The sequence below is a fragment of the Tachypleus tridentatus genome, chromosome 7 (genome assembly GCF_004210375.1).
Source record: "Tachypleus tridentatus isolate NWPU-2018 chromosome 7, ASM421037v1, whole genome shotgun sequence".
Taxonomy (NCBI): domain Eukaryota; kingdom Metazoa; phylum Arthropoda; class Merostomata; order Xiphosura; family Limulidae; genus Tachypleus; species Tachypleus tridentatus.
In genome coordinates, this window is record NC_134831.1 from 56,526,496 (window position 1) to 56,581,255 (window position 54,760).

Below are 54,760 nucleotides of genomic sequence, written 5' to 3' on the forward strand. Positions count from 1 at the left end.
AAAAGAACTATTTGTTTCTGTTTCTTTATTTCAAAACAACATCAACATAAGATGTCTCACTGAGATAAATAATTATAATTTATACCAACTTCTGTTGTTTTTAGTGAAAGAAATGATTATTATTTACATCAACTTTTGTTCTTTTACTAAGAGAAATTATTATTATTTACATCAACTCCTGTTGTTTCACTGAGAGAAATAATTGTTATTTATATTAACTTGTATATGAAATCAAAGGTAAATTTATATACTGGATTAGTCTGTCGATGTATAACATGTTCACATATACTCTGTTTTTGCTATGGAGAAAATATTCCCTTATTTGATTTCAAATGCATTTAATAAAATCAAGGAAAACAGAAAATATGAATAAAAGTTTGGGTGTCAGAACTCACGACTTCCGGATACGAGGATTGTAGTTAACCGTGAGCCATAATAATATAATTAAAATATTATTTGTAAAGTCAAAGTAGAAACAGTTTTTAACTACAATAACTAAAAAACGCCCTTCGTTTCTACATTACTAAAATATCCAATCTTCACCTACATGTATGTTATTATTATTAAATGAAAAGGAGTATACCACGTTACAGACTAAACGGTTTAGTAATAATTAAGCACCCATCATCCACTCTTGTCAGAATCAGTCAAGCATAGCACAAATGAATTCAGTTGCTTGAAATTAATCTATCTACGTTCGATGTATTGAATGTATGACAAACTACATGGCAAAAATTAGTGATATTTCAAACTGGTTTTTATAATTTCAAGTGATCTCAAAGAGAGCATATTCAAGATTATTGTAACTGCATTTTTTTATTAAATATTTAATATTTCACAAAGGCCAGGTGGGTTGAGACGTTCAACTCGTAATCCGAGGGTCGCGGGTTCGAATCTCCGTCATACCAAACATGTTCGCCCAGTCTTACGTGGGAGCGTTATAATGTGTCGACCAATCCCACTATTCGTCAGTAAAAGAGTAGCCCAAAGGTTGGCGGTGGGTGGTGATGACTAGTTGCCTTTCCTCTAGTCTTACACTGCTAAATTAGGGACGGCTAGCGCAGATAGCCCTCATGTGATTTTGCACGAAATTTTAAAACAAACAGTGGAACATACAGGCTTATGAACTATCCATTGTTAGCTGTTTGAAACAAATGCTTTCGTTCAAATAAAGATCTAAAGTAATTGTGATTACAAACAAATTAAAATCACACTTATATAGTTATCAGACGTCATGTAGTCAATTGGTTTAAGCTTTGTAATTGTTTATTGTATGCTATGCTTATTAATAGAGATTATTTATTTAGATACGTTTTAGTCCTCTTAATGTACCCAAAATATACTCTTTAAAATTATTTCGTGATTTTCTTCAGAATAACAAATGTCATTTTGGTTGCAAATGTGTGTGTGTTTTCTTATAGCAAAGCCACATCGAGCTATCTGCTGAGCCAGCCCAGCAAGGGGAATCGAACCCCTGAATTTAGCGTTGTAAGTCCGTAGACATACTGCTTTACTAGCGGGGGCCTTGGTTGCAAATAGTAGAATATTTCGTACTACAACAGGTGCCCCTGGTGGTTTATCGATGTTTCCGGGCCTACAGCTCCAAAATACAGGGTTCGATTCTTTACGTTCGTGGAGAGTCCACTGTGTAGCTTTGCACTAAATGAACGGTAGTAACCTTCTTTGTATGTAAACTGAAGTTAAACTTATTATGATTGTTTATATCTTATAGTTTTGTAACCATAATGCTACTTGTTGATTCAGATGCTATAAATAGAAATGAGGCACTGATGTTTATTTACTATAAGAATTAATATTTACTTTTTTGAACTACGCATACAAAGAACTTCATACTGCTCGCTTATACATCAAGCATGTGGATCTAATTCAGTAGCAGTCCCAGACTGTTATGTGATTCACATGTGTGCAAGTGACGAAACTGAGAAGGAACTGATGCATTGTCCTCTAACACAACATCCTTATTTCCCAAACGTAGATTTTTTTTTTTTCAGGAAGCTTCGAGAAGTTCAACCAGTACTAAGTTATTATTTTCAGGATTCTTGCTTTGTTCTTGAAAACAAAATTGCGATATAGACTTGAGCGTTAGATTGTTGATAGAAGCATTAAATAATTCGTCTAATTCATCTATGCCTGAAGATTTCTAATACTATCTTTCTAGAGATTCATTAGTTTTTTAAGCACGTTATTATAACTTTTTATATGCCTAATTACTTGTGACTTTGTTGTTTACGTAATCCCTAACAACATGAGTTACACAAGAAAAGGAAATATAAATGAACAAAAATGCCTCAAAATCGTATTTAATCTCTACAATTAACCACAATTCAGTTATTTAATATAGTTCACGTTGCAACAGATGTTATTCGTTAAACTGACAACACAAATAACACTTTGACCACTACTATGTCTATCCTATCCTAGCTGACATGATGAGCCCTGAAATTAGACGAAAAACTTTATTGGCACTAAATGTGATAGAGGTAGTGTTGTTGATATATTAAAATTTATAAATTGTCTCTTTACCAGATGTGTTACCATTTAATAAGTGAATATATATGCTGTTCGTAGGACAAATAAAGATATATTAATAAGACAGAAATGTTTAGTCTGCACCAGAAATTTACGTAAATAACTCGATAGTCCCAGTATTTTCTTTATCTTTATTCGTTTATTTTCACATATATTATTTGTTGTATTACCACTGATTCCATTTTCATTCTAATTTCTTTATCGACTACGAAACCAAGCGGCCCAGCATGGCCAAGCATGTTAAGGCGTGCGACTCATAATCTGAGGGTCGCGGGTTCGCATCCCTGTCGCGCCAAACATGCTCGCCCTTTCAGCCGTGGGGGCTTTATAATGTGACGGTCAATCCCACTATTCGTTGGTAAAAGAGTAGCTCAAGAGTTGGCGGTGGGTGGTGATGACTAGCTGCCTTCCCTCTAGTCTTGCACTGCTAAATTAGGGACGGCTAGCAGAGATGGGCCTCGAGAAGCTTTGTGCGAACATCCAAAAACAAACAAACCAAACCAACGCCCTTAAAACAATAGAAACAAATTCTTATTGCATACCTACGTGTTTTAGAAGTCATTGACAAATTAAATAGCTGGAAAGTTGGCAAAAAGTGATGAAAATATATGTGATTAATCTGTACGGTAGCTATAGAATAAGACAAGTTATAATATGCTGATTTTACTCCCCAAAATGTTAAGGATGTATGTTCAAGACATTATTAATTAAACAACATATAACTTCGAAACAACACTGGCCCGCCATGGCCATGTGGTTATGGCTCTCGACTTCTAATGTGAGGGTCGCGAGTTCGAATCTCCGTCACACGAAACATGCTCTCCATTTAAGCTGCAGGTGCATTATAATGTAACATTTATTCCCAGTATTCGTGGGTTAAAAATAACCATTCCCTCTTGTCCGACATTTCTAAATTAGGGATAGCAATCGCAAAGAGCTATCGTGTGGCTTTCTTTACGTAAAATTAAAAACAAACAAACGAAACAATTCTGACTCTATAAATTTTACCTTCTATATAGCCTTGTCCCTCTTTCTTTTGATATATTCTAGGTGGATAATTTAAAATATTTCCTTAGTGAGTTACTAACTGCTATAGCGTGACTCTAAAGATGTCTCAAATTAAAAAAAAAGATATGATATAGAATATATTATGCATATTCAACTATTATTATGATTATTTTCATTCCTAACAAGAGTATCAAATCTTCCAATTACTTTAATAACATAAATACCTCTGAGAACTGAAAAAAAAATGCTTAGAACCCTAAGTGCTGCATTCCGTTAAGTTGGATTAGCGTTAATGGCTGACCTATTTTTTCTTTCATTTCCTTTATGGGGGGACTTAAAGTGTTTTGAGATTATCTAATTAGATCTTCAGCCGCTTCAGCTTTCGCTCTCTAATGACAGGCCCGGCATGGCCGAGCGCGTTAAGGCGTGCGCTTCGTAATCTGAGGGTCGCGGGTTCGCATCCCTGTCGCGCCAAACATGCTCGCCCTCCCAGCCGTGGGTGCGTTATAATGTGACGGTCAATCCCACTATTCGTTGGTAAAAGAGTAGCCCAAGAGTTGGCGGTGGGTGGTGATGACTAGCTGCCTTCCTTCTAGTCTTACACTGCTAAATTAGGGACGGCTAGCACAGATAGCCCTCGAGTAGCTTTGTGCGAAATTCCAAAACAAAACTCTAATGACAACAAGTTTATGTTATAGGCTTAGAAATTCGCGTGCCTCTAATTGAATAGTCTTCCTTTACACTTTTTTGTTGTTGTTGTTTTTGTTAGATTATAGATCCGATCATTTAACCAAACCACGTATAATCTTTTCTACTATTTACATTTAAACAGTAAATGTTTAGTATTCAAACTATATGAAGACGTTTTACAAATTTGTATAGTAAGTGTAAGAAGCCATATTATTTACGCGCAAGTTAATTGCAGTTAATTTAGATATCATTATATGTTTAAAAAGGGCTGGTATGAGTAGAGAAAGCACTAATAGAGGAGCGAATAACGTTTCGACGTTCTTCGGTCATTGTCAGGTTCACAAAGGAAGAAAGGGTTACTCACCGGTAGCTGACCACATGTTTGAAGGAGGTTGTGTAATTGAGTGTAGGAATGTAGAGGGCGTGCTTAGATGATATATTTATTAATAAAGGTATAAAGGTACTCCTTTGTATTGGTTTATTTTGGACTTGAGTTGCTGTATAAGTAAGGCTTCTTTAATTTTGCATTTGTTTATGTTTGTTTCTTTATTTAGTATTTAGGTGTTTTTTATGGTTACGTTATGTTCATTTGATTTGCAGTGTTCGAAAACGTGTAAAGGTGACTTTTTTATGTTATTTAAATCTGGTTTCCATTTTTCTACTTGTTTCTCCAATACAGAAGTCGTGGCAGTTATCACATTGTATTTTATAAGTCATGTTGATGTTGTGTTTGTAAGTGTATTTTTACGAAGTATAAATCTTGGTTTTGTGCCTGGTTTTTGAATAAATTTGGTATTAACTGGAATGTCATATTTTGTTGCTAGTTTTTGCCAAATATTGGTTATTTTTTTGCTGATATCGGGAATATATGGTATGCAGCAGTATATGGTTTCGTGATTTTTTAATTCGTAGGGTATATTTACTTTTGTTAGTTGATTTTGCTTTTTGTCTAGGTGTGTGCACATGTTTTCTACGGTTTGTGGAGAAAATTTGTTGATGTTGATGAAGTATTGTTTTATTTTGTCTAATTTGTCGTTAATTTTATCTGGTGAGCATAGTTTTATGGCTATGTTTATTTGGTTTCTTAGTATGTTGAGTTTTTCTTTTGTTTCATGTGCTGAGTCCCGAGAAATGTATAGTCCAGTATGGGTGATTTTTTGGTGGATTTCTGTTTTAAATTGTGTATCGGTTCTTGTAATTTTGAGGTTAAGAAATGATATTTGATTGCTTTCTTTCTGTTCACATGTGAAGTTAATGTTGGGATGTATAGAGTTAATGTGCTTGAAAAAAAATTAAGTGTGTGTTCTGTAGATGTGAATCCCGCAATTGTGTCATCTACATATCTGTACCAGTATAGTGGTGGATATAATGCTGTATTAATTGCTTGTGTTTCAATAATGTGTCATAAAAATATTGGCTAGAACTGGTGATACTGGATTGCCCATGCTTAGGCCATTTGTTTGTATATAGTTGTGATTGTTGAGCATGAAGTTTGTCTTCATCCTGGTGAATTCTATGAGGGTTGCTAATTGGTTGCTGGGAATGTCTATTGATGGGTTAGGGTCTCGAATATAGAGTTCTAAGGCTATATTGTAGGCTTCAGTGATTGGGACTTCTGTGAAGAGGTATGTGAAATCGAAATTGGCCATTAAGGTTTTATGATTAAGTTGATTGACATTAGATTTGAAATCAAAAGAGTCTTTGATGAATGAGTTGGTTGATGTTACATATTTGGAGAATGCCCATGCTATGTATTTACCAAGATTGTAATTGAACGATTCATATGTAGACATTATTGGTCGTAGTGGACAACGTTATAACTGCCACGACTTTGGAGAAACAAGTAGGAAAACGGAAACCAGATTTAAAGAACATAAAAAGTCACCTTCACACGTTTTCGAACACTGCAAATCAAATAAACATAACGTAATCATAGAAACACCCAAATACTAAATAAAGAAACAAACATAAACAAACGCAAAATTAAAGAAGCCTTACTTATACAACAACTCAAGCCCAAAATAAACCAATACAAAGGAGTACCTTTAATATATTATTTAATATATTAATAAATATATCCAACATCTAAGCACGCCCTCTATATTCCTACACTTAATTATGCAACCGCCTTCAAACATGTGGTCAACTACCGGTCAGTAACCCTTTCTTTCTTTGTGAACCTGACGATGACCGAAGAAGGTCGAAACGTTGTTCACTCCTCTATTAGTGCTTTCTCTATTCATACCAGCCGCTTTTAAATATATAATTTTCTCTCATGTGGGTTTTCTCGTCATCACGTATAATTTAGATATAAGTCATGTGTTATTTCTTATTCTAATATGCATATATTTCACTGACTATTTAATGAAGGAATAATGACAAAACAAAATTGTTTATATGCTATTCATTCGATTTTGAAACGTTTCATCATGTGGTAATCAGAAAAACATAAAACGTGGCACAAACTAAAATGTACACTACAATATTACATCCATGAGGTAGCAGTACTGCTATGCTTATTGAAAATAGGACAAATGTACAGGAGATAAATGAAATGTACGTTTGACGCTGACGCCTTATGCTATATAGGTTCTATCCATAAGTTAGCACCAGAACGCTTATTTGGTACTATCGTTACAGTATACCACGTGAACAGTTTTAACATCATGTGGAAGTCTGTTGACATTACGCATTTCCACAAGACAGCAACAACGATACTAACTACGAAAGTTGAGTCATCTCCTGTTTTCTTTTTTATCGAAATGGAGAAATACAAAGTTGTGAGAAAATGAAAGGACATTAAAGCTACAATGATGCATGAAATTCAATAAGTTTGATTACACGAAATGACAGCATTAATATCCCAACATATATGTATAGTAGGAACGATAAATTTCCTCAGAAGGAAATTCGACATCGAAACAAAACACTGTGATAGATTCTGATTTTGATTCTTTTAACTAAAGTAATAGACCAGTAAAAGTAAGTGGTATATGATTATTCTCGTAACTTGTGAACTGATTGTGAGAAAAGGCTTAGGTTAATTCAAGTCAATACTGAACAGAAATAGATGACTAGAATAGTAAGAGTGAGCAAATGAAAATATTCACACGGTGAAGTTTATTCAACTGCATATAAAAATCATTCATTTTAATATTTTTAGACATTCTAGGGGCATTATCTTGACAGCTTTTGAACCGATTAAGCATATTAACACACTACGACATGCTACGGCGTGTAATAGAAGGCCGTTGGCAACATTTGCACGTGGAGATGTTACAGAAATTTAAAAAAATATATATATATTTTTAAATAACTGAAGTACCTCTCGATAAAATACTGTACGTCTTGTGCGATATTTTTTTTAACTGTGAATGTACAAACAAATCCGTTTTATCTAAAGGGCATTGGCCTAACTTCCTTATTACAGGGCCGCGAGATATCCTCCAGTTTAATGATGTGTGAAGTAGTAGTGACATGGAAACTGTCATTCAGAAAGAACTATAAATAACAAGTAAAAATATGCTTTTGTCACTTCTCAGAGGAATTAAAGTAATTGCTGTTGAATCAGTGAAATAACGTTTAAGCGTTTAAAACCGTGCAAGATAATGATGAAGAAAGAACGATGGAATAGTTTTAAATATAACTTTAAAAAGTTACAAAATGAGAATTAATTGCTAGAGTTCGCGCCCACGTCGCGCTAAACATGCTCGCCCTCCCAGCCGTGGGGGTGTATAATGTGACGGTCAATCCCACTATTCGTTGGTAAAAGAGTAGCCCAAGAGTTGGCGGTGGGTGGTGATGACTAGCTGTCTTCCCTCTGGTCTTACACTGCTAAATTAGGGACGGCTAGCGACCCTCAGATTACGAGTCGCACGCCTTAACACGCTTGGCCATGCCGGGCCAAAACACTATGAAAACCCTTAGTAACAGCTTAATTAACACACTTTTAAGAGGTACATCCGTGAATTTTATTTAGTTAACATGCTGTCACAAACAAGTTAACACCGTTTTGTTTTTCAAACGCAAAGTTGTTTATTATGGATACATTTTTAACATAGGACAGTAGTATTTGCCATATAAGAAACGCCTTTTCCCAAACCAAATATTTTTAATCTTCCTTTAGTAAGTTTATCAAGACTGAAACTTCAGTATATAATCCGAATTCTCTATCATCAAAAGAAGTGTTTTTTTTTTCTCATACTAAGTTTCTTTGACGAGGGATTTAAGCCACAATTTTGCTGTCGGTAGACTGCGATCTGCGTGATCATTACGAAAAGAGTTTCAGTAGATTAGACATAATTTTACAAATAATAGGTTGTGATCAGGTTTTCACTGATGAAAATATTTTATAAAAAACAATTTAATCATTTTGTTACTAAACTAATCAAAATTCATCATGAAAGCAAAACCTCATTACGTGATGGATATTGAGTTTGTTTTTGAATTTCATGCAAAGCTACACGAGGGTTATCTGGGCTAGCCATCCCTAATTTAGCAGTGTAAGACGAGAGGGAAGGCAGCTAGTCATCACCACCCATTGCCAACTCTTGGGCTACCCTTTTACCAACGAATAGTGGAATTGACTGTAACATTATAACGCTCCCACGGCTGAAAGGGCGAGCATGTTTGGTGCGATGGAGATTCGAATCCGCGACCATCAGATAAAGAGTTGAAGTACAAAACATCAATTTCCTGATGGAACAGCGATAAGTCCTCGGATTTTTAACTTTTAACGTAGGTCAACCTTTACAAACCTATTGACAGTGAAGTGAAATTACTCCTAGAGAGGACGTTTTATTTGTATGTATTACACAATACATGTATAATTTCTGTGTTTAATTTATTTCGTACACAAAGACTCACTTTGAGCCTTTTGTTTATGGTACAGCAACAAATTTTGGAATTTGATTTCAGATGCTTTCAAAATTTTATGACAGAAACCAGTTCATTAAAAATTGAAGTGCTCTATCAAAAACACAATAATTATTGCATTTTAGCCTCTTTTTTGGAGATTGATCATATCTATAACAATAAAAAAATTAGTTATTCTCACTTTTTCTTGCAGTTGCCATATCCCACATCTTTTGAAAATTTCTTCAATATGTATATATATCTATCTATATTCCACGTTTTGCTCCATGAAGCCCTCGTGCATACAACAGTGTCTAACAAGACCGACCAGTTGTTCAGTAACTGTAGTGTAATGTTCTTCTTGGAATTGTTGTAAGCGTTACGAGCTTTAAAAATGAGTATTTCTGACAAATGCCGTCACTCAAACATCCAGGATTCAAGTAACCGGTTTTCTATTATAACCGCACCCATACCTCGTGAAAGAGAACGGTCCATTGTAAACACAGTGAAGATTAACTTCTCTTATTAAACAGAGTGAAGTTAAAGGACAAAGAGTCATGAACCACATAACAGGTGTAATGTCATCTTTTAGGACGTGTATAAAATAAAATTGAGACTAAAGACCTTCTGGAAGATTTAACTTCACACACTTTTCTGTTGTTTCTTTCCCGTCTTATGTTGATTTTTAGATCTTTTTCAAATGTCTAATTCTCTATAGTAAAATTATAGTGTTCTAAGTAAATTTTATGAATGATTTAAGTTAAAATAGGAGACTAAACTGAACTATTTCCTTTAGCATGATATTATGAGTATATATATAGTGAAATACATTAGTATATCAGTGCGTTAATTGATGTTAGAGAATCGAATATAGACCCGGCAGGGCCAGGTGGGTTAACGCATGCGACTCGTAATCTGAGGAACGCGGGTTCGCATCCCCGTCGCACCAAACATGCTCGCCTATTCAGCCGTAGGGGCGTTATAATGTTAAAGTCAATCCCACTATTCGTTAGTAAAAGAGTAGCCCAAAAGTTGGCGGTGGGTGGTGATGACTATCTGCCTTCCCTCTAGTCTTACACTGCTAAATTAGGGATGGCTAGCGCAGATAGCCCTCGAGTAGCTATGCGCGAAATTAAAAAACAAACAAACAGACTCGAATATAACATAAACGCGTTTTAATCATACAGCACTCTGTGAAGTGAACGGTCGTCTTGTTTTAATCAAATTTTGTATGTGTGTGTGTGTTTAAAATCAAAGTTTTAACTTACAAGTTGACTTATTGAAGAAGGAAATTTTTAGATTAAAATATATTCAAATTAACCAAATTATGCACTTGCCTTACTTTAGTAACAGTGGGGAATCACAATGTAATACTAGCAGTTTACTACGTGAAAATCTGTTGATTATTTAATATTAAAATCGTAAGATCAGCAAAGCAGGCTAATATAATTTCAATGGAAACTTATTTATGTTAATTTATGTTATTTCAACAGGTAATATAACCAAATACATAATTTAGTCTCCAGACTAAAAAAAAAAAAGAACAGAATGTTTACAAAAATAACAAGAAATAAAAGTTAAACCTTATTGGTAACTGATTCGCATTTGTTACCGAAGGCCTTTACACACACAAAAAAAGGTTTAACAGTATCTTCGTGAGTTTGCGCCCTGTTCGTCTGCCATCCCGCGCAAACTGCTTCTGCAGAAGAAAGATTTATGGTATCGGAGTTGCATGCTAGTGCGACCAGTTTGTTTCACCAACCTAGTGCGGCGACAACGTGATTGACTTGCTTCGTTTGACTGTGATTTTTACTGAACTAATTAAGTGCACGTTCTGCAAGAAAAAGTCCAAGAATCGTCACTTTTAAAAACGAAAACGTCTTTCACAACCGTAAGTGTTTGTCTTCTTTTTTTTTTGTTTGTTGAATAAGTAATTACTTCTATAGCTAACACTGTCGTCTGAATTTCTAAAATCATTGCACATCTTAGAGATAACAAAGAAGTATTTTACAAAAACAGAGACAGGGTGAATTCCAAAATTAATATTTTCAGTCCTTATGAAAATCTTTATGTAGAGTTGAACGATTCTCACAAGTATACCAAATTAAAATACTATAATATACGAGTAGCACAAAATTCTGTTTTATCTTGACAAAGATGGGAATGATATTTCAGATACAAACTGTTAAAATATTTTGGATACCAGCAAAATATTTATATATCAGGGGCATAGTTAGTACTACAGGAAAGGGGTAGGTGTTTTTTGCAAGAAAATGTCGACATTTTGTTCTACACAAAAAATTTAATTGATTTACTTTAGCCTAAATTAACCTTGTAAAACGACTGAGGATATAAGCTTATTACACAGTTGAGTTGCGAACGTCCTGGCTAAATATTCAGGGTGTTCGGAAAGTCACTGTGCAGTTTTGTAATCATATACATATATAAATAAGTGCACAGTGACTTTCCGAACACCCTGTACCTTTCAGACGTTTTAGAATATTGGGCTGGTGACTTAACATTCGCCCTTATCTCCCAGCTACGTCCCTGTACAAAAATAAAGGGAAGGTAAGAGGCAATTGAGATAAAAAAAAGAGGCAAATGTTATTAAAAATGTCAACCTCTGAAAATGGCTTGCTCTTTTGGGGCAAGTTGTCACTCTCGAATGTTTTTGTCTTACGTTGTGTTCGTTTGGTCTATTATCACGTGTGGTGTTAGCGGTAACTTGAAGGTAGAATGAAGATTTCTTTTTGCCAGCTCGCAGTCGGTGTTATATATAAAATACTAGACTTTATCTGGAATAAGGTAGCTAATCAGAATAGTGTTCACACAAAGAAAGCAAACAAAATCCAAACAGCTAGTAGCAGCAAAGAAACCACTGCAGAAAAATTATTCATCATTTTGTTTTTCAAATTAATATATGTGCGGGAAAGTAAATATCAGAAATAAAATATATAAACAGCTTTTCATCTGTTGGTGGCCTGGCATGACCAAGCACGTAAGGCGTGCGACTCGTAATCCGAGGGTCGCGGGTTCGCGCCCCCGTCGCGCTAAACATGCTCGCCCTTCCAGCCGTGGGGGTGTATAATGTGACGGTCAATCCCACTATTCGTTGGTAAAAGAGTAGCCCAAGAGTTGGCGGTGGGTGGTGATGACTAGCTGCCTTCCCTCTAGTCTTACACTGCTAAATTAGGGACGGCTAGCACAGATAGCCCTCGAGTAGCTTTGTGCGAAATTCCCAAAACAAACAAACAAACATCTGTTGGTGACACAAATACTCAGAGCGTTGAATGAACACATAAGCCAATAAGTAAGCTTAATTCTGCACAAGTAAATTGTGGGTTCTAAATAACTGATAAATAAAAGGTCAAAATAATTGAGGATTTAATAAAGCACGCAGAACTATTTTTGCTTACTAGTGTCCAGTAAGTACATGTATACATGTACATGCCTATAGTTGTGTGTAGACGACTCTATAGCCATCGGCCGACTAGCTGCGTAACAACCAGCTTAAAAGTTGAATAGATATCGGAGGTGGTATTCTGCCGTGGGAACCTTTAACGGATGTATTCATTCGGTGTGGGTCTAGTCTCTACTTCTACCAACGAGTCGAGTTGTAGCCTCGCTAATCAAGTAAAACGTGTAAACATGAACGTCAGTATTAGTATTTGTTATATACGTACAAAATAACTTTGTAATGTATTTATCGTTATATAGTAACAAAAGTATAAGGAATTATCCAATTACCATTCCAAACAAAGGCATTGAAAACAAATATTTGCTAATAGCTGACCCTACTCTTACGTCTTTTTATGTTAAGATAATATTAATGTAGTGTTTTAAAACTTAGACGTTTGTATTATTACAACATTGATAAAAATAAATTACACCTGTAAGCATTTTTTAAAGAGTAATATTCGCTTTAAATATGTGTATATGTTGTTTTTTTTCACCAGAGAGTGCTGATGACATGTGAGGTGCGAGTGGCTTACGTGTGGAATTAACTTGAAAGTGTAGGGAACTTGTTGTTTTGAATTAAGCACAATGCTACACAATGGGCTATCTGTGCTCTGCCCACCACGGGTATCGAAACCCGATTTTTAGCATTGTAAGTCCGCAGACATACCGCTGAGCCACTGGGGGACATGTAGGGAACTAATTCAGAGATTTGAAAGTACGATTTGTGTAAGAGATTTAATATTAGTAATAAACGACCTTATAACGTAAAATATGTTATATTTCTTTACAAACTGTATCTTTGTGTTGTCAGTTACCGGTTTGTGTTTTAGTGGAACCTCCTATAATTAAAGATAAAAAATTTGATGTTATAAGGCTATTTATTGTTATTATTAATTATATTTCATACACGAATAAGCATTATATAAATTAGATAATGAGATCGGTGATTCGTTTTTGGATGTTAAGATTGTTGATTGGTTATTAAGTCAACCAATTAAGTTTTGAGATAGTGTCTCGACGAAGAAATAGTAGTACAAGAAGTAACATAAATACGTTTTGTTTTTGTAATTAAGCATACAGTTACATTATGAGCTATATGTACTACAGTTACATTATGAGCTATATGTACTACAGTTACATTATGAGCTATATGTACTCTGTCAACCATGGGTATCGAAATCTGTTTTTTCGCGATTTAAGTCTACACTGGAGGGCTACATAAATATGACAAAATAAGTAAGTAAATAATTATTTAACTTTCTTTGTAAAGTTAAATCGTCAGCTAGGATAACATATAAATTGTACTAATAGAACTAGTAGTTGAAGAAATAAAACGCTTAAGTTGATTGGACTGCATTTTTCTTTTTAACCGAATAAAGAACCTACCCAATGATATAAACCATTACAACAATATTATTTTCCTATGCTTGAATTACGTGTTTATTGAATGACATTATTGTCAGTATATGTAAAACCGTATTATTTGAAATTGCTGAAAGCATAGTATGACGTGTGAACGATTTTTGAACACCACTAGCAACAAACGTGTTATAAAGTACGTCTATGTACGTGGATGTTTAAGGCTGGAACAGGAAACCAGTATATTAAGCATCGATGTCTATGCTCCTCGAATACTACAGTCGCATTTTGCCTGTAAATGTCAAGAATATTAATAAAGCATTGCCTTGTGAACTGTTATTAAAATAAAACATATCTAAACTTTAATGATGGGTTTTTCATTTCTCAGCTCTGTTACTTGAAGATGTCTGAAAAATATTTAGGTTTTTCAATTATTGTTTGTTTCACCTCTGTGCGTGTATATGTGTGCATTTTTATTGTAGCAAAGCCACTTAGGCCTATCTGCTGTGTCCACCCAGGTGAAGTAATAAAAAATAATTGTTTGTTGTTATTTTTAACACAAAATTTCAAACAGGCTACTCGTGTTTTATCCACCGCGTGAAATCTAATTCCTATATTTTAGTACAGTAAGTCTGCAAACTTACAGGGAGCCAAATAAAAACATTCAGCATACATATAAACATGCTCCTCACCCTAACTCCTCAGATTACCTTTTCTACTGACACCAGTCACATAACTGGTGACAACAGTTGCTTGCCGTTGAATTCACATTTGTATTATACATTGATATATTTGTTTGTACATCATGGCCAACTTAGTTCGCGTAATTGGTGACACGCGGATTATCCACCGAAAGTGATGCCTTAATGAGTGGCGTCTAGTGGCTAAAGTTTCAAAACCTTTTCCACCGTGATAGTTACATGCTAAGGGAATAATACTCCACTGTCTAACTGTTTCTTAAATAACAAATCAAGATTATTTATATGCCTCTTTCTAGTAGATCTGTGAAAAGTCTGAGAACTTATACACTAATAATCAGGTTTCGATACACGACGTTTGAAGGGAAAAAATATCCAGCTGTGTAGCTTTACTCTTAACAACAGAACAAACAAACAACTGTTTGTGGAGAAGATTTATAAACAGCACGTGATTAAACAGGACTGTAAGTTAGATATCTCTTTAACACCGTGATGTTGAAAGCCAGTAACTGTCATTTTTTCCCTGTTTTCACACAATAGTGACTCTAATAATCTATTAGTATGCTTCAGCGAACTATTTTGACACCAGTTTATTTTTAGCCCTGTCAGTCCGTGTACTACGTGTTAAAACCGATACTTTCTATGCACCATTATGTAAAATATTTATATTACAAAATTACTCCGATTAATCAATTGTGTTTGGAAACCATTTATTATGAGATTCAAAAATTACATAAATTAATTGCATTTATTTTTTTACAAAGAAAGAAACGAAAAATTGAATATGATGAATGCCTCAAATCATCCTTGTTTTGTTCAATGTTTTGTGTATCACCGCCGATACTAGTATGAGTCGCCATTTTGAAATGAAAATATATTTAGAATACCCAGTTTTCACCACATAATACAAAAACACCAAACAAATGTTTGCTGTTATCATTTTCCCTCATTTTTCAACACCCTCTTCTTTTGTGAATAGATAGTAATATAATTATCTGATTATTTTTATCTCATTTTTATAGCCCTCTTACAATATTGTGTTAAAACTAAACCAAATTTATTATCAATGTTTTATGTAGTTTTAGTGCAGCCACCTGCTCAGTGTTACCATTTTGCTGTTTCGATCCAAAATTTAACATATTAAGTATTGCTAAATGTGTTTTAAGAAACTAACCATCTCAGTGACTTCAAAAACACTATCATCGTAAGGGGAAGTATAAAATAGGTCAGAACCTAAGATGATCGATTCCTTTAAGAGCTGAGCTGTTTTTAGGATTTCGTCTTCATCCTATTATATACCAATTCTAATTATTAAAATCTTCATAAAATTAGCAAAATACGGTCAAGAGCACATTAATGTAAAATTAATGTTAGCCAATTGTAAAGCTATCGTTTCTGTCTGCATCAGCAACCTACATTTGTATTCGCTTACCTTATGAGTGTAAGGTTAATTTGAAAGAAAGAGATTATAGTTCATAATTCCTTACCTTATAAGTACGAATATTAAATATATTATAGGAATTAATTGATTTTTTAAAAATAATTAATCAAATTGTTGGTCATTTCTCATCAGGTAATAGGATGTCAAGAGTCATCATAAGTCAGAACAAGAACACCATCTTCTGATATAATATATTTTCTAAAACTAAAGGTGCTTGTATGCCTACCATTCATAGGATGGGAACTGTGTAGGAGAGAGGTTAAATTATGGGTTCTCTAGTTGGGGAGATGGTTCACGCACCTATATCGTTTCATCGCTTTTGCCCCACGTAAGTATAGTTCAACTTGGTGTAAAGAGGGGTTCGTAAAAGTTTTAAAACAACTTATTCTATTGAAAATAATGCTCGTGGATGGTTGTCACGATAACTACGTTGATGATGATTGGTTAGTTCATAAGGCTCTGAAAGTTAAGGAAAAATAAGGGCCGTATTGTAGTGCAGTTTTGGTACATGAGATCTCTTATTATTAAGATCTAGAAACAAAAAATAAGTAAAAACTCGTGCATAATAATGAGTTTAACGTAAGTCAATGAATTAGCTTACTTTTTTACTGTTGTCGTTATTGTTCATGTACAAGATGGATATTTTTAGAAACAGTAACATTGATTTTAACCTCCTTTGATTTATTAAAGAGTTGTTCTACTTTTTTTTTCTGTGCTTGTAACTGTGTTTAATAAGTACACAATTTCTTCTAATTCTCAGGTGAAAAAAATCAAGCCTTTCAGAAAGTACAGAGAGTTGAGTATATGTTATATTAAAACGATTTTAGGGTCTCACCACGTCATTATAGTACATGTCTAGTCATTCCTTTCTGACGACCACGCACCTTAACGATAGCACTGCAGCTTAATTCCTATTTTAAAAGGCTCTTTCATTAAGCTGTCATGTCCAAAATACACCAGTCCTTGATTGCTTTTCATAATCAATTTAGTGTAATAGGACGACGGTTTCTATGGCTTATTTCAACAGTCCAACTGCGCAAAAAATTATAAGCAATCTGAATACATCTTTATGATCTCAAAGTAGGAATATTTTCTATCGAAAAAGTTTATTACAAATCATTACCAAAATTGACCAGTTTTTGATTTATCACACTATCTACGGAACACCAATTTCAAAATGTACGCAACAACGTAATCTTGAATGTGGTTTTCACGTGACTTGCTGGTTTGCATATTCTAAATTTGTTTATTACAATGCACTTATTCCTCTGTAGATTCAGGATAATTACCACAGGTAAATACCACGCTGGGAAAGACTCCTATATTGACGTTTCCCAATGGGTCAACAGCGGACATGCTGTTGTTTTTACGGACATGCAATGCTAATATTTCAACGTAGCACATATGCCCATTGTGTTGTTTTGAACGACCAATACAGACATTCTACCGTGACTTTATATCAACTGTGATTGTCACGCTGTAACTACTCCAAAGTCATGAAGGAGGTTGAGGGGGCAGACAGATGGGTTTGAAGGTCAGAGTGTTTTGTCTTTTTCTTTTTAATTCTCTTTAAAAAATGACAACGAGAGAGTCGTGGAAAATAAATCAGGAAACTCTGAAACAGGGATATTTTTTGCTGCAGAGTATTTCATAGATTTTTGTTTTACTTTTAGCAAAAACACAATGAGTAACTTTCAAATGCTTTCATTTTTACTCCGATTGACTGCTAAGGGAACAGGGATTACCAGAGATTGGATGATGTTTGAAGTTGCCTGATTCCTGAAGACAATTTGTTTGGTTGTTGAATTTTAAGCAAAGCTACTCGAGGGCTAACTGTGCTAATTGTTCTTAATTTAGAAGTAGTGAACCAAAGAAATAGTAAAAAAACCAATACCATTCACCGTTTGCGATTCGAACACTGCAATCATCAGTTCTTCAGGAAGACATTCTCATGATATTCTGTGGGGACTGCTGGAGAGTCGGACGGCGGAATCTTCCATCTGACTTTGGCGCAATTGTCACGTGACTAGTTGATCTCCATGTTTAAAATCGTTTTAATGTAACGTCTTCAACCCTCTATAATGCACTTATGTGACATATATTTTACTTTATGCTTCTGCATTCTGCTTACAAATAAAAATTAAAGGTAAATTATATTTAATTTCATTGTTTACAAAAACTTAACTTAACTGTTATTATTATTATTACATCTGGTGGAAAGTTAACCATTGTTAGTGTACCTCTTCGAAGCTTTAACCTTTTAAAATCTTTCAGAAGAATGCTGCGTTACATTTAAACAACAGTATCGAATGTAAGCTAACATAAAACCAGTGACAAAGAGCAACTTTAGTAACACAATATGAATGATTTCCCATAAACAACCATATTCGTGAGACTCAAGATAGCCAATTAGGTTTTACTTTCCTTTCTAACCAACATAGTAAGTTTTGACGATTTACTTTCTAGCCTTACATTTTGTGTCTTACGTTTCACTCTACTCTTTCAGGTGTTTTGTACTACTTTTGGTGGTTACTTTTTTTTCTTACACAATCTTCAATTTGATGAATAGTCCCAGTATTGCAGATTTTCCCACTAAGGACGACCGAACGGGTAAGAATTTAAAATTATAAGGACTTAAAGTATTTTTAGAGTTTGGGTTCTTTTGAATTTCGCGCAAAGCTACACGAGAGCCAGCCATCCCTAAGTTAACAGCGATAGACTAGAAGAAAAGCAGATAGCCAACACCAACCCAACGCCAACTCTTGAGCACGAATAGTGGGATTGACTGTACGTTATAACTCCCCCACAGCTGAAAGGGCGAGCATATTCAGTTACGATCATTTGAACCCGCAACCCTCAGATTGCGAGTCGACTACCTTAACCGCCAGGCATTTTGTGGATTGCACAGTTTTAAAGTGTATGCATATATATAATCATAAACCTTACAGATATGTTCAAGTAACGATAAACAGTGTTGATCGAGGAAATCGAGTTTAATGCTTCGCGATTTTATTGGCGTGTAATATCATATTTTAGTTATCTGACCAGCTGTAAATAGTAATGGTTATCGTAACGGGCTGCAGCACTGAAAGATTGGAGACCATGATATGATGATGTACACGGCTATCAGCTGTGACCACGTTAGAAAAAAAAATCAATATTGCTATTCGGTATTGAGTAACAGGGTGGGCAGAAGGAGCAGCTTACTGGTTCTTTTCCACGTGATCAGTTGAAACACCTATACTTGAATCTTGAGGTCTCTTGATCTGGCTGTGTAACCCATGTGACGCATAAATAGCTGTTCAGGTCCAAAATAACAATGTTACATGACATTCAAATTTTCTAACAAAAGGAGCAGTAATCGTCACTGTAAGGTTGACCAACTGTTTTACATTTGATGTAAAAATAAATATTAAAACCGTGCTAGTGGTTACTGTTAGGTCACGCCATCTTGAATGCTAGACAATTGAGTACTCACGAAATGGTCAATTTATAGCTTGCTATTCAAAGTCGTAACGCATGTAGCGTCTTGGAGCACTAAGGCTTTAAATATTCAATTTAGAACGTGAAAAAATAATAATTAAAACGCAATAATGTATCATTTATTGTTTAATATTATTGTTGTAAGCTCAATTAGAAAGTGGTGTTATGATGTTATGAGCTTAGATTCTGCACTCCATCCGAGATGATGACGCCTAATGTTAATCTACTAGAGGCCTCGTCGTTTGGTTTTATTTTTACTTTCACACAAAGCTACACGAGGGCTATCTGCTATAGCTGTCCCTAATTTAACAGTGTAAGACTAGAGGCATGAAAAGGTAGGCATGTTTAGTATGACGGAGATTCGAACCTGCGACCCTAGGATTACGAGTCGAGGCCTCATCGGAAGCAGTTTACAGAAAATAACTTTTCTCATTTTCGCATACTTGCGTAAAGCAACTGAAGATTTACCTGTGCTAATCACCTAATACTTTTAATTAATAAATTAGTGGGGAGGCAGCTAGCCTACAGCGCTTACCGTCAACTCTCGAGGTAACTTTATGTGATCAAAAATTGGGCTTTGAAGTCATCCTTATAACGGACTTGCGGTCCCAAAGTTGGAGTAGATTTTGGTTTTTTCGGTAATGAAATACGAATCGGTCACCCGAAAACTCAAAGTTCAGTATGTTAATTATTTAATAGTCAGACTTAACACACAGCAAACGAAACGTTCTATTTTAAAAGTTCTTCAGGATTATAATCTGATGAATTATATAAGTGTTATTGTTCAGTTAGAAAGTTGGAGTTATTTGCAATTTGATATTTTTGTTTTCCTTTTTTCATGGTCAGTTCTGCGAGAATGCTTCTGCTTTGTTTGTTGATTTTCATACCATTATTTTCTTTGCCCGATTGTTTGTTTGTTTTGAATTTCGCGCAAAGCTACTCGGGGGCTATCTGCGCTAGCCGTCCCTAATTTAGCAGTGTAAGACTAGAGGGAAGGCAGCTAGTCATCACCACCCACCGCCAACTCTTGGGCTTCTCTTTTACTAACGAATAGTGGGATTGACCGTCACATTATAAAGCCCCCACGGCTGAAAGGGCGAGCATGGTTGATGCGGCTGGGATTCGAACCCGCGACCCTCGGATTACGAGTCGAACGCCTTAACACACTTGGCTATGCCGGGCCTTCTTTGTCCGAAGGCACATCCTTTAGTGTTATTCTTCGAAACATGTTTTATACTATAGGCATAACACTAACAGTAATATTATTATGTAGTTGCAGTTCATCATGGAATATGAATCCAACATACATGTTGAACATCATCACTATGTATTATATATGAAACCCGCACAGTCTCTTACTTCTTTAAATATCGACATGGCTTCTCACTAGCCTTGCTTCTGAATTAGTGTACTAGCCTAGCACTGTGGTTGTAGGAACTGCAGCTGTTTTCTTTTCATTTTTAATTACTAAACATTAGGTCCTTCCTCGTATAAAATTGGATTTGAATGATGACGTGTAAACTTTCCTTTCCAGATGAACACGTGTGTATCTGATCCACATTTTATAAATGCAGACTGTGAGTTAAACCTTTTGAGGAATGTGGATTCTTTATAACAAATCGGTGTTTAGTGGCAACAATTTGGCTATAACTTTAACTCCTTGCTTACCATAGGAGCGCACTCGGTACGCCCGCTACTATTTCTATCCTCAGGAAACCTGTCCAGTAGGTATGAAAAAAAAAAACTGATAAAAATCTCTCATTCTCTTTCAAGAATCAACATAAAAATAGTCCTATGGAGATTTTTAGTTTGTCTATGTTTCAATAATGTATTCATAGCTGTTTTTTTTTTTTTTTTTCTGTAGGCTTGTGAAACAATAATATGAAGAACAAACTGAGAAATTTGAATGTTGTCTAACAATTTAAATGTTTTCAAACAATTTGAATGTTGTTTAGCAATTTGAATGTTGTCTAACAATTTGAATGTTTTCTAACAATTTGAATGTTGTCTAACAATTTAAATGTTTTCTAACAATTTGAATGTTGTCTAACAATTTAAATGTTGTCTAACAATTTGAATGTTGTCCAAAAATTTGAATGCTGTTTAACAATTTAAATGTTTTCTAAAAATTTGAATGTTAACTAATAATTTGAATATTTTCTAACAATTTGAATGTTGTCTAACAATTTAAATGTTGTCTAACAATTTGAATGTTGTCTAATAATTTGAATATTTTCTAACAATTTGAATGTTGTCTAACAATTTAAATGTTGTCTAACAATTTGAATGTTGTCTAACAATTTGAATGTTGTCTAACAATTTAAATGTTTTCTAACAATTTGAATGTTGTCTAACAATTTAAATGTTGTCTAACAATTTGAATGTTGTCTAACAATCTAAATGTTGTCTAACAATTTGAATGTTGTCTAACAATTTGAATGTTTTCTAACAATTTGAATGTTGTCTAACAATTTGAATGTTTTCTAACAATTTGAATGTTGTCTAACAATTTAAATGTTGTCTAACAATTTAAATGTTTTCTAACAATTTGAATGTTGTCCAAACATTTGAATGTTGTTTAACAATTTAAATGTTTTCTAAAAATTTAAATGTTGTCTAACAATTTGAATATTGTCTAACAATCGGAAAATCGACTTTTTTTTTGCTATTATCAATATTTTGGCACCCTTAGCCATTGAGGTAGAGGTTTTCAGTGTCCTTTTAAAACAAGTGTCTTTTTAAGATGGTTTTTGCCTGTATGTTCTCTTAAACGTTTTGTGAAATTCCTGAGTGAACCCTATTATGAGCCACTCTCCAGGTTCATGGTGTATAAATTTTAATATCATGACAGTCGTTTTTGAAAAAAAGATATCATAAAATAATAGAAAGAAGGGAGGGTTTAACACATATATTAAAATAAGATAATCATAAAATCCTTAAAACTGTCATTTAGAGCAAAGTACTGTACTTCCAATATCCGACGTAACATAGTGGTTAGGATGCTCGAACGTTAATCCTAGGGTTCACATTTCGATTCATATTGCCGTAGAAACGTGCTTTGCACTTTGGGATCGCGAATGCGCTGTAAAAATGACAGTCATAGGTCAAATCCCACTATTCGATCAGACAAGAATACCGTAGTGTAAGTGTTAGCGATTAGTACTGTTAACTAGTTGCTTTCCCACTAATCGAGCGTTCCTCAACCTTTTCGACACCAGAGACTGGCTTGCTGCCTATTTATACTGTCGCAGATCACTAAGATAGACGTACAAGAAACGATTAGGATTTATTCATGAATATTTTGTTAGTTTTGTTTGCTTGTTTCTGTGAAATCCTATGGATTAGCGCTAGTCCATTTGTTTATTTGTTTGTGGTTAAGAGTTATATGTGCTCTGCCCACCACTGGTATCGAAACCGGTTTCTAACGTTCTTGAGTCCACAGACGTACCGCTGTGCCACTGGGAAGTAGGGGGCACGCTGGTTCGTAGACCGGTGATTGAAAAACACGGCTCTAATCTATCCTTTAAAAATTAAGAACAGCTATGTTGAGATATCTCTTATATTGCTTTGCCCAACTATTGTAAAACAAACAAATTCTAAATCAATTGTTTGTAAAAAAAAAAAAAAAGGACTAGTAAGTATTTTACTTACTTTATATTTTCGTTAAAACAGTGCTATTAACAGGAAATAAAAGTTATATATAGAGATTGTGATCTTTGTATGACATAATTTTACCTCAAAATGAAAAATGTTTGAAAGTTTGCCGTATATTTTCCTCAATATTAAATATGCGGCCCAACGTCGCCAGGTGGTTAGGGCGCTTCACTTGCAATATGAGGGTCATGTACTCGAATCCCCGTCCCAACAAATATGATTACCCTTTCAGTCGTGGGAGCATTTTAATGTGACGGTCAATCCCACTAGTCGTTGGTAAAAGAGTAGCCCAAGAGTTAGCTGTGAGTGATCAGGACCATCTGCCTCCCTTCTAATTTTACACTGCTAAATTAGGGACGGCTAGCGCAGATAGCCCTCATGTAACTTTGTTCGGAATTCAAATCAAGCCGCTAGTAAACTTCATCATGGCTTAGTGATTAGTGTGTTCTTACTGTAAATCATACAGTCCAAGGTGCATGTCCCGTTGGAACTACAACTCGGTCTGCTGTATGATGCGCTGTGAGAGTGAAAGTAAAATTCCGCTATTCAATCAGACAACTGTTTGCGGTGGGTGTGTTCAATATCTGCTTTACCCCTAGTCTATCGTTTCAAAATGAGAGATGGTTGTACATAGACAGCTTTGCGAGAATATTTTGAGGTAAACAGACTCTTGACTGCTTTAACTTTAGCAAATAAAAATGAAAACATTAATAAAATTTATTTGTAGACTCTCAGTATCAATTTTTGAGGCAGACTTATTTCAATTGATGTTTAATACATGATATGTTATTGGATGTAAACATTTCTCTCTTTCAATATTTTAATAATATTTTGAAACGTTAAAATTTCATGTATTAAACTTAGAATTTTACTCCTCACATGATTCTTTATAATCTTCATGTGCCATAATTTTTGCAGACGAGGCCCTAGTTTAGTAACTAGGCAAACTGGTAGATGGCGGTGTTAATTTTACTTTCGAAGACACGTTAGCGAATGAAAATATAATAAACTATGTGCGTCCTTCAACCAGACAAGTGTAGTGTAGGAGTTGGTGTGAGTTACGTGTTAATAACATTAGGTGATCGACTGCGCACAAAAACAAGAAACTAATGTGTCTGCAATATGCGAAACTGTTTTTGTTTTGTTTTTCAAGTTAGTTTCCACTTGTTTATGATCCGACTGTTTCTACAACACCAGAGAGCAACAGTTAGTTGATATGAAACTTTTATGGAAGAAATAATAAATGGGAACCGTTTATAAACTTAAATTATTTCACTTCGGATTGCAAACATTCTACAATTTCAGTTTTTACTTGTACGCTATGCGTATTTGATAACTGAGTTAATATTGAGCACCCTATTTAGAAAATGTACGATGAAATAAACTAGAAAGAATCAGTTAAGTATGTTTCTATTACGAATTCCGCTTCATATCTTACCAACCATGTGTGGCTCGACATGGCCAGGTGGTTACAGCACCCGACTCGTAATCCAAGGGTCGCGGGTTTGAATCCCCGCCGCACCAAACATGCTTGCCCTTTCAGTCGTGGGGCGTTATAATGAAACGGTCAATTCCACTATTCAATGGTAAAAGAGTAGCCTAAGAGTTGGCGGTGGATGGTGATGACTAGCTGCCTTCCCTGTAGTCTTACACTACTAAATTAGGGATGGCTAGCGCAGATAACTCTCGTGTAGTTTTGCTCGAAATTCAAAACAAGTCAAACCAGCCATGTGAACATTACCATGACATGTTTTTCATTAAAAACTTACTGTTTCATACGAAATCCAATAATTTCAGATAAAACAGTTTCAGTATGAATTTCGACAAATAATTCAAATGACGGTAAGCTCTGCTGAAGTAATTTTTGTATGTCTAGCAGAAAAATGAAAGTTATCAACATACCATTAAACTATATCCCCGAAATTTAAAAAAAAAGCTGAAACAGTTATAGTACGCCTACTCTTACCTTAACGTCTCTCACTGGTACAGCGGAAAGTCTACTGATTTATAACGCTGAAAGGAGGAGTTCGATTCTCCTCGGTTGACAAACAGAGCCTGATGTGGCTTTGCTGTAAGAAACCACACGTACACACACACTTAAATTAACACATGAATTTTCTAACAATTGCAGTAAAAACAAACACTAGTATAATTCTAAATACATTAATTTTGGTTTGGTTTGTTTTTAATTTCGCGCAAAGCTACGCGAGGATTATCTGTGCTAACCGTCCCTAATTTTGCAGTGTAAGACTAGAGGGAAGGCAGCTAGTCATCACCACCCACCACCAACTCTTGGGCTACTCTTCTACCAACGAATAGTGGGATTGACTGTCATATTATAATGCCCCCACGGCTGAAAGGGCGAGCATGTTTGGTGCGACGGGAATTCGAACCCGCGACCCTCAGATTACGAGTCGAGTGCCTTAACCACCTGGTCATGCCGGGCCTCTAAGTACATTAATGATAACAAACCTAGTTATCATTAAAATGTATGTTTAATAACAAAAATTCAAGGACATAAATATATATAAGACGCAAGTGAAATAAGAATATTAAAAAAAAAAAAACTTAAGTCGTATCCTTAGATTTGAAATAGCCTGTCTTTCAATATTATGTTGTACTAAACCATAGAAAAATATTATTGGTCGGTTGTATTAATGCGCGTTTTGGAACTGCTGAAGCAGCAATTTTTCACTTACTAAAGCTCTTCAAAAACTATAAATTATAATATGTTCGGTGGATTAAACTAAAACTGCTATAACATTTTTATTTGTATCTTAATAAACATACAAAAACTCCATTGGCGATACGAAAAAAATCTGATTTTTTTATTCAAGAATTTTCTAAATTGCCAAACAAAATTTATAGGACAATTAAGACGTTTCGATTAACTGCCCTCTATCACATTTACGTATGAAGAATATATATATAGGTGTATGAAGTTATTTCAAGTCTGTTATTTGAGCCCTGGCATGACCAGATAGTTAAGATACTCGATTCATACTCTGAGGGTTTGAATCCCCATTGCTCCAAACATGCTCGCTCTTTTAACCGTGGGAGCGTTATAATGTAATGGTCAATCCCAATATTCGTTGGTAAAAGAGTAGTTGTTACTAGGAAATCTGAGGCAATAAACTAATAAACCAGTTTTTTGTAACTTAATTAGTTTCGTTATTTAGTCTGAAATCTTCATGCTGGTATCACTTATATTCTTAAGAGACTGGATGACGTAACGTAGGACAAATCATAGAGGAAAATATGTAAGTAAAAACGGCTGGTATGGATTGAGAAAATTCTATGTAGAGGAGCAAACAAAGTTTCGACCTTCTTCGGTCATCATCATGTTCACAAAGAAAGAAAGATGTAACTGACCGATGACTGACTACATGTTTGAAGGGGGTTGTGTAATTGAGTGTAGAAATGTAGAGAGCGTGCTTAGATGTTTGATTATATTTATTAATATAGGTATAAAGGTTTCCTTTGTATTGGTTTATTTTGGACTTGAGTTGTTGTATAAGTAAGGCTTCTTTAAATAAACGCTTTAATAAAGCCTTTAAATTAAAGGCTTCTTCAAGATATCGATTTATCAAGTCAATTAAATTATGTTTTGTTCTCGCCAATTATGTATAGTTTCCTTTTATTACATAAAATGATGATTCATTACAAAAAACATTGTATCACTCGAACAGTAGCATAATTGGGAAGTCGCAGCCAATGTTCATGCATGCAACAGTTAATATATATATTGCAGTTTCGTTTGTAAAATTTCAAAATATTCATATGTAAATTTGTCATTTAATATATAAGTATATATATTATTACACAATAATGAATTATTAGTTTTAACGCTAAGGTTAAGGCACTCGAGTCGTAATCCGAGGATCGCGGGTTCGAATTCCCGTCACACCAAACATGCTTGCCCTTTCAGCCGTAGGGGCATTATAAAGTGATGGTCAATCCCACTATTTGTTGGTAAAAGAGTAGCCCAAGTCTTGGCGGTGGGTGGTGATGACTAGTTGCCTTCACTCTAGTCTTGCATTGCTAAATTATGGACGGCTAGCGTAGATAGCCCTCGTGTAGCCTTGCGCGAAATTCCAACAAGCCAAAACCCTTTATTGTGATGCCATGGAACCTAGATTAAAAGTTTTTTGTCATCACCCACATGCACTTAGTAGAGCCATATCAAGTATTATTATTTACACCAATTGCTTAACTCTTTTTAATTAGGAGAATTTTATATAATTTATTAATTTTGTGCTTAAAAGTTGGCAATGAATAATAATAATCCACCCATATAATTCTTTTGAAAGCTTGAGCTAGAAACTGCTAATTTAGTATCATTGTACCTGCACATGCTTATATCCTATATGGTGTAGCTTTGCGCAAAATTCAAACCAAACCAAACCTTTAACGCTAGACATTTGAAGTAAAAACTAAAAAAATTCAATAAATTGCAAAAGTTTATTTTAACAGTTTGCATAGATAATTTTCTCTAACCCACGGAAATAATGTATCAGACCAATATTCAAATTAAGTTTACACTTCAGGAATCTAGGAAATATTTTTCTTGTATATATAAATTAGTTCTGAATAACACTAAAACTTGACTGTGGTCAAATTTCATTAGGTGTGATTAAAAATTATGTTTCTCTCTTTCTCTGTGTCTGTTGTGAATAACAAAAAGATACAACTTTCAAGAATATAAAAGTGTTTATTTAACAAAAAATATATTTATTTCGAGACATTCGTAAGGTATTTCTCGAACAAGTAGTGTAACGTTTTATAAAAGTGTGTGCATTTTCCTCAGTCGTTCTTAAAATTAGAAGATATGATTTGATTATTTAAATTATTTTTATATCACTTTAATATATATATATATATATATAAATTAAGTTCACAAGTGACTTATTGTGTAAAGTGCCCTTACTGTTTAAAAGTCACTAAGTAAGAGTACAAACTTGTTTTCTGTGCAATTATAAATGAACACCTAGATATATGTTTTTGTACATGGACATATGGTAATACTGTATCGTGGCTATATGTCTGATAATCTCTCTTACTTGTAGCGTTTAAGTCAATATTTATGATAGGTAATCTCTTCCTATAAAGTTAAGGTTTTAGCATTATTTTCATGTTTCTTTTAGGGCATACAATGATTATGTGTGCAAAAATGTATTCAATAGATAAAACAATTAAATTAATATGAACTTACAATCGTGTCTTATCCCAGGTTGCAATTCCTCACCAAAACATGTTTTTTTCGTCAATTCTACTACTTATAAGAGTTTTAATTTCGATTACCCTTGGCTGGATGTTGACAAATTAGTGTACAACAGAGCTCCAAAGTGTGGAAGTACCACTCTTTATAACATGATGAGAAAACTGTCCATTGAACTAGGTTACCGACACATTAATTCTAAAGTTTACGACAAGAAAATGGTTAATGAATCAGAACAGGTAAGTCCAAGGTAACTCTAAGTATCATCAAGTACATATATAATTGTTACTCTTTCTCTTTTAAAGTTTTCTGGATGATTTTGGACTAACACATATACAGTTGTTGAATGTATTTTGATGAAGTAAAATAGTTAAAAAAGTATAACGGGTGCTAACAGTTTTTGGAAACCTAAAAATAGACATTTGTTCTTAGTTAGGTGATAAAATGTAATAAAATAATGAACATAAGATTGTTTTTAAATTATTGCACTGCTTCACGTCAGTTATATAGCATATTTTCCCTGTTGATGTAAATTTTAAGCCTAATTCCAGCGAACGTTCTCAACTTACGAAGAATTTCATATTTAAGAAATAAAGATTGAATAAAGAACTAAAAAAAACTCGTTTAACATAATATAAAAAGGTTAAGTATAGTACAAAATTAATGTGTCCATCCTTTATAATTAGGTCAGAGCTTACATTACAAGTTCTGTATTTTAACTTGAACTATAATCATTAAACTTAAAAAAATGCATTAAGTAAACAACGTGCACATCAGCCTGCAATTGCTTGTATAATATTTGACATCTCATGTGAAAAAGCCTGAATACAAGTGGAAAGTACATTTACATGTTTGAGTCAGACAGACAGTAAAACATTTTGATATTTTTATAATGCTGTTGTTGCCCTTTACAAGTGATTTTAATTGGTTTTTTTTTAGTTTTTTTTTTAATTTTTTGTCATATTGTAAACACTGTGGAGATGGGCAATTTGGATAGATGTGTAAAAGTGACAACATCCAACATGGTTGCTTTTCAGAATTCTAATGTCAGATTTTCTCATGCTAAAGAGAAAAAATAAACTCAAAATAAATATTATCAAGGAAATGGAATTACTTCCAATTTGTGTAATTATCTTTTGGTACTGGAATACGTGAAAATAACATATATAAATATTTAAAAGTATATTCATGTTGTATTTTTTTGTGGGCTGGTTAACAAAGAAATAGATAGATTAATAAATATATCAGTCGTCCGTTTGCAAAAATAACCAAATTTAAATGTTGGAGGACTGGTATATCACTGTTTAAGTTGGTAATCATAAGTAATTTCTTATATTAAGTAATATATATTAAGCATATACCATTATTTTATGTATCCAAGTCCACAGTGATCTCATGTGTATTATCATTTTTGTCATAGGAACGATAAGGTTTCAAATGCATGTCCAACAGCAATGCATTCTTGGTTTGAATTTTGATAATCTATATAGCATAGTGATTTTTCACTAAGTTAATGCATTTTGTTGCCAGCGTAGGTTTGTGAAGAAGGTGAAAAGAGCGCCCTCACCATGCAGTTTTGATAGACACGTGTTCTTCATCAACTTTTTAAAGTGAGTTAAAGACCGTGTTTTAATTTAAAGTATATAAAAACATTCATCCTTTTGTAAGGAATGTTATGCTGGTAAAGCAAGAGAACATGTTTCCACTGGAATACAACACACACGAATGGTGTATACAAGAAATTTTATAAATACCAGTTCTATGACAATCAATGTTTTGTATATAAGCTGAATCCATTTTATTTATTGCTTTTTAGACAATAAAAGAAACATAATTTAATTCTAGAAGAGTCTACACTCCATCAGCTTTTTAAGCATGTTTTTCTACAGTGTTTAAACATCAAATTTATTTTATTAACAAGGTTCCTAACAACCAATGGCACAATGGTATGTATACAGATTCACACTGCTAGAAACTGGGTTTTGATACCTGTGCTGGACAGAGCACAGATAGCCCATGGTGTAGCTTTGTGCTAAATTCCAACCAACCAATCCTGTTAACTCATGGAGAAAATCTACACGAAAATATTGGTGTAACAATTAATTCCACTAAATATACTAATGTTTCAGTTCTTTACACTGACTGTGCAACAGTATGTGGACCCTCCCTCTCACTCTGCTAATGAATGGTGTAAAATGCAAGTCAGTAATTATCACACATAAGTTTGTATATTTCTTTAACCTTTTACATACTTGCAGACTTGTCTTAAAACACATAATGTGATTTTATTCATAATTCTAGCAGAAAGTTACATTTCCCAAACTTTATTATGCAAGAAGATGAAACAGTATTATGTAAACCATATGTTAGACTAGTGTGGATTAGATAATATTTGAGAACGAACTTTGACTACAAATTATAAACATTTCTTTGGTCACTGCAATGAAATACTGAGATTTTCGATGTAATAATGTCAGATTTGTTGACAGCATTTTGAGTTATATGATTTGAAAAACCTGTTGTTTTTTTTTATTAATTAAACTGAATGTTTTAAGGATATGTATTATGGATGATTCATAATAAACATACTTATTACAGGTTTGGGGAAAAATCACCCCTGTTCATTAATGTCATTAGAGACCCCGTAGAACGAATAATTTCTTCTTACTTTTATCGCCGAGTGGCTGCTAAGCGACGAACAAACCGAGAAAAGCCAAGTCAGTACTGGATGAATAAGGTTAGTTTAATTTCATTAAAGCTAACCTGTTGTCTCAATTTACTAAATATATCACATTTTTATTTACACACATTTTATTAATATTAATTTCCAATTAATTTGTTTGAAGTTAAGCACAAAGCTACACAATAGGTTATCTGTACTCTGCTTATCATAGATATTGAAACCTGGTTTCTTGTATCATAATCCTGCAGACAGGGCAGACATAATGCTGTGCCACTGGGGGGGTGCTTTCAATTACAACAAGCTACATATTTGGAGATAAGTAGAAAAACAACCTAGTGATGATTATATCTAAATGAGTATACTTTTCTTATGTTCTTATTTATAAAGATTATAATACACTATCAGTTAAGTACCCTCACTGTTAATCCTTTGCTACCATAAACCCAACAATATATCATGAATTTTGCCAGGTTAAGGCATTTAGGTTTTTACTAAATGTTTGTTAAGCTAATGATGCAAAACAATCTATGTAATTTTTAAAAGCATAGTAATGAAAAAATAAAGATAAGAAAATTAGATATAAGAAACATTTTCCCCATTAATGGTAATAATAGTTATATTAGAGTAATAACCGGGTATACTTTACTGAAAGAACAAACACTAGTTGTTGGCTTCAAATACTGTTGTAGACTTAACATTCATTTAACATTATATTATTTTTAGGAGTGGACTAAGTGAAGTAGAAACGACATCAACATGTGAATTCCATAGTTTCAACAAATGTTTGTTAACATTGTTAGTGTAAATCTGAGATGTAAGCACATTAATAAGAAAAAAAGAAAAGAAAAAAAAACTTTTATTACCACTGTGAAATTAAGTTGTTTTTAAGATAGTGTATTTTTATATTTCTTGTTATATGAGTCTTGAATTTGTAAGTTTAATCAGACTTAAACAGTTTTTCATGGTGATAAAAGTGTTCCAAAGATATAGAAATTGTACACAATGTGTTAATGATTTCATACGAAACTAAAGTCATGAAAGTTATGATTGTGTGATAATTTTAATTATTAAAAAGTGCCTTACTTATAAATACTAATGGATTAAATAAATCTTCAGTTCAGATGCAGAGCACTTGCTTGTTGTGTGAGTATTACCAGGTTCCAACTTGGAACTCAAAAAACGCGAAAATTGAAAGGAAAAGCAAAAAAGTGGCACACAATTAGTTGACTCATTACTCTGATATAGAGAGGGAAAAAAGTGGATTTTTAAGTCGTATTGTCATGTTATCCTTCAAGGTTTTGATATTCAAAAATCTTTAGATTGATAACTACATTTTTTTTTATATCAAACTAAGTTTAAGTTTTTCACTGTAACAAGATCCAGCAAACACGATTTGTATTACTGTGAAAATTCCTTTGGAAATTACACAGCTGTGATATAAAATAGACACTAAATAATTTATTTTTTAACACATTACTTCAATTAATAGAGCACTAGTGTGGTGTATGAGAAGTTTAAGGGTTCAACAATTACCCAAAAAAATAAACAAGAAATTAAATAAATATATATATATATATATATTTCAAATAGTTCAATTCAAATGCAAAGGATATTTGGTCAGGTATGTGTAAAGTCAGAATAAATAAGGTTTTTTGTTTTCATTTTTTATTAATTTAAAGATTTTTGTAGCTTAAAAGAACATTTATACAGAATTTTAAGTGTTGCTGATGGTAAGGCTGCAATAACTAAAATAAATTATCATTGGCACTGAAGAAATTTGATAATAATATGGAAAGAATGATAACAAGTAAGGCACCAAAATCAATCTGCAAAGTTATATTAATTTTGGTCAATTGTTAGAACAGTTAAAAAGAACAAAAGGGAAAAAATCATTCTGAGATTTAAAAGCTGGTTTGGCTGATAGCTCTCTTTATTTTCAATATTTCTTCACTTTCAATCGATAGTAAGTTTAACAACTATTTATCAGCTGAGTTCTTTTTATCTGTAGAATTTTGAGCAGTGCGTTCTTACGAGCGATCCAGAATGCACATACATCGATGGACAGATTTATAGCGTACTGCTTCTGCCATACTTTTGTGGTCAGGACCAGAAATGTCTGTAAGTAGAAATATTTTATTATTAGTCGTTGTCCATATTTTTAATTAACCCACTTCCCTTCTGATAAATATTGTACGGAAATAGCTTCAGAATAAACAGTTCCATGCATTTGAAGTGTTAATTAAAGATGTCTAAAATTGCAGCAGAATCTGTAGATAAGGTTAATTAATTATGTTTTTTTCTTATTCTTACTCGCAAGTTCTGTGTTACATAAGAAAAGTGACTGTCTTACTGGATTAACGTAAAAAACCAAAGAAATTGACTAAAAGTAGCATTAGAAGCTGTATATCAACTCCCAATATGTAGGTCGCAGGTTCAAATCCTGTCACCAAACATGCTTACATACCAGTAACTGCCAAAACAACACACAGCGAATTACAAAGAATGTCCTAAATAAAGAACATCAAAATACGAATAGCTAACATATGAAATAATGCAAACACAAACAACACACACACACAGTACCCTTTAGCAAAGAAGATCACGCCTATTTCCAACATGAAAGGGCCCAGCATGGCCAGGTGGTTAAGGCACTCGACTCATAATCTGAGGGTCGCGAGTTCAAAACACTGTCACATCAAACATGCTCTCCTTTCAGCTGTGGGAGCATTATAATGTAACAGTCAATCTCACTATTTGTTGGTAAAAGAATAGCCCAAGAGTTGGTAGTTACACTGCTAAATTAGGGACGGCTAGTGCAGATAGCCCTCGAGTAACTTTACACAAAATTCAAAACAAAACGCAAAAACACAAGTATGTAAACACACTCAAAATCAAGAAACACTTAAACAAGTGAATAACATACAATGAAACAGTAAATCAAATAACAGAACCAGCCAAAAATGTATTTTACGAATTTATAAGACAATAATGAAACCTTCAAAATCAAGAAGACTGTGTTACGTTAATTATAAAAATGGCTGTTCAGCACTTTACACCCTTACTTCCCTCGTATAATACAATTGTAAATTCACAAACTGAAATCTCCCAGAACACATTAAACAGCTACAATAACCATGATAACTAATATCATAATCAGACAGAATAAATGAACGTGGCCTTGAAATGGAAAGCAATCTGACCAGCTTACCAAATATCCAAACAAAAAAGTTCAACAAATAATAACGAGTAAGGAGGGAGACCTAACTAGCACATGACTCTCCCAGGTCTCCAAGACCTAAAGCTCACTGATTGATAGATAGGGATGTATGATATATACTTGTAGATTTCAATATCATGAAAGCAATTTTAATTATCAAATTATTTTAGTTTCTAAGGGATAAAAATATTAAGTAACGTGAATTATGTTTTTGTTGTTTTATAAGATTGTTTGGAAGTTGCTAGCTTACAACTGTTGCCAGGTTATGCTTACCTTTTCATTTTCTAATTTTCCCATTTTAAATTCTTAATACGTTTTCTTTTCATTGACCTGAAATGTGAATAGAAATGTATATTAACAACACTATTAATATGCGTGCACGCACGCACCGCACACATACATACACACTTAGGATTGCTGCAAAAACAATTCCATAGATTGGAGTGATGAATGCACTATAAGAGCAAGAACCAAACTATGCTAATTGGCCAGACAAAACTACTCTAGGAATTAGAACTAAGAGACAACTATTAAGCTAGCTCTATATGTAGTTTTGTATGAAAAGCCTAAAATGTTTATCAATATATCTTCTTCAATAGGATTCATAACCATCCATGGGCACTTGAACAAGCCAAACAGAATATAGAGAAGTTTTACCCCGTGGTGGGTGTGTTAGAGGAAATGAATGTCACATTACTCGTTCTAGAAGAGATGTTACCACGTTTCTTCAATGGAGCCCTTAAACTGTACCATAACTTAGGTAGGTGTCAACCAATAAAACATGCAGAGTTTAGGGGCTTTAGGGTTAAAAACAAGATTACATTATGTTTACAATTAAACAAAAGAAAGTTTTTTTATAAGATACGGATTTTCAGAATATTGAAGGTAAAACATAGACAACTGCATTGAAAATTTTTTTTTTTTTTTTACATATTATCATGAATATATATATATATATATATATAACAGCATGAAAATCTGTGAAAGCAGTCAATGCAAAATGTAATATTTTAAGTTATTGGGTTCTTACTAAAGTGTTGTATATTATTAAAATAAAATTACCTGTTATTTTAGAATATTGTGTATAGATGAAAAGGCCATCAGTTAAATAATAAAATAATTGAGAGATACGGTTCAAGGATCTGTTGAAAAACTCACATGAGTAAAAGTCCAATGTTACTATCATACATAAAACGTACATGTAATTAACTTTGAAACATCTTGCAACTTTGATTGATCTTTTCATTCAAATAAAAGTTACCCAAAATAATTAGCCAAACACACATTATATAAGAGAATAAGTGACATTAAAATGTGGTTTTAACGACTGTAGATAATTGCAAATGTAATGAAACATTATGTTGTAGACATCATTCTGATTGTAACACCCTTCAAAGTATACTTTAACAAGATGTGTATACAAAAAATGACAAAACCTAATCAGTAATGGTTCTTTGCCAAAATGAATGTTTTTAGAGAACATTGTGTAAGTGTACTGAGCTGTTAGTTTCTGTCAAGTTTTTATATAATTCTGCCCTAGTTTACGTAGTCTCATGTTACTTCACAGCTCTGTTCATGTGTTTTCTACAACACAGCAAAAGCGGGCCAGTACAATATGACGCTGTGTTAGTGTTGCATCTATCTAATAATACCTAGGATTCACCAAATAACCATAAAATACTTGTGTTCCTTCCAACACCACATACTTGATACAAATGATCATAACCAATTTCGGCAAGCATAGCCAAGTGGTTAAGACACTCAACTCGTAATCTGAAAGTTGCTGGTTCAAATTCCTGTCACACTAAACATGTTTGCCCTTTCAGCCGTGGGGGCATTATAATGTACGATCAATCACACTATTAGTTGGCAAAAGAGTAGCCCAAGAGAAAGCAGCAGGTGATGATGACTAGCTGCCTTCCCTCTAGTCTTACACTGATAAATTATGGACGGCTAGTGCAGATAGCCCTCGTGCAGCTTTGTTGTACGAAATTAAAAAACAAACATAACTGCGTTTCTGCTGACTAGAGTGGTAAACATCATACAATAATTAAGTATTAATACTATAGATCCATTTGAGTGTTGGACATATAATAATTCAGTTTCAGCTATCTATGTCACAGAATTGTTTTCTTTTTTCAAAATTTCAATTTGTGTTTAAATTATATATTTTGTTCACATAAGCAGTTTGAATTTTGGTGTGTGTGTGTGTGTATTATAGATACTTTTTGTTTGTTTACTATCTAAAGCTGTGCACTCTTCCTCTTCAATGAAACACCATGATTGCTACTGCTACAACAAGAAGAAATAGTGTAGCACTATTGTTGTTACAATAAATTTTTAAATATAGCACCACTGTCACTACTACTACTTTTGAAACTGATAATTTTTGTGTCAATGGATAATGTAAGAATGGAAAACGTAGATTTATTGGTAAATGATAATATTTTATTACTGCAATAATATAATGTAGACTTCTCGGAACAATTTATCCATACTTGTGAATGATAAGAGGAAAGGAGCTATCAACCATATAGTCTGTGATACATTCAGTGATAATACTTACAGAACACATATGCAAAAAAAAAAAAAAAAAAAGAATATGATGACAGTAGTAATAATAAATGAGCTAATAAGATACTAATAAATAAGTCTCAAATATTAAAAAAAAATACATACCTTATTGGCCAGCATGGCCAGGTGGTTAAGGCTGGTTTGTTTTGAATTTTGTGCAAAGCTACACGAGGGCTATCTGCACTAGCCGTCCCTAATTTAGTAGTGTAAGACTAGAGGGAAGGCGGCTAATCATCAACACCCACTGCCAACTCTTGGGCTACTCTTTTACCAACAAGTAGTGGGATTGACTGGATGTTATAATGTCCCATGGCTGAAAGGGCAAATATGTTTGGTGGGACAGGGATTCAAACCCAAGACTTTTGAATTAAGAATCGAGTACCTTAACCACAGCACTCAACTCTTAATCCAAGGGTTGCAGGTTCGAATCCCAGTCGCACCAAACATGCTCACCCTTTCAGCTGTGGGGGTGTTTATAATGTCAGGGTCAGTTCCACTATTTGTTGGTAAAAGAGTAGCCTGAGAGTTGGCAATGGTTGGTGATGACTAGCTGCCTTCCCACTGCTAAATTAGGGATGACTAGTGCAGATAGCTCTTGCATAGCTTTACTTGAAATTCAAAAACAAACCTCAATTATTATTTGTCCAATTTTATTATTATTTTAATTTATTGTTTAACTTCAGTAGTATCAGCTTCTTGAAACTGTTATCCAACAGTCCAGCTCCCTCTTTCTGACTTCAAAATGGCTTTCCTTGTTGAAAAAATGACCCTACAGCTGCACTTGATGAATTGTACATATTAAAATGAACCAAAAAAATTTAAAAAGCTGGTGAAGGGCACAAGCTTAATTCTACATGAAATTCTTGTATTGAAGTAGATGGTTCTTTATTCTGGAACAGTGTTTTTTGGCCGTTGTTACTTTCAGATAAATTACTTGCAAATTTTGCTTGTTTAAAGCACGTCAAGAAGTATTCTTTGTCATCTCTTTCGGTGCTTGAAACAATCAGTTAAATCAGCACTTGATGAACTGTCATCTCTGTCTTCCATCTTCTCTGAAAGATTTTAATCAGTATATGCTTAACAGTTTCTTTCCTAGTGTTTGAGCTAATCCAAATTGGTTTAAATTATGCGTGAAAAGCAGCTGTGAGAATATGAACCTTATCAATATTGGCAACTTTAAAGTGCTTCTTGAGGACTAAATAAGTCGAGTGCATTTATTTTACACTGGTTAATTCTTTGGGTACTAATAGCAATGAAAACTCATAAGAGTTGGTTGTTTTGGTTCATTTTATCCCAGTTTTTCTCCTACTAGAGGTATCAAGACCTATCTCTGCTACTTTGACTGACTGTTTGCCTCCGTTCTTCTCTTGATGCACAATTCAAAATATTTGAACATTTGGGAATGTTTCTAACTAATAGCATTTTTAGATGAAAAAATGATTTCTTATTGACACTGTAAATATACTTTTTAGGCAAACACAACTTACATTGCAACATAACTCTTTGGGATTGGGTTCCACTGGCACTTTCAACAAATATAAAATAGTGTGTTATGTAAGGTCAAGGATTGCTGCTACCATGATTAGACTCAGTCTTAAAAGCTTGTATAACAAAAAACATCATCTTTTTTATTTTATTGGATTCAATTTTATGACTAGCAAATTTCTATTAAATGTTGTTTTGACAAAATGAAAAGCAGAAAGAAGGAAAAAATAATGTCAGGAGGAGGTCACAGACACACCACTGTGCTACTGGGGAACTGCATCACAAGTTTGTTTTGAATTTTTGTGCAAAGCTACACAAGGGTTATCTCCTCTAGCTGTTCCTAATTTAGCAGTGTAAGACTCTAGGGCTACTTTTTAATCAACGAATAGTGGTATTGACCTTAGACAATAAACCCTCACCCCGCTAAAATAGTAAGCATGTTTAGTGTGACAGGAATTTGAACCTACGACCATAAGATTGCCATTTGAGTGCCCCTATTTTATAATGATATATAATTTTAATAATAATAATATATATAATAATAATAATATATATTATAAATCACGATTTATAACAACCTATATGTCTGGGACTTTTTTAACCAAGAAAAGTCTTTGGTAGGATTGTTGAGCTCAGGAACTTAACGAAACAGTTAACAGTACTTCTAAGATACATTTTACATAGAAATAAATTGTCCCCCACTGGTACAGTGGTAAGTCTATGGATTTACAATGCTAAAATCAGCAGTTTGATTCACCTCGGTGGTCTCATGAGATAGCCTAATGTGGCTGTGCTATAAGTAAATGCGCTAGCGCACGCACACAGACAGACAGACAGGCATTATTGTTAAATTAAACTAAACATGAAAACATTAAATATAACGTAATGCTTTATATATTTATATATGACATAAAAGTACGTCATGAATAGCTGGCAAACCTTCGCTGGAGATTGAATCTGATGACTATGCCAAGTAGCATAAACGAGCTTAATTAATTCCAAAACTTTACAATTATATACAATAAATAATTATAATTTATATTTTCTATTAAAAATTTATCGAGTATGTCTTTGCATATATGACAAATAGACTGAGGTTTCTTGCAATCACTATAAATTTTGAAATATAATATGGATCCACTAGTTGCTTCTTAAAATATAGTGGCACTGTGCACAACTCTGTTACTGTCATAATTAATTGTGTTTTGTTTTGTTTTTTTTTTAATTTTGTGCAAAGCTACACGAGGGCTATCTGTGCTAGCTGTTTATAATTTATCAGTGTAAGATTGAAAGGAAAACAGCTAGTCATCACCACCCACTGCCAACACATGGGCTACTCTTTTATCAACAAATAGTGGGATTGACCATCACATTATATTGCCCCCACAGCTGAAAGGGCGAGCATATCTGGTGTGACAGGGATTCGAACCCATGACCCTCAGATTAGGAGTTGAATGCCTTAATCCACCTGGCCATGCCAGGCCCATCATAATTAACAGTGCACTTTATATAAATTATATAATATTATTCATAACTATAATTATTTGTACGTATGTGTATTTTTATTTCTATATTCTGATCCTTTTTTTTTTCTGAACAATTCCTTCTGTGTTGTCTTATATACAGAAATTTCCTTTGTATAAAGCCTCCAAAATATAAAATGTTTTAGGTTAATATTTTATGTTTAAAATAAATGTATATAATTTCAACAATAAAAATAAAAGGAGTTTAAATTATTAACAATAATTATGTGTATAAATGTGTTCATATTGCAAAAATTTATTTCGCATATGTATCGGTAAAAAAAAATAAACTTTTAAATGTCAGAATAGAGAATTCATTTTTTATTCAATTTAAATCTTAAAAGTATATAATGTAATTTATGTTTTGGAACATTCATGTGCTCAGTAATCTAATAGAATAAAAGATACAAAATGTTTGCCAAAAAAAAATGTGTTCTTGTGAATTTAATGTCAACTGATGTTACAGGGATCCGTCGCAACCAAAACACTCGCAAAGAACACGTATCAGAAGAAGTTAAAGCTATCCTGAGAGCCAATTTAACAACAGAATACGATTTATTCCATTTTGTACAACATCGACTGCATCAACAACTGCGAGATATTTTGATAAAAAAAGAAGTACCATTACTAGAACGCAGAAAGTTTACGACGAGATGGTGAATTCTATAAGTTTTAATTACAGAGATTTGCCATTTTATGCATGACATTTTTTATAATTTTTTATTGAAGATCAAGCTTTCAATAAAAGTTTTTTTGGTCACTGATTTAACACCTGTAACTTGTAATTAAGTAACTTAAAGAAGCTGACTGTTTTGTGAATATGTCTTGCAGTTTACATACCATATCTACCCAGAATTACACTTTAAAGTTTAAATTTGAGTATAATAAACATTAAGTAAGTAAAAATATGTTACACTGTCTTATAACATTATTCTTGACTACTACATATTGATGTTGAGAAAGATAGGATTTAAATGTAGAAATGGAAATTTCCAATTAATCCTCCAGTTTTCATTATTTACTATTTTTATACTTGTAGGTGCTTCCAAAGAAACAAATATGTATTCTTTGATAGATTGTTTAGGGAGAATATTAATGATAAAACTTTGTAGAATGGATGGCAATTGTCTGTTGTGGAGACAAGTGTAGCTGCCATCCATTCTACAAAGTTTCATCAACAAATATGTAATTAGGCTTAGTACACTTTCAAGTGAGAGTGATTTTTAATACTTTTAATTTTTTTAAGTAACGTTCAATAATATATGTATATATAGTAAGAATAAGCCAGACATTGTTTTTATAGAAAGGTTTTTGATATTTTTTATAAGTCCAGTTTGAGATATTTCCAAAAACTCCATTTTAAAGAACTTTTAAAGTCTTCCTATATATGCATCACTTTAAAAAATTCATAAAACATGACACAATCAGTAACTGAAAATATGTCAGTATATCTCTGGATGGACAAAAAAGTAATGCTTCAAAATTCTGTCATCATAAGCATTTGTACCACCTCATGGTTCTTCATTGTAGTATATTTCATGAACTTCCACTCTTGAGAAAAGTTGAATAGCAAGTCATTCACTCACAAAAAGACATAACATATAGTCTTTTCTTTCAAGTTATATGTTGTTGTTTTCTTTACAAATGTCAGTTTGTCTATATTTAAAGCCGAATTTCTGTTTGTGAGGTTTTAATGTTAAGACTAATACTTACTTTTATATTGGTATAATGAGATTTTTCCTTTGCAGTAAAGTGTCTTTTCTATCAATGGAATCATCAAGAGCTCTTAATTTTGATGTGGTAGCTCTTGTTACTGTATCATCTGTTTGTAGAGAATTTGCTCTTGTTTCTCAAATATTTTGTCATTAGATTTGGAGCTTCCCTGCTATTCATGCACTTATATAGGTAAAAATGGCTGGTATGGGTAGAGAAGCACTGGGTAGAGGAGTAAACAATGTTTCGACCTTCTTCGGTCATCGTCATTGTGAACCTGACGATGGCCGAAGAAGGTCGAAACATTGTTTGCTCCTCTACATAGTGCTTTCTTTATCCATACCAGCCATTTTTACATATATATTTTTCTCTACAAGTAGGTTTTCTTGTCATCATGGATTATTCATGCACTTGTTCTTGTATTTAATTGGGCCAAGTTTTCTGTAATTGAAATGATCCTTCTGTTAGCAACATTGTTGAGCATGCAGTACTTCATGGATTGCTTAGTGAAATTAAATTTTTATTTCTGACTCTTCCCTGTGCTATCCTGGAAAGTTAGTTATATCTTCTCATGGAGAGGTTTTTGTATTGGTTACTTGTTGAGCTCTTTTTATAGCAGGAAATGATCCATATTTCTAAACCTTATCACTGTTTTGTGCTCATATTTGTTTTGTCTCTGATAACTCGTGCTTATTTTATATAGTGATGTTTATATAATTTATCCTCACTAGCACTTTTTTTATATCTTCCAGTCATCTTTTGAAGGTTAGACATTAAAACCTTCTCAGTATTGTCAATTGTATTTCTGAGTCATACAGTTTCTTAGAACATACTTGGAGATTTGTTTCTGTAATTTTCTCCATAACTGCTCCTGCTTGAGTTCACTTAATAGATAAATTAGGAACATTGTGAATTTTTACTCATTGAGATTCAATTCAGTGTCTGGTTATTTCTCATTTGAAAAATTGAACTGTTTCTAGTGACTTCTGTGCATCCTAGAAAACTTGTAATTTTTCAGTTAGTGTGCCATCCTGGAAAAAGGAGAAAAATATGAGATGTCCTGGAAAAACTAGGAAATACTAACTTTATGATATGCATTACCTAATTTACTAATGGCTAACTATTTTGTTGAGCAACTAATGTAACTATGATGTGGTTAATTCAATAATATTTGTAAAACTGAAAAGGTGTGAGAATGGGGGTAGATTATGAGGAGTTAGGCAAGGCTATAAAGTGTAATAAAAATGGTTGAAATATCTTGGTGAATTTAATCAAGGATTATAACCTTGTGCTTTCTTGGTTTCTAATTACACACCCAAGGAATAAGTTTGTATTTCTACATGCATTATTTTGCTGTGTAAAAGTTAGATGAACAATGTAGTGATGAAGCTTTTATGCATATGAAAAGGGTTATCAAAGTTACTGTGTCTCATTTCCAGTTTTTTTTTTCTAGGTTGTATGTAACCACTTCCCAAACATTTTGTAATTTTTAATTTATCAAGCTTAATCATTTTTGTTGTCACGCATATTTTAATGCTGTTGAATGTCTTATTCTTGTGAAGCAGGGTTATTTCGGAGAATCACAGTCAAATATGTCTCCTTACAATTTAGAATGACTTGAGGTCTTTTAAGTATTACCTCATTGATGGTGCAATAAAACAAATATTACTGTAAAAATAATGCAATGTATCATTCCAGAGGATCTTTTCACAACTGCTTTACAGATCATTTTCAAAGCTATGTTAATATATTTTTGTTTTAGGAAAAGGAATGTTATTTTGAAATCCAAACCACATATAAGTATTTTGAAGATGTAGGTTTTCTACCAAATCATTCATACTGTTTTCTTCTATGTATATAGCTAACCTGTCTTAGTCCTTTTGAATAATTGCACTTTGATTTCTGATATCAGTTTTGAGAGAGAAAATCATCCCATAATTATGTTTTTGGAATCCATAACCCCCTTTTCTTTTTTCATAAGTATATATTGTTTAGTCCAAAATATTTGTAGTATATAATCTCCTGCAATAGAATTTCCATTTTTGGTATCATTTGTGTGGGTGGATGAACATGTTTAGCTATTTTAATGTATTTCTCCATTTTACTGCTTCTAGTTGGGGGTTGTCTTTTGTAGTTAATTGTTTTATAGTCTCCTTGGATGCTTTAAATTCAGAATATGTTTGTCACTCTCTTTCTTATATTTGCCATTATTCTACAGTTCATGCTCATCTCCAGTGTTCTGGGCATTAAAGTCTATTTTCTTGTTCACCCATGGCACTGTTCCACCTTGTCTTTGATTCTGTAGTTTTTGTTTGCTATTTCTGAAGTTTAATTTTGGGCACACTACTGTTCTTTGTTTTTATTACTTTTCCAGTAATTTTTAGAATGCTCTGGTTTACTGAGTTATTATGACCCTGAATGGAGTTATCCTGGAATCAGTTTTAACCAGACCTGTCCTTTTGGTCCCTGCTAGATTAGGACAATCCATTAGAATTCATACATTTATTACATATATTCCTTTTCAGATATTTTAAACTGTGAACACTTGTTTTTAGTGACAACTGAAGTGGCCATTTGTTTGTCATGCTTCCCCTCATTACCTGAAATACAGCATGAAGCAAAAATAACTTGTCCCATGTTTTGAGAAATAATTTATTTTAAACTTGTACATTGAAAAGTAACCAAAACAAATGAAAATAATTGTCAAAGGGCATGTTGATCATAGCTAGGAAAATGAGATCAACCATTAATATTTTAATATATATTTTGATGCTGCCTCACCATATATATATATACAACCTCTTGCTTATATCCAGAATTAAAGTGGAATACAAATACCGTATTTTCCGCCTAATAAACCGAATTTCTGGCCCTAAATTTTGGACCTGATTTTTGGGGGTCAGCTTATTGGCTGATCACTCCTTTCGGGAAATTTCTTCTTCTTAGGAAATGTTTTTCTTTTGAAAATTACCATAGGCGGTAATTTTGTCCCATCAGCAAAGCACGTTAAGACTACAGTGAAACGTTGTTTCTGGAATTTCATTGGTTACCTAATTACAGTGAGTGGAGCCAATAACGAATGACATATTGATTCCATCTCTGTCTCAATACGATACGTTCTGCTTTACTACAGAACGCCAATGATCACACACAACATGCATGCTGACGCTGAAACGAGACTAAGAAATCATTTTGAAGAAACTTGTCACTTCTTAAAAATGGCTTCGGCTTATTGGGCGGTAATAAGCAAAAACCCTCATTTTCAGAGCTGAAAATTGGCCTCGGCTTATTCAGCTTATTAACCGGAAAATACGGTAAGTGCTTACTTTTGAATGGAAACATTGTCTCTTTTTCCATATTCCATTGTCTTGTTAAAAATAGCATATCATTATAGTAATTACGTAATGTCCTTTTGCGCAATTTGATTTTCCTTATATTAGTGGAAAGTGTGTGGAGTTGTTTTATAGGACTGCCCCAGAAAGGACCTCTTTATTGTTAGAAAGCATCAAAGTATTTGTATGTTGTTGTCAATTCAGAGATAACTTTTTAATTCTGAAACTGTGTTGCTGTTGTTTTAAATTAATACAGAAATATACAATCGCTTAGTAAATTAATTATAAGAGCTATTTGCTTCATAAAATGTTGTACACATATTTAGCTTTTGATGAAATTGTATTTGTAGCAATAATTATACTTCATTCATTGTAGAGCTTTTCATTTTATTAGTTTATTAATCACAGATACTATTTCTAACAACTGTAAGAACCCTCACCCCTTATTTTGTAGAAGTGTGCTTTGTAATAACATTTTCCAAGTCTTATATTGTCTCTGCAAATTCCACCTAGTCTCTCTGTAGTAAGTCTGAAGGCTTTAAATATCAGAATCTGGGTTTCAACACCCATGGTAGGGAAAGCACAGATTGTGTATCTTTGTGCTTAACAAGCAGGAAATAAAGTTTGAGAAAATATTAGTTAACTTGCCTTTTACAACTTTCATCAAATTAGTGTTTTGAGTTGTAGAAATTTATTTACATTAATTTTGTAATTAATGAAAAATAATTTTTAATATAACAGTTTCCTTTGACTTATTAAATATTTCTAATTACAAAAACAAAAAACCCATGATTTGCTAATAAGAAATATTAAACCTGAAAACTGTGTAACCTATATTGGTAAAAACTATAAACCTATAATTAACCTTTAAACACCTATTCAAATAATATTACATAGCCACTAAGTATAGAATGTGTGGAACCAGACTGTGTTTGTGAAGTTTGGGTAAATAGCAAAAAAATCAACATACCAAAGTCACAAATATAGTTGAGTAATACTTTTTGTTTTATAAACTTTCTACTGTTTTAAAACTTTTAACAATAACTAAACAGACTTTCCTTGACCAATAAAAGTGGCCAGTTAATAATTCCAACTACATAGCACAATTTCTATTATTTACTGTGAATGAAAAGGATGGTAATTTTTAGCTCTCCTCTTTATTTAATAATAAATCACAAATTGTCTACAGTAAACTCTGTTTTGCTTAATGCACAAATGAGAATTAAAATCAAATATTAGCACAATGTAAGTATAAAAATGTTTCTTTTAAATTCCGTAGGTACATGTAATGGAAATCAACCAGTTTTACTGACACAACAAATAGAGATGATAAAAGAATACACACATTCTGTCATTTAGATGTATATCAGAGGAGGTCATGTGGGACAACTTGTTACATGCTTTGTTATTATTGTGATGTAATTATTATAGTTGAACAAATCATTTCTAAATATTTTTTGGTGATGATTATCTAATTTCCTTCTGTGAAGGATACATTTCTTACTATTATTATTATTATCCGTAAGTAAGAGAATTTTTAAAAATACTATGACAAGTTTGAGTACATTTAAAGCTGTACTTGATAAATGGGATAACTGAAAAAATGCTTTTTCAGAGAGAATGATTGATTATATATATGTTACTTTGAGCAGATCATTATTTGTGGAATAATCACTTAGCTAAATAGCTAGTGGATTGAGTTTATTAAAGCTGGTATTAAATAATGTATAAAGAGCTTTACTTTTATAATGCCATTGTCTATGACAAGAATTTTTCCTGTTTCAATGCAGTTGTGATTTTATTTCCTGATGTTGAAAGATACATGATGTGTCAGTCTCAAATTTTCATTTTAAATTTTTTGGTATGTAAGTCATGGCAGTGTGCTCCGCCTTTGGTAAATAATATCAGAATTATAATAATTTTTATAGAATATTATTTTACTTTTATTATCATTATAGGATATCAAATTAATCAGAACATTCATGGAAACAGTATAGTTCATGTTACAAATTTGATGTTCTGATTAATTTAATATCCTATAATGATAATAAAAGTAAAATAATATCAGAATTATAATAATTTTTATAGAATATTATTTTACTTTTATTATCATTATAGGATATTAAATTAATCAGAACATCAAATTTGTAACATGAACTATACTGTTTCCATGAATGTTCTATACCAAGAAACACCTAAAAATAAAACAATTATGGGAATGAAAATGTTTGTGTATAATTTAATAAATTCTAAAGTTGAGAGGAGAGGTTTTGTTTCTATGAAACAGCAACTATCCATCTAGAAGTTTATATGAATCTGTTAAATTCTTTTTCAGATAAGTACTTTTATTTTTGAGTGAAAATGGTAAATTATTTTTTATGCTTTATTCCAAATACATTCAATGGCAAATTATAAAGATCAATATTTTAGGTAATCTGGTATAATGACAGTAATGAAATTTTAAATCAAAACACTACATGATTTAGCATACTAAGCTAAAATATCTTAACTGTCTATATAGATATTTGATTCTTTAAAAAAAAAAAAAAGAGTTCATTCAGATGAAAACAAGATTTTAGGATGAAGCAGTTACAATAGATCATATCCTTTCAGTAATAAAGACTTCAGAATTCAGCAATTAATTATTGCTGTAAAGAGGGGCGTAGATTTTTTACCCCCGATGGGGGGATGATTTTTGCAACCACTTTATGTGGACTGTTCAATTTGCAAATTAGTAATATCTGATTACGTGAACCTGAATGCTGTAAACATGCAGTCACAGTTGCTACGATACTTGCATGTATACTTAGGCCTACTGACTGATACTTACAAACTATCGCTTAGATCGAAAAGGTTAGAAGCACGCCTATATTAAAGATGTACATTTCGGCTTCTGAAAAAGCCTACATCTAGACCTAATTATGTAATTCGATTGGTAAGAACACGAGAATAACAAGAACAAACACACAATTTTTAGGCCTGTGATGCAATAAAACAATTCAACAGACCAAACTGTTGGTATGCATTATATCCCCACCTAAAATGAAGGGAGATGTATCCCCATCCCTCCCAAGGATCTACGCCCTTGGCTGTAAACCTCTTTTTTAACTTAATTTGTTTGCTCCATATCTTATGTTTAGAGTATTTACTCAAGAATTCTGTTAAAATCTACATCTTCTTTAACATGTTATATACGTAAAAATGGAAGGAGGATGAAGATTGTTATGTAAGTTTTGTTTTTTAGTTTGCTAATAATAGGTACAATATTGCATTTACATTTCATATTAAAAAGTGTTCATAAAAAATTTCAGTTGTTTGTACCGCGGGTTAGATAAATAAATATATTTACATATATATATCTTTGGAAAGTGTAATATATTTTGAATTACATTAAAATATGTAAAACAAATGACCTGAAATGCAAAAATAAATTCCACGTTCGCAAAGAAAAAATAAATAAAAAACGCAATCACATTGTGTCACATTCCGTTACGTATTATTATATACCTCAAATAAGTCTCCCATTTATTATTTACGTATTGCAATTTCAAATAGTCGGAACTTTTTATTTGAATTTAGTAGTTAATTAAATATTAATATGTATAAAATTTATGTTATTTGCCAATAAGATTGATACACACAGTTTTCTTTCTTAACACAAATATATTTGTTTATACAAACAAAAAATAATACAATTTATGAAAACGGTTATTACTGATATGTATCAAAAAAAGATGGTCCATATACAAGAGCTTACAAATTTACAGACAATACCGATTATTATATCCGGTTTGGAACTGAATAGTTTACCGACAATTCAGGTCCTCGACAAACAAATTAATTCTGAGTTGATATTGTCACACTTCGTTTAAGCTTGCTAGCTTCATTGGCCTCACATCCTTTCAAGCTGACTTGTTCCAGCGAGTATATTTAATATAGAAATATAATTAGTAGAAATACTAACGTCCGAACTTAATTTACTGCATTTGAACAGTTTGTAATGTTCGAAATCCATAAACATTCCTGGTCAAATTCTGTAGTTTTCTAATAGGCGTTAATCACAGTTTTAGCTTCCGAGGCCTGCAGCACACTGACTATAGATGATCTATAATAATTTCGGCGCTTCGGTTTTATGTAGTTTAAGGCGAGTTTCTATAATATTCATCAAAGTTCTAACACACTATCATTTTGGTAGAACATATATTCTTGATGCTTGTTCTCAAGAATCTTTTACAATTCTGAAAACGCAATACGCATCCAACAATTTACGTCGCAAGCATTTAAAAAGAAAAATTACTAATTGTTTGTTTTGGAATTTCGCACAAAGCTACTCGAGGGCTATCTGTGCTACCCGTCCCTAATTTAGCAGTGTAAGACTAGAGGGAAGGCAGCTAGTCATCACCACCCACCGCCAATTCTTGGGCTACTCTTTTACCAACGAAGAGTGGGATTGATCACATTATAACGCCCCCACGGCTGAAAGGGCGAGCATGTTTGGCGCGATGGGGATGCGAACCCGCGACCCTCAGATTACGACTCGCACGCCTTAACACGCTTGGACATGCCGGGCCGAACCAATAATCATTCTAATAGTAATAACACCACAATCAAATACAGTAATGTGATCGCACTAACTGACAGCGAACAGGCTAAATTATTTGCCCAAGTACTTTAAAAAAACCTTCGTCACCCCAAACCTCGACTCATTTGTTTGTTTGTTTTTGAATTTCGCACAAAGCTACTCGAGGGCTATCTGTGCTAGCCGTCCCTAATTTAGCAGTGTAAGACAAGAGGGAAGGCAGTTAGTCATCACCACCCACCGCCAACTCTTGGGCTACTCTTTTACCAACGAATAGTGGGATTGACCGTTACATTATAACGTCCCCACGGCTGGGAGGGCGAGCAGGTTTGGCGCGAACCCGCGACCCTCAGATTACGAAGCGCACGCCTTAACGCGCTAGGCCATGCCAGGCCCGAAAAATTACTAAAACAAGCGTAAGTACTAAAATATATGCATAACTGTAAATTCGTTACAATTCTCTTTGTGTTTTTATAAAAAAGTTTGCTGTACAAGTTACTCAGAATTAGAAATCGTTCAAAGAAATATACTATACACAATTATTCAGTGTTATAAACAATTACTAATTATCTTAAAATACATTTTGTTTTAAAATGTACGCTAAAATCGCTAAGATACGGATAACATAAACATATATAATATTCAACCAGTCAAGTATTGTACAAACATGCAAAAATACGCGTTGGTCGAGAAAACTTCAAATACAGGCATTGCTTAAGTGAATTACAATTTGGTACAGATAATTATGTCACTCAAAATATGATCCAATCCACTGAATATTAGTTCTTGTTTTATTTACCATTAATTAAAGCCAGTTGATCAGAGAGGCATGTAATATAAATATAAAATTAACTAAACGGTAATAACAAAATATAGGTATTCTGCACTAATGGTTTGTAAAATTAATATTTTATTTATGTGCTATTCGCCTTTTGTTGTTTCACTTAAAGTAGATTTATGCAGTATCATTATATACATATTCACATAGTGTTTCAGATAGAAAATATACATTTATTACATCTTCAGGTTTCTTAATACATTATTCTTTCAGGATAGGATGAATACAATCCGCCAAAAGTGTTTTGTTTTTTAATTTTGCGCAAAGCTACACGAGAGCTACCTGCGCTAGTCGTCCCCAATTTAGTTTTGTTTTTTGTTTTGAATTTCGCGCAAAGCTACTCGAGGGCTATCTGCGATAGCCGTCCCTAATTTAGCAGTGTAAGACTAGAGGGAAGGCAGCTAGTCATCACCGCCAACTCTTGGGCTACTCTTTTACCAACGAATGGTGGGATTGACCGTTACATTATAATCTCACCACGGCTGAAAGAACGAACATGTTTGGTGCGACGGGGATTCGAACCCGCGACCCTCGGATTACGAGTCAAACGCCTTAACCCGCCGGCCATGCCGGGCCCATATAAATCAACCTGGCCACCGTTTAGAACTAGTATAATATTCATAGCTTTTTTCTCTTTTTTTTTTTTCGTTATATATTACTGTATACACATAAATAGATTCAGAAAAAATTAATAATGAAAAAAATATATAAAAGAAGAAAGTGAAAAAAAAACATAAATAAAAAAGGGCAACTCAAGACAATATATGAACATTGCCCTGAAAAGGGCCGGAGTACTGTGGGATACTCTGGCCCTAAAGAACTACAACATAGTAGTAGCCGACATGTGTGTTAGGGATGGAGGAAGAGGTTTTTTTGCACCTGACCCTCCTGGGTATCTAAAATCCAATATACCCAAATACTCACAAAGAACAAGCGAAGTTGTATTGAAAATAAGTTGATTGTAGGCAAAAAGTCATTAGTTCCATAATGGCATCTATCTTCATGTCCGTTCTTTGTTCTAAAGAATTATCAATCTGCAGTCGTTGTCTGATGATATGAAGAGTTTCTACCTTGACACTAACACTTAGAAACTAACACCTGAAATACATCAGTCAATTACTAAAAGAAGACAACTCCGCCGCGAGTTCATCCGCACCCGCGATCCCATCTTAAAACCAATAATCAATAACGAAAACAACAATATTAATAAACTAATTTAAAAACAACGAGAAAATAACTAGGACATATCCTGCAAGTCAATTAACAACTCGTTTCCAGACCTGGCCCTATTCTGACGCAAATTTAGGTCCAAAACCAATAATCTTGTTTTGTTTGTTTGTTTTGGAATTTCGCACAAAGCTACTTGATGGCTATCTGTGCTAGCCGTCCCTAATTTAGCAGTGTAAGACTAGAGAGAAGGCAGCTAGTCATCACCACCCACCGCCAATTCTTGGGCTACTCTTTTACCAACGAAGAGTGGGATTGACCGTCACATTATAACGCCCCCACGGCTGAAAGGGCGAGCATGTTTAGCGCGATGGGGATGCGAACCCGCGACCCTCAGATTACGACTCGCACGCCTTAACACGCTTGGACATGCCGGGCCGAACCAATAATCATTCTAATAGTAATAACACCACAATCAAATACAGTAATGTGATCGCACTAACTGACAGCGAACAGGCTAAATTATTTGCCCAAGTACTTTAAAAAAACCTTCGTCACCCCAAACCTCGACTCATTTGTTTGTTTGTTTTTGAATTTCGCACAAAGCTACACGAGGGCTATCTGTGCTAGCCGTCCCTAATTTAGCAGTGTAAGACAAGAGGGAAGGCAGTTAGTCATCACCACCCACCGCCAACTCTTGGGCTACTCTTTTACCAACGAATAGTGGGATTGACCGTTACATTATAACGCCCCCACGGCTGAAAGGGCGAGCATGTTTGGCGCGACGGGGATGCGAACCCGCGACCCTCAGATTACGAGTCGCACGCCTTAACACGCTTGGCCATGCCGGGCCAGCGACTCATTTGTACACTTCAGTAACGTCAATACTCACAAATCCAATAACCCAAACATTTTCACTCCCAGTTTTCCTGTTTCCTTACTTTAAGATAACCATCGTTACAGCATATACACCCGATATATTTCACTCATTGAAATTAAATTGAATTTCGGGGTACTCCCGTTTCCCCCTACAACAAAATTATTAGCCTTGAATTGTCGGATTCTGTGTACCCTGCCCTGAAAAGTGCCATGTGACGTTACGTTAGTAAATACAATAATTATAATGTAAAGCTTAAAATAATGCTCAAGTTACAAGTTTAATCTGAAGTCTTTGTCTCGCCGACCACCTTCCACTACAGTTAAATACCTTCAAATTTGTAGATCCTTAATCCTGGAACTCACTACTTTACCACAACCATGGTCTCTGCCGCCATTCGAGGATCAAGCTTTTATCGCCACCTAGTCAAGCCTTCTCTTCTCCTCTTTCGCCTCATCTCACAGCTTTATGCGATTTATACCATAGTCGCCACGTAGTATCAATATTCATCACCGGAAAAACCAAACCCTAATTCCACGAGTGGGTCTGAAGAGAAATAAAAGTTTCTGAGCACTCCTGGTTGTATAACTTGATTGAACTAGTTAATATACTATTGTTGTACTGAGTTGTTTAAATTAGTAATATAATTTAGCAATTCATAACTGCTCTGCATGTAGATGTTAGAGCCTTTACTATAATAAAATGTCAGGTTTGTAGGTATGTGCAGGCTGGATTCTTTACATTAGGTGTCTTTATGTTCTTTCTCAAACTATATTTTTATTCTCTTTTTTATTGATACTTCACTCTCCCTAAGACGTGTCTAACAAACTATCATATATTACTATTTTTAAGCCCAAGTCATTCAAACATGACTATATAACATGGTTGTAATCTCTACAATATTTGCGCTACCATTACAGCTATACATATACAGACCTACCTTACCTACTGTTGTTTACGTTTACCACTGTATACTCCTGACTAGCTAAACAACGTCAGATGTTGTAGAAATTTATGGCCCACATTCTTCATAGCAGATGTATTTGACTTGTTGACGATAAATTTCAAAAATATATAAACAGCACATAGTCCACTTGTTTAAGCCCGGCATGGCCAAGCGCGTAAGGCGTGCGACTCGTAATCCGCGGGTTCGCGCCCGCGTCGCGCTAAATATGCTCGCCCTCCCAGCCGTGGGGGCGTGTAAAGGGATGGTCAATCCCACTATTCGTTGGTAAAAGAGTAGCCCAAGAGTTGGCGGTGGGTGGTGATGAATAGCTGCCTCCCTCTAGTCTTACACTGCAAAATTAGGGACGGCTAGCACAGATAGCCTTCGAATAGCTTTGTGCGAAATTCCAAAACAAACAAACCACTTGTTTTAAAATAATATATAATAAAACATGTTAAAAACATATGCAAATATTCATACACAGTTAATTACCACATGAGCTGATTCATTTATTTTAGAACACAATTTACAAGACAATTTATTCTTCTCTGATCTATTATTACAATACAATCAGTGATAAGTTCAGTTGCATTACACTGCTGGTTACCACAGTTTTATCCAGAGCTTTAAATTATTGTTTCTTTTTGTCAAAAGTTCACTCAGGCTTGTTCAATTACACAACTGACAAGAGAAATAATTATTCTCTACTCTGTTGTTGCAATGCAATCTGCAATATTTTAACTTAAAAACGCCACTAAACGTTACTTACAGCTAAGCTCACAAACATGCAGTCTAGACCTATCTATCTCTAACTAATGTTATTAAAACTAAGTTGAAAAGACGGCAACAGCCTGTTGTAAAAACACATGTGTAGAGGACGACGTTTCGAAAGTCTTCCGCTTTTCATCTTCAAGTCAATGTGCGCTAAACTAACTAACTAAGTAGAAGTTTTGGTTTTCAATCTCATTCTTTTGGGGTGCTATTCCATGAATAACTTAGAGTTTTAGTGTTGATAATTGATAACAATGTCATAATAATTATGGATCAAAGCTAGAGCACTCAGCATTTCTTCGGTTTATATACATCCCAGGTAATTATTCAATGGCGGAACGAACGTTCACATGATTTGTTCGGTTTGAATTTCGTGCAAAGTTAGGCAATGGCTACCTGCGCTAGTCATACCTAATTTGCCTGTGAAAAACTAAAGAGAAGGCAGCTAGTCATCACACACCGACAACTCGTGAGCTACACTTTTACTAACGAATAGTGAAATTTACCGCACATTATAACGTCCCCAATCAGTTTTTCCGCAATCAGAGAAATACTAAACTTTCAAATAGAATAACTCTTGTTATTATCTATCAGTTTAAATGTTTCACGAATTCTGGAAAAAACATTTTATCTACTACAAC

The 54,760-nt window shown here is 33.6% G+C and overlaps 1 protein-coding gene across 6 annotated transcripts; it reads left to right on the top strand.

The window, feature by feature from the left end:
• The first annotated feature begins 10,796 nt into the window (after nt 1-10,796).
• LOC143255722 (uronyl 2-sulfotransferase-like) lies at nt 10,797-46,940 on the top strand. Of its 6 annotated transcripts, none has more exons than XM_076511841.1 (9): nt 10,797-10,993; nt 16,270-16,387; nt 18,566-18,669; nt 28,427-28,653; nt 29,945-30,024; nt 31,013-31,151; nt 33,106-33,215; nt 34,914-35,074; nt 40,363-46,940. In XM_076511841.1, exons 2-9 carry the CDS (start codon nt 16,326-16,328, stop codon nt 40,554-40,556), a joined length of 1,077 nt encoding a protein of 358 aa, XP_076367956.1. In that variant the 5' UTR covers nt 10,797-10,993; nt 16,270-16,325; the 3' UTR covers nt 40,557-46,940. The 6 variants fall into 6 exon arrangements, with proteins under 6 accessions (XP_076367956.1, XP_076367954.1, XP_076367957.1 ...); XM_076511839.1 differs by having other exon boundaries at nt 10,798-10,993; nt 16,192-16,387; XM_076511840.1 differs by lacking the exon at nt 10,797-10,993 and adding an exon at nt 12,475-12,756 and having other exon boundaries at nt 16,192-16,387.
• Nucleotides 46,941-54,760: the final 7,820 nt, after the last annotated feature.

What these genes read in the sequence shown, in the direction of transcription:
- LOC143255722 (XM_076511841.1), top strand. Translation starts at nt 16,326, where the DNA reads ATGGGTTCTCTAGTTGGGGAGATGGTTCACGCACCTATATCGTTTCAT. An exon ending in TTTCATCGCTTTTGCCCCAC is followed by an intron (nt 16,388 to 18,565) that starts GTAAGTATAGTT and finishes CTACTCTTTCAG; the next exon opens with GTGTTTTGTACTACTTTTGG. An exon ending in CACTAAGGACGACCGAACGG is followed by an intron (nt 18,670 to 28,426) that starts GTAAGAATTTAA and finishes GTCTTATCCCAG; the next exon opens with GTTGCAATTCCTCACCAAAA.